Genomic DNA, 72089 nt, shown 5'->3' with positions numbered 1-72089 from the left:
TCAGATAAAATTGACATTACTCTCCTTGTTACAGGCCAAACAATAAATAATATAGTGGCACATTGAGATTGCATGGGACAAGGTTATTTCATGGGTGTACCGGACGAGACAGATACCAGGAACACTTAAATTTTTACGGTATTTAAATTTAACAGACAACTGCAAGAAGTCACGACTAGTATGGGGTGAAAATAACATGAAGGAAGCCATAAAACAAGTCAGACGTCTTGAAATGACACTCAGGGAAGCGAGTGTGAAACGTTTAGGTAGAAGAAGTACATTCTTTGATTGACTTAAGCGTTACGGGAAAACAAAGAGGTGACTATGAAGCACGTTTTTAGAAAACAGTATTTTTCCAGTGATGAACAAGAAACAATACTGCACGATCAATGAAACCTTCGTAGATGACTCCACTGCATGCGAAATTTGGGAGGGTTGGGTTCTTGAGAATTGTGCCCATATAGAGCTGAACACCTTTTAATATTCTATGTGTATGACAAATACGCCACCAAAAGTTAAACTAATATTTTGATTTAGTGCTGTTCTATTTACAAATTTAATTTATAATTTTATTGCCAGCTTTGTTTATTTGAGTCACATTTCTCCCGACATGAAAACACTGAACTAAGATACTATTATTTTCTGAAGGTTGGTGTTTGTAAGAATTTATGGCCCAACTAAACTTTTTTGTAGCAGAAGTGACTTTTTAACCGTTAAAATTCATGTCAGATACAGTCGACATGTAAACTATCAAAATACAAAAGACGGAACCGATATAAAAACATCAACGAACGCATGTTGCTATATCATTATAATTCTTCTTAGTAATTTCCACTGTGAATGATACCTAGTACAACTTCCAGAAAAAGTAACATTCCCCAAAAAGTTTGCAGTCCAATAGTATGTAATCTATGCACGAATGGAAAAAAAAGAAATGCATCAATACAAAACACAAACTATCAAGTAAGTGCTCTGAATACGAAACAGCATTCAAGGGAACTTCACAAACATACGTCATCACCAAACTAGCAGCTAGAAATAAGGTTTCGCTAAACCAGCTCATTCTCGTTTATTTTTACTGGAACTATTTCGAAAGCACGTCTAAATCTCGCATGACTGTCGGAAACCTTAATTATAGACTACAGAGAGTAGTGGGTGGCTGCTGGAAACAGTCCGTGCAACGAATAATTCAGTAGTTGATGGCGACCCTGTTATCTGCACTACTTTGTGCGCTGCGAAACTCGTAATTAGTTTGTTTCGTTGCAAACTGTAACAACGCTCTGCTAAAAGAGCGGCGCAGCGCATCTCAACGAACTGACGGCAGCTAGCTCATTCGTTCGAGTCGACAAGGTGGAACCTCTGGGGCAAACTTAATGACAGCCAACATCCAAGTTGGTAATGGAATTCGAATTGAGTTTCACTGGTAACTAATATACTTCTTCTTTTCGTTTTCCCTCCGCGAAACTAAACACGTTTTCATGTAACGAAATATTGAGATAATGGACATCTGTTGACGCCTGGAAGATTCAAATCGTGTTCGATTTCCCAAGAGGGCCCGCTGTCCCCCTTAACGCACCACTGCTCGCAGTCCCCCCAGTAACGCCCTCCCCCACTCCTCTTGACCCCTCTCCTAGTCCGCTCCCCCACTCTCCCATGCAACTGCGCCATCGCACGGCGTCCGGTGTAGAATGGAGAGCGGGAATTGTCCGTAATTGAATCTGCGCGTTGCGTTTCCAGGCCTGCGGGACTGCAGGTGGTCACGTGACCGACCTGGGGAGGAATGGACGTGTCTAGCGCTGTCATGAATATGGGAACGGTGGAGGTCTACAGTCCGTGGGAAAGTCTTAATACTTTCTTTTTCTTCCTTTTCAGACGGAGAGTTGTGACCGATATAAGATATGACCCTAGAAAGTGACACGAGCTCTTGAACAGAGTTTTTCCAGCAAGTTAGTTAGTTAGTTCGTTGCGTGTTCCATTGATGAATCCCATGGTACAGTAGGCGTTATGATGTGGAACGTGTCAAGTGCACAACAAATGCACAAATGAAACAAAATATTTAATACAGAGTTAAAAATTAATATTTCTATTACTTACCGCATTCCCTTAAATGGCACAAAATGCATATACTATATTTATGGATTTATTTATTCTTATTCAAGCATTCATCTATAGTACAGAAGGAGTTGTCAAGGAGATATGATTTCAATTTATTTTTGAAGTTATTACTGCTGTCTGTCAGACACCTATTTCATCTGGTAATTTGTCGAAAATTTACTGTGCCAATGAGCAAAGAATAGTGTAAGTCTTCCTTTTTTTTTTGGTATTATAATCATGAATGTCACTGTTGTTCTTAAACTGGTCCAGGTTGTTGAGAACAAATTTCATTAGTGAGATGTATTGTGAGGCTGGTAAGAATTCCCAGTCTTTTAAAAAGATGCCTACAAGATGTGGGACTATCAACCCCACACATTATTCTAACCACTTTCTTTTGAGTAGTGAATACTTTTTGTCTAAATGTTGAGTCACATCAAAATATTATTCCGTATGACATCAGAGAGTGAAAGTATGCAAAGCATGTTAGCTTACTAATTTATATATCCTCAAAATTGGCAATTATTCTGATCGCAGAAGTTGCTGAACCTAGTCGCTTTAGGAGATCCAAAATATGAATTTTCCAATTAAGATTCTCATCTATATGTACACCCAAGAACTTATTATGCTCTACCCTGTCTACTGACTTCTGTTGATGTGTTATATTTATTGAAGGAACTGTACTTTTTCTTGCAGAAAATTGGATGTACTGTGTTTTTCAAAGTTTAGAGCAAGCCCATTTGTAGAAAACAAATTAATGACTTTTCCAAAGACCTTATTTGTATCATTTTCAATTGGACTTTCTTTTACTGGATTAATAATGATGCAACTACACCGAGAACCTCCAGCCAGTTTCACCTAACTCGTGAGGTATTATTTTAACATTAAAAATTACGTAACATTGAAAGTACGTGTCCATTATAATCGGCCACCTTTCATATATTCTGGTTTTACGTACCTCTGTGTCGCATCAGATCATTCCTATTATACGCTCAAGAGTCAAAGAACTTGTACACCTGCCTAATATCATGTAGGGCCCCCGCGAGTGTGCAGAAGTGCCGCAGCACGACGTGGCAGGGGCTCGGGTAAAGTCTGAAGTAGTGCTGGAGGGAATTAACACAATGAATTCTGCAGAGCTGTCAATAAATCGGTAAGAGTACGAGGTGTGGTATCTCTTCTGAACATCACGTTGCAAGGCATCCCAGACATGGTCAATAATGTTCACGTCTGGGGAGTTTGGTAGCCAGCGGAAGTATTTAAACGCAGAAGAGCGTTCCTGGAGCCACTATGTAGCATTTCTGGACGTGTGGAATGTCGCATTGTCCTCCTGGAATTGACTAAGTTCTTGGGAATGCACAATGGACATGAATTGATGCAGGTGATCAGAGAGGATGCTTACGTACGTGTCACCTGTCAGAGTCGTCTCTATACTTATCAGAGGTCCCATACCACTCCAACTACACACGCCCCACACCATTACAGACCCGCCAACAGCTTGAACAGTCCCCACCTAACATGTAGCGTCAATGGAATCACGACGTTGTCTCCATACCCGTACACGTCCATTCTCTCGATACAATTTGAAACGAGACTCGTCCAACCAGGCAACATGTTTCCAGAAGAGTCCAACGTCGGTGATGACGGGCCCAGGCGAGGCGTAAAGCTTTGTGTCGTGCACTCATCAATGGTACACGAGTGGGTCTTCGGCTCCGAAAGCCCATATTGATAATGTTTCTTTGAAGAGTTCTCACGCTGACATTTGTTGATGGCCCAGCATTGAAATCTGCAGCAATTTGCGGAAGTGTTGCACTTCTGTCTCGCTGAACGATTCTCTTCAGTCGTCGTTGGTCCCTTTCTTGCAGGATCTTTTTCCGGTCGCAGCGATGTCGGCGCGATGTCGCAGCGATGATGTTTTAGCGGATTCCTGATATTCGCAGTACACTCGTGAAATGATCGTACGGGAAAATCCTCACTTCATCGTTGCCTCGGGATGCAATGTCCCACCGGTCGTGCGCTGACTATAACACCACGTTCAGATTCACTCAAATCTTGATAACCTGCCATTGTAGCAGCAGCAACCGATCTAACAACTGCGCCAGACATTAGTTGGCTTATACAGGCGTTGCAGACGGCAGCGCTGTGTTCTGCCTGTTTACATATCTCTGTATTTGAACACGCCTACCTGTAATAGGCGACTTTTTAGGCCACGCAGTATATCTGTCTGAGGTCATTGAGACGAGTGTGACTTCGACCAGTGTGTAGCGAGAGTGCAGTCGCCACACGTGGCCTGCCCGTTTGGAAGGAAAGCGAGGTGTTCTGCTTTAGTGTATTCCGTTTGAGCGGCTCTGGAGTGAAGCTGTCTTTCGTTCGTGTGTGGTATAGTTGGGTGACTAGTGTAGCTGCATTAAAATTTACTGAAAGGAAGAAAGGGAGCCATGTATGGAAGCAGAAAAGGGCTCGTGTTGATGCATTTATTATAACAAGCATGCACAGCTCATCTCTATGCATCTCTTCTGCAACAGAAGGTAATGTCTTTCTCTGGTGTATGGACTGACGTGCTATATTGGAACTCTGTGGTTCCTTAAGCAATGTTATCGAATGAACAATAGTCACACACAGCTATGATCAGTGTATGGCAGTTTCCGTTTTGTTCGTCTTCTTTCTCGTTAACGCTCAGATTTAGCAAGCTGATACCTTATTCGTCAAAAGATGTTGCACTTTATATGATTTTTCTTAAGTTCGCGTTATTGAGCAGGATGTTCAGCGAAGATGGAATGGTCCTTTCTCAGTCTCCAAATCTTTTCATGCTCAATCAGTCTAGTAGTTATAGCCCTACCTGATTGACCTACATACAATTTGCCAAACAGATTGCAGGATATCCTATAAATTCCACTGTATTCTAAAGATAGAATCTTATCTTAACCGTTGAACAGAAGGTGACAACAGTATTCCCAGTGAAAAAAGCTGGAATATATTACCTGGACTTTAGTTTCCTGGCAGAAACCTTTGAAGTCCGACCCACGTATAGCAAGGGGGTACATTTGCTGCCAGTGTGGTTTTGTGCTGTCTGAGGTGGATAATGGAGATCATTTATCATCTCTCTCTTCTTTTTGATGAGTGTATTGTCAATCAGTGCAGGATTATAACCATTACTACATGCTATTTCTTTGATTATTTTCAATTCATTTTCAAAATCTGGTAGCGTTTGGGGTACAGATCGTAGGCAGTGCAGCATGGAGTGGAAGCATTCATGTTCATGTCTCGTGAAATGCTGGGAACTGACTGGTGTTACCGTGCCGGTTGAGGTTACTTTCCAGTATATCTTAAATAAATGCTGTTGGTTAATGATGGCAGTAGTAAGATCTAAGAAGCTGACAGCGTATCCTCCCAACCCCACTGTAAACTTGATTTCACTGTGGTGTGAATTCAAATGGCGAAAAAATTTATTTAATTATCTGGCTGTACCTGTCCACAAGCCTCAGTACAACATCCACATAATAATAATGTACGTCTCAAGGCCACTGTCTCAATTACCGATAATTTATGGGTTCACAATTTTATTAAACTTCTTTTACAAACTATTTTGTCGGTTGTAGCTAGATCGATTTTTGAACTGGAACTACTTTTGTTCCAAGCAATATACTCAAACAAGTATTTCTTAGCATTAATAAAGTAGTTTCAGATCACAGAAGGTACGTTTGCGTCGAGATTTCAAGGACAATGGATGTTTCATCGCCTCGTTGTTACTTGTATGCACTGTGACAATCATATATTAATAGGTCACATTATAAATAGTAGATTACTTCTGATGCCGCGAGGATTTATGTCGCTTTACGTATGAGTTGATGACTTATGCCTGAGGGTAATGAGATTGCGTAATATTATTTCCTTTGGGCTTTATTCACTTGGCAAGAGTGCATCATTAATGAGAACAATATCAAGTGGAACTTTAATTTCCGCTGCTACTAGCGGAGCCACACCCAGTTTAACACACACTATACGTGTTTTACAATGACGAGGCAAAAGAAAAAAATCCATTCGTATCAAATTTTTGTCGGTACTACTTCCCGATTGCCGGTGAGTGTGAGAAGAATGTCAGCGTGGAAGCCTGTGCATGAGGTTGAACTTCTCTAGTGCTCCCCTCACGATCTTTTCGCGGTAGATACACACCCCCCAACAACAGCCAGAGCCCAGATGTAACGTCATCTCGGAAACACCGCACAAAAGCCAAGGATCACTAAACATGAACAAATCAGTCATCACTGCCTGTTCCTTGTTTTCAAAGTAATTTAAAGGTAGTATCCACCTAACCAACTCTGAGATTATCATTCGTCAGATGTGTATGTTTCACTTTTGTAATCTGAGAGTTGTAAGGAAAGAATTTAACCCTCTAGCGGTCACATTGGTTAACTGAGTCAACCAGAGTTCGTTTCTTCGCTCTGAATTCAGGCATTGTTGCAGTACTGGCGGTTCCACCTATCTTCAAGTTGGACCTCTGTCGGTCACTTGTATTATTGCTGCGTCTGTAGCGCTCGCACATTGACAATAATTGCAGCTTATTTTAGCCAGTGTTCTGTTTGGTGTACAGAGTCAACCACGCGACCTGTGGTGTAAGTATTTCTTTATGGTTATTCTTAATACCATCTTTATTTTGAATTAAAATCTTTCACTGGCAACTATGTTTTACTTTTATATATATAATTAGAGCCTTTATCAGCAAAGGGTTATCAGAGAAGGGGATTAAAGGCTTCTAAATGAAGATTCGGACGACAGCAAGTGTTCTCAATTTGACTGGTCTGACAGGGAAGAAGAACAAATGGTAGTTAGTGATCACAACGGTGAATCATATACAGAAGTAGTTCCTTTGAAGAGAGGAGGACATGCAACGTCATTAAGATGAAGATGGTGACAATAATTTTGATTTTATGATTGAGTGTTTTGTTGGTAAATATGGCAAAACTAAGTGGTCTAAGGCAAGTATAAGAGCCAAAACGGCGAAAACGCCCTCAAAAAATATAATAAAAAGTCTGCCGGGCCCGAAGAGGTCTGCTAAGGGTACTACACAAGAAGTGACAGATTTCAATAAGATCGTTAGTGCAGAAATGATTGATTCACTGGTGGAATACACCAATTTGCATATCAGAAACTTAGTATCACAGAACATCTACTCTAGAGAGAGATATATGAAGGAAACCTCTAGGTAAGAGATATATGCTCTCATTGGAATCCTTATATTTATTGGCTTGAAGGGTGGAAATAAAACAAATGTTGAATAACTTTGGAGTAAAGATGTCACTGGTATGAAGATCCTTCGAGCTTGCATGTCATACAGACGGTTCTGGTTTTTCATCAGAAGCGTGAGATTTGACGACAAATTGACAAGAACACCAAGAGGCGAGAGAGACAAATTAATAGCAGTCAGTTCATATTTAGATGAATGTGTCACAAATTGTAAGGAAAGCTATAGTTTGGGAGAGTTTGTAACCATAGATAAGATATCCATTTGTTCAGTACATACCGAACAAACCAGCAAAGTACGGCTTGAACTCCTTTGCCTTTTGCGATGCCAAAACATTCTATACAGCAGCTGTTGAGCTGTACTGTGGAACACAACCAAATGGCCCTTACACCGTATCAAATAAACTGTACGATAATATGCATCTTCTGGCAGCACCTCTGCTGGGATCAAATTGGAATATTACTTTTGATAATTGGTATACGTACATACCAGTTATCCACTGGCCGTCTCACTTTTGCAGAGAAACGTCACATACATTGGAACTCTGAAGAAAAGTAAAACGGAAATCCCTCCGAAATTCCTGCCTCTGAAATCCAGGAACGTTGGGTCTTCACTGTTTGGATACCAGAAAGATATCACAATAATGTCATATGTAACTGTACCTTTAGAAATAATGAAGGTCAAATATTAAAATTTGCATTTCTATTAATTAAAAAACCAAAATAAAGTTATTATTTTTCAGTAGGAAGCATATTATTGTAGAACTTTTCACATCTTTAATGAAAACGATGGCTGGTTGACAGTGTCAACCAACCGACCACTGGTGTTACAAAAATTGACGTGACCACTCGAGGGTTAATTTGGTTCACACTCTTCAGAATAGTCAGTAACTCTCTGAAGAATAATTATCGTCAATTTAGGCGTGGTCCAAAATACCTGAATTTTGTGGAAAGAAGAGCAGATGTGCTCTTACTACATTCCTGCAGCTGACGCACGTAATCTCTTGACTTTCATCGTTTGTAAATATCACAGTACATTGTTTACAGTTTAGAAATGTTATTAGTGTAATTTTGCTTCAAAACAACTAAATCGTCATCACACATATTCTTGCTAAATATGTTGCTAAGAAAAGTACACTGAAAAAATAGTGTCAGAATCAACGCTTAAACGAAAATTGGGACGTCTATAATTCCACAGTCTTCAGAAAAGTATGATGTTTCGAAGACAGATTTATTAGCTTCCACTAGATGTTTCCTGTAATATATTCTGTTGACAGTACATTATGTGACTTGGCGGTTTCAGTTCAGAATTTTCAGTTCTCCAGCAAGTTCTCAGAGCCTCTCACAACAGTTTACTCACCAAATTCTGGCTGTTAAACTTGCCTAAATGACACCACACGCAGAGTAGCTACAAAAATGGACGACTTGGAACAATTCAGTCACTGTTTCACATTTTGCTAATAGCCAGGCTAAGTGCAACCTCCCTAGCTGGAATTTTTTGAGAGGAAAATCGAATACACGAGGCATCTGACGCACTGCATTGTCATATGACGAACCAGCACTTACTCAAAGTTACAAAGAAAATTATTTCGCACTGTAACTTAATAGCAGCTCCAGTGATTTAAGGGAAAGATCAACAATTATATCAATTTTATTCCGCAACTTGCAAGAGTATCTCCTCAAAAAGGATGACGTCCCTTTTTATTAAAACTCTAAAAGTCTGCAAGGGACCTTTATCAATCAGTGGATGCCAAATGGCTGATAATGAAGACGACGGTGACGTGTAGTGAATAAGTTTTCTATTAGTACTGAGATATACTTATTAGCGTCTCAGATCGCTAACATCGCAGACTGATCTCAACTGGAAAATCTTGGCAATTCAAGGCAACCGGCCGTCACCTGACACAGTTGTGGAAAAACAGCTCTCAAGGAAACTCGTTACTGCTCAGCTAGCATATGCCGTCATTAATTGAAACATTACGTTACTTTACTGAAAATAGAGTATCGCACTATCAGAAACTGTTTTAAAGATATTTTTAATTATAACTAACGACCTGATCCAGCTTCGCATCGGCTGGATTAAGTATCTACGGTTGGACAATCTATTTATTATATATATATAAGAGTTTCTCTGAATCAATCAATTTAGAGCAGTGGTCGTCAAACTGTGGCGGGCGCAGTCATGCTTCCAGCGGTTCTCGGCTGTATTTTATAATAATATGCATCTGCCAGCTAGCAGCCGAATCCAAGAACATCAACTAACATTTTAAGAGTCTAGTTTTCTTACCCAAAACACAAAAAAGTACGTGCAGAGACGATAATATTGTAAGATGTGCCTTATTTTAATTCACACTTGTGAATTCGGCCCTGACGAAGGTGAACTTGACCGCTCTACAGCTACTACGGTTCAAATGGCTCTGAGCACTATGGGACTTAACTTCTGAGGTCATCAGTCCCCTTGAACTTGGAACTACGTAAACCTAACTAACCTAAGGACATCACACACATCCATGCCCGAGGCAGGATTCGAACCTGCGACCGTAGCGGTCGCTCGGTTCCTGACTGTAGCGCCTAGAACCGCTCGGCCACCCCGGCCGCCCAGCTGCTATGTTATACATTTTAATACGGAAGTAACATTGATTTGTGAATGTGCGTTACAGAGCCGGTCATCTTCTAATGCGGAGTATATGTATAGCGATGGTTGTGGAATTAAATTAAGGTAGCTGTAATACAACGCAATCAGTAGAAGAAAAATGACACTCAAAATATTTAGTAAACATTCGTGAAACGGAGAACAGTCGACACGAATGTTCCGAATGGTACTGACTTTTAACTATCAGTACCTGGGTCCAGTGGCCAACTTACCATGCCTCTAAAATAGTTGTCCTACTCTGTTCTGAGAACGAACTAATTTATGCCGTTTACCAATTAATAATAAGATCGGCACATGCAGTCCGAAATGCCGCCCCAAAATGTCAGGATTGGCTGTTGTGCAGAAAAGGTTGACGAGCACTAATCTAGAGGATGGACGGGCGTAACGCCCACTCTAAGGCTTGACGTTTTGTTTAGCTAACTTGCAACCTATCTAGCAACTCCAGAATCACAGTCTCTACAGCCAGATTGTTTTCCAACTCGCTCGATTTTTCTCGTTCTCGATGCATAACAGGGAAGACCTTAAATAATCAGTAATCTGGAAAATACTCCAGTGGCCCATGTTCCCAGCGGCGTAGCACATAATGGCCACGTAGGTAAAAACGGTTCAATAAGTTGACAAAACTACTTTTCACATTAAGCAAGCGTAGTGAGAGAATAAAAAACTTGTTTACAGTACAGATTACGTATTTAGAGCAAAACGTTAATTACATAATTATTTAGTTTTTGCAAGAAAAGTTCATTAGTACAGTCGAGAGAAGTAAAGTGATTAAAAACGTTTCCAGTAGAGTTTTCGCACAAATAGCCACTTTCATCGCCATCAACAGCCACGCACTATTCGCGGCCCCGCGTCGCATGATCTGTGCACTTGACAGCAACCTCAATGTTGGAAAATTTTTCCAGAGACCACAAATCCTCACACAGCTTTCCAGCTTTCCTATTAAAATTAATGCGTTATGATTGTTTTCCTCCCGGACAGATCAAATGCTGTTCAACGCAGGTCCTTAACTGTCATGCCGAAAAAATTTCGCACCAACAGCAGAAGTTGGTCGTAAATTTCTTTTTCTTGTTTTGTGGTAAAAATGACCTCCAAATGCCTTTTTGTTGTCAGTATTCAGTATTTGTGCACATAGGTAACAGTATAGACGGAAGGAGAAACTCTTAGTTCATGGCGGGTATACTTGCCAATGTGTCCCCCTGCACGTCATTCCACGAAAGTTGTTGTAGTTTGCGACAGTCTCTGATGCAGCAATCGTCAGTATTGGAATCTGTCGTTAAGTTACCACTCCATCGACATAACAGTGTCAGAAAAACGAAAATTAGCAATAATTACATGAACCGAAAACTTCCCTCATAATAGCGGGTCTCAAAACATAGAAAATCTGACTGGCCCCTTCAAATGACAATGCATAACTGGGAGGTTTTCGAGTGAAACATTTATGCAGTTTCCGTACTATTACACTATTGTAGGGACTCACAATTTCAAACGACCGTTATTCCCGCACTGGGCGTGGCTATCGTTCCCCTATTAGCGATAACCGTATCAGAAACTGAGCGAGGTGGCACAGTGTGTAGCACACTGGACTCGCATTCGTGAGGACGACGGTTCAAACCCGCGTCGGACCATCCAGATTTGGACTTTCCGTGATTACCCTAAGCCACTCCAAGCAAATCCCGGGATGGTTCCTTTGAAAAGGCACGTCCTCGTCCTCGACCTCGACATCGTCCGATCTTCTTCTACGCCTCTGGTGGTGGTGGTGGTTAGTGTTTAACGTCCCGTCGACAAAGAGGTCATTAGAGACGAAGCGCAAGCTCGGGTTAGGGAAGGAGTGGGAAGGAAATCGGCCGTGCCTTTTCAAAGGAACCATCCCGGCATTTGCCTGAAACGATTTAGGGAAATCACGGAAAACGTAAATCAGGATGGCCGGAGACGGGATTGAACCGTCGTCCTCCCGAATGCGAGTCCAGTGTGCTAACCACTGCGCCACTTCGCTCGGTCTACGCCTCTAATGACCTAGATCTCGACGGGACGTTGAACTCAATCTTCCTTCCTTCCGAACCAAAATACTAGAGTATCTACTGAGATTCGGCTTCAAATGATGGGGAAACGCCGAGCAAGCTTTTAATTTAGGTTTATATACAGGTAAGCTTCAGATGAATCTTTGTTGGCAGTGTCGAACTGTTATATCATTATAATAAGTATTCAGATGAATGAAGGAAGCATATTACTTCCAAACGGGCAGAGAAAGTACACATTACGGAATCCGTCAGTCGCTGACGAACAAGAAAAGCCTTTTTTTGGAAACAGTGTGGAAGCATGCAGACGGCCGTAAACTCGTATCCTCTCCAAGAGCGCTGTGCTCGCAAACGCTTGGTCCAACATCAGCTTTATCCGATGGCGCTGTCGCCATTCAGAAAACTTCGTTATTGAATTCCGATGCCGCAACGGGCCACTGAACGATGAGCTGTGTCGGATAAACCTTGTTAGGACAAAGCGTAGCCGCGAATCGGCTAACCCCTGCTCCCCTTTACGAAAAATCTGTGAAGCTTCTGTGCGTTGTTTGACGCATCGATTCTGTTAAAACTGACTGTTCCTACCCTTTATGGGGCTTAAATACGGGTGGAAACCGTTTTGTAGTCTTTAGCAAGAATCAGAATTTCATCCTGTGACCTAATAGCGTACTTACAAATGTTTTCAATTCAGCACTGTCATTTGTTACTGTTCTTTCAACACTGTCATTTGTTGCTATTCTTTCAACACTGTCATTTGTTACTATTCTTCCAAGACTATCATTTGTTACTATTCTTTAGAAGTTAAAAAAATCGTTTCAAATAAGGTCCGATGTTTTTTTTTCTACTTTTGATGCATGGGGCAGTCACATTACAAAGGGCGAATATCTTCTGAATGTTAATAGTAGCTTATCTGATACATAGAAAGTGTTAAGAGTTTACTGGTTGCACAAGGTACTGTATAAAAAAAAAGTATGAAGGTTTTAGTTTTCAGTGTAGTGCAGTTCAAACATATATTATACTTCTGATTCTAATAGTCATGTATCACTTCGATTTAAATTGGAAAAAGCATTTTAGATATCTAACGAGTGTCAAAACTGTCATTTGTTTAGTATACGTTCATGTTTTTGAGAAATTCTTGGAACAAGCCAACGTTTTGCATCCATGCGACTTTCAGTGCGTTGCTGAATGTGCAACTTCGATAGAAAGGAAATAATAATTGATGTATTTATTTTCCTCAGCTTGTCAGACCACGGAGGCTTTTATTACGACTAAAATATATAGACTCGCTAAGCCTTGTTCTAGTGAACCAATGATATGGAAATTGATGCTACAGACTGTCTCGCTCCAGATTTCTGTTTTTGTAATACTCAGTTGTATTGTTGTCCCTTTATACGCCCAGTGGGACGTAAACAAAACTGTTCGTTCGCTGCAATGAGTAGCGAATCCTAGAGCCGAAAGATGAAGAATATACTTTTCACCAGCTAATTGAAATACTTTCCTCCACGTCAAAATTTATTTTCAGCTGTCTGTATTATATTAACAAGTTTCCTGTTATAGAAGGTATGTTTAACTTTTCATGAGACTGAGGCATTGTTACATCCTAGCATTCACCAACAAACTGGGCAAATGCACCAGAAAAGTCCATTTCGTATGACACCCTTAAATATTTTATTGGTTTCTTCTATGGTTTCCGTAAATTACTTGTTGTTGTTGTTATTGTTGTTGTTCTGGGCTTCACTTCCAAGGCTGATTTACTGCGACTTTCCACTCTAGTCACTTCAGCAAAATAGACTGGATGAGTCTCTCTCATTTCTACATATATACAGTGGAACTACTGTAGACAAAACTTGGTCTTCCCCTATTTCCCTCCATCAAATGCTAAGCTTTGCCTCAAGGACTCAGGATGTGTTATCACTCTATCTCCCCTTTTAGTCAATATGTGCCATGTACGTCTCCTCAGTTCAATTCAGTATCTGTATAATAGTTACTCGATCTACAATACAGTCATTTCTGTAGCATCACATATCAAAATCCATTATTATCTTCTTGCCTGCATGCTCACTCGTTCACGTTTCACTCCCATAGAAGGCTACATTCTATATAAATACTTTTAGGAATGACTTCCTAATTTGCAGATGTTTATGAGTTGTTAACGCATTTTCAGAAAAGCTTTTCTTGCTATTGTCAATCTGCATTCCCTGTACTGACTTCTGTCATCGTCAATCATTTTGCTGCCAGGTAGTAAAACTCATCTGTTATCTTCATCATGATATTTTATGATCAAATTCCGTCAGCGTCATCTATTTTAATTTGACTACATTCCGTTACTCTTGCATACTTTTCCGATGTTCAGTTTGTAACTTCTTTCCAGACACTGTGCGATATATCAAACTCTCTACCGTCTCTGACAGAATTACAATTCCGGAAACAGAAGGGTTTATTTTTTCCCCGTTAGATGTCTTTACTACATGTTTTATCTGTGTAATGGCTACATCCTTCATTCCAGTCTTAACTATTGCCTTTCTTTCTTGCTCTTCAGCACCCATAAATACAGTGCGTTTCTCTATGGTTTATAAATAACCATTCGCTCATTGTATTTTATCCCATGTAACTTCACAGACTCAAAGAGTGTACCCCAGTTGACATTATCAAAGGCTTGCTTCTAAATCTGCGTGCGGCTGGTCCCGACGGAGGTTCGAGTCCTCCCTACGGCATGGGTGTGTGTGTTTGTCCTTAGGTTAATTTAGGTTAAGTAGTGTGTGAGCTTAGGGACTGATGACCTTAGCAGTTAAGTCCCATAAGATTTCACACACATTTGAACATTTTTTTCTAAATCTACAAATATTATAAATGCACGTCTTCCCTCTCCAGCATATATTCTACGATGAGTCATAGGGCCAATATTGTCTCAAATGTCATTATATTTGTCAGGAATACAAATTCATCTTCCTTCTGTTCTGCATCTACCAGTAATTCCATTCTGATGTAAATTCAGAAATATTCAAACGCTAGTCAAATCTGTAAAACCTCAATGAATGAAAAGTTATTTTAACCGGAAAATTAGTAAGAAAAGTTTTTAACTTCTTTTGTAATTTCATTGTAATTTCATACAGCTGTACTTCCCTTTATCAATAAAGAAAAAGTATGTCTGCGAATGTCTAATGAAATTTCTCTTGTTTTGTAAAGCTGCCAATGACCATACACACAAAATATCCTTGAACTATTATTAATTTTTAAAGTTTGTATTTTAGTCCAGATCATTTTGTTATGGAAGTAAATATTGTTGTGTAAGACTATCCAAATAATTTCGTTAACTTCAAATTGTTGGCGAAAGTAGATTTAAAGAAACATTAATTCCACATGATTTTGAATATGTGGTCTTACTTTTTATTTGAATTCTTTTAAATTTAAATTTAATTTTTTGTTTAAATTTTTATTTTTACACATTTTCACAAAGATCTTTTAAATATTTTGGGTATCGTATTATATTGTTTTATGGGTGTGTTTGATGTAGACCTATATATGTCAAAATATACTTGTACTATAAAATGGCGAATGATAACTTCATGTTATCACTCCCCCATATTCCTCTATCCACCTCCTCGTTTTCTAGATTAAGGTCTGTCTACAAAGGTATCTTCCAAGACATTTTCTCTTACCATCTCACATAAGTAACAGTATGGAACCCATATACGACGACAAAGTTTACGTGTTACACGGTAACAAAGGTGTAAAAGTTAATTTTTTTGTATATATGCTTCAAAAAGAATCCACTGGGCATGGAAGACCTTAATCAATACCAAAATCAGTACATGACACAGAGGTACGGTATATGTAATATAATCAGATCAGTGGTTACCACATTACACTGAACTGTCACAAAAACGCAGGCATGGCAAAGGAGATGGTTTTAGAATGAGAGAAGCCAGGATAAGACGACAGGAAGGCTCTAAAAAGGACAAAAAGCAGCAAGAATCTTGGTCCAGGAAACGTTAGAATGTAACTCATGAATATAAGGAAGAGAGGAGATTGTATAATATTTGTGTGTAATTTTTAACAAAATAGAAAACTGGGGAATGTACCTAGATAGTGGGGAATGTGAGTACTATTCGTAACATCTATGAAAATGGGGACAAGATGTCTTGCTCAAATTACAGAGGTATTAGTGCAGTACATTCAGTGTCTGTGCATGGAGTCCCTGATGCGCTGATGCAGCCCTGGAGAATGGCGTATTGTATCACAGCCGTCCACAATACCAGCACGAAGAGTCTCTACATTTGGTACCGGGGTTGCGTAGACAAGAGCTTTCAAATGCCCCCACAAATGAAAGTCAAGAGGGTTGAGGTCAGGAGAGCGTGGAGGGCATCGAATTGGTCCGCCTCTACCAATCCATCGGTCACCGAATCTGTTGTTGAGAAGCGTACGAACACTTCGACTGAAATGTGCAGGAGCTCCATCGTGCATGAACCACATGTTATGTCGTACTTGTAAAGGCACATGTTCTAGCAGCACAGGGTATCCCGTATGAAATGATGGCGGTGAATCGAGGAAGTACAGTACATACCGACGAAACTAAAATGAGCTCTAACTTGGAAATTAAGCGTTTCCGGACACATGTCCACATAACATCCTTTCTTTATTTGTGTGTGAGGAATGTTTCCTGAAAGTTTGGCCGTACCTTTTTGTAACACCTTGTATATTACTTTAAAATCGTCCCTTGCTACTTTTATTACATTATTCCCTGTTCAGGAAGTTCCATTCTGTACAATCTCTGCCGTTCATTCTGTGGTTCCCGAATCTCAATGAAGTGTTACTGTAAACTGAGTAAATTCTTTGTTACTGTCTCTGAGGAGACTACTAAAATTGTGCAGAAATACATCAACTTCAGTGTACCAGAAAAAACTAAAAATTCCTGCAAATATTTCTATGGTTACTTACTTACTCCAGTCCTTATCTATGGCACGCTGATGATATAATCGACATACATCTTTTTTCCTGTTAGCAGTTGTGGTTACAACTACTCACACTGAAAGACCCCATTCCTGCACTGCTTCTTGTTTCATTTTTACTCTGTTTCTCGTCTTCTACCATTTACTTTTTCTCGAACCACTGTAAGCAATCTTCAGACATGTCCATAAACTGTTGCCCTTGGACTTATCACAACGAGTCCACGCAATGCTTGTGTCACACTTTGCACCAAGGGTCACATTTTGTCAGTGATTGCTCTAACAGTGGGTTGATAGACCAGATTTTCTCCAGGTCGTGCTGTTTACTGACAAGGCCTCATTTAATCGTGGTGGTACTTCAGGCAGCATGAATAACCGTTGGGGTGTGAGCTGAGTAAAACCCTCACGCTGTGGTAGAGTCACACCATCAAGAAATTTTTGCTGTGAATGTCTGGGCCGGCACTGTAGCCGAAAAGCTCATTGGAGCGTATCATCTACCGGGCCGTCTGAATGGTCACCTGTGCTTGGGATTCGTGCAAAGACCTCTGCTTGAGTTGTTGGAGAACGTAGCCTTGGCTGTTCGTTACAGGATGTGGATACAACACGACTGTGCACCGCCTCACTTCATTGCGGATGTTTGCAACCATCTCAATGCTGTATTTTCTGGTCGCTAGATTGGAAGGGGAGGTCCTATACCACGGCAACAGGCTACTAGGTCACCTGACCTAAATCCTCTTCATTTTTTCCTATGTGAATATCTGAAGCCACTTGCATGTGAGACCCCAGAGGATACAGTGATGGAATTAGCTGCCAGAATTATAGCTGCCCGTGATGTGGTTCGAAACACATCGGGGATATTTGTTAGGGTGCGTTAGAATCTTATTCGCCTATATCATGCTTGCATTAAGGTTGATGGCCGTCAGTTTCAGCACACTTTTAAAGATACAGTACAATGGTACGTTCATTTCTCCAGTGATGGAATTTGCAGTTAACTTTAATTCGTGTAAATTAAAAAGTACACAGTGATGTAATTTTATTCCTATCATCTCCTTAAGCAGGCTCCGACTCCAGGTTCCCTACCTCAAATTGTTCAGTGGAGCATCCTCTATGTCCTGTTAAACATTTGCGACCTTACGGAAACACACACACACACAAAGCTTGAGTTAAACTTGTTGTAGCTGGGATTCACAGTCACAAAAAATTTTTTGAAGAACATCATCTTTACGCCAGTGACTGTTATAAGTGTGGTGTCACCGCCAGACACCACACTTCCTAGGTGGTAGCCTTTAAATCGGCCGCGGTCCGCTAGTATACGACGGACCCGCGTGTCGCCACTGTCAGTGATTGCAGACCGAGCGCCGCCACACGGCAGGTCTAGAGACACTTCCTAGCACTCGCCCTATTTGTACAGCCGACTTTGCTAGCGATGGTTCACTGACAAATTACGCTCTCAATTGCCGAGACGATAGTTAGCATAGCCTTCAGCTACGTCATTTGCTACGAGCTAGCAAGGCGCCATTATCATTTGCTATTTATCTTGTGATGCATGTACCGTAAGACCGATGTTCACCAATTATGGATTAAAGTTAAGTATTCCAACAGCTACGACCTTTTTTGCTAAAGCATAACTTCCTTAAATGTTCCAGACCTCACGCCAGCCTGCGTGAGCTTACCGCGTGCCTTTCGGTTACCAATCATAGTGGTTTGGCTGTCTTGCCAAGTCACAACAATAAGTTTTTATTACACTGTTGTCAAGTGATATTATGGCTTTAAGGCATGCCAACGTAAAGTAAGGTGACACTATTGTATGTCGTTATTTAACAGTATTGACAACGACATACAAATGTGTCAGCTTACATTACATTGACATGGCTTAAAGCCATAATATCACTTGACAATAGTGTAATAAAAACTTATAACAGTCACTGGCATAAAGATGATCTCCTTCATAGCTTGTGTTGTTTATTTTTTGTGCTATTGACTGTTACCTTGTATATCCCCATCTATACTAATTCTGTTGTGTTTTTGCAGTCACCTTGGCCACGGTTAATACACGTGGCATTCCCGGCATTTCTCATTTACGCAAGGAACACCTAGTATACGAACTCCAAATCAGAGGATTATCTACGCAAGGAGGAGTGTCTGATCTTGCCTCCCGTCTCCGTGCTGCAGTACAAACATCAATTACCTTCCCTCCGGAACTTTTCGCTGCTCTTGGTAAGCGCCTTTGCCGTGTCTGAGTAGCAGATCAGGAACTAACACAAACTGTAGAGTTTATACAATCGTCTCAACCTACCCGGCGTCACGTGCATCGAGTTCAGATACAGCTGGCGCATTACAGTAACTATTGGTCTTATGTAACACTCATTAATCATGTGGGGTTGGATACTCGTCTTCATCAGAAATTATGCGATAAAGTGCGCTCGTTGCAGATTCGCCTGCTGGCTATTGGTTTAGAGGGGGGAGGGTTTGGGTCTGAAACCGAGGCCAAGGTACAACCTTTATTGACTGAACAGTCGGCACCAGATAGTTAAGCTGATCAATTTGCTCGTTTGCCTAACCCGATATTGTTGCTTATTAACGATATTAAAGAACTGCCCTTGGATTCTGTGACTCAAGTTCGGCAGGTGTCGTGGTTGCTTGTACGCCTTCAGGTTCATGCAGATGCCTTATAGGTTCGTCAGCCCGTTCTGCTAGCCTTACTTTACCCGGTAACAAAAGTCTTGGAGGAACGTGGGTCGTTAGGGCAGCTTAAGCCACGTGAGATAAAGCAAAAACTGTTGATTTAGAGCAAGAATATTATTGGAAAGTGCAGGCGCAGCAAGGAATGCTTGGGACAATATTTTGATCGAGTATGAATCGCTGTCGACGCATTAGACATGTGCTTCCCGGAAGCACAGAGCATTGACCACCTTACTGAGGGGATGCGGCCCGAAGACCGTTCTCATTTTACCTTTGCGAATAAGCCTTCTTCATGGAGTCAGTTGCAAGATCTTGTAGATACGGCGGAAGCTCTCGTGTTTGCTGACAAACAGCGCGTTGCTTTGAGGGATGGTCAGGACAGTGTTTGTGAGTCCGCATTTAAACAGAAGCAAACACCGACATCCGACATAATTTTCTCTTTGTCCAGTGTTCGCCAGTATTTGAGGCAAGGAGTTTTCCGTCCTTATAGTTGACGCTTAAAGAAGAGTGGGTCGGCTCGTCGTAGTAATTGGCCAGTTAATTGTAGGGTGATTAGTTCACTGGCCACCCACTCCCTCCCTCATACTTGTACACGTATTAGCAGTGAACCCGTATGTGCTCTGCTTGATTCGGGCTGGTACATGGAGTACCGACATTTGTATCGATTTTGGGTACCGAGGCCGGTCGCACGAAGATGTAGACTTGCAGATGGCCAAGAGTTGGCTTTTGTCGGCAAGGTGCGAGGAAGTTTAGCGGTGCAGGGCTTTTCATGGCCCATGGATTTTATTATTGCTAAAGACTTGAGAGTACAGGTCATCCTGGGGTGATTTAATGCATCGTGCCGGGTTAGTACTTGATTATGCTGACGGTACCTTCCACTTTGAGTTCTCCCATGGAGATTGTTTCGGATTCTGTGCATGCCGTAAGGGCTGTGGGGTGCATACTCTGTGCATCCCGTAGGGGCAGTGGGGTGCAAACCGTGCACAGCTGTGAGGGCAACATTGATCTGAGTCACTTAGATGATCTGGAGCATAAGTCTATGAGGGTCTTGTAGGATCGTTATCCTGATGTAACGGACAGGCTTATCCAGGATGATATCCATTTTCTGGTTAGAATTCCTGTGCGCCAGGCGCCCTGCAGACTCTCCTAAGATGAAAATCCCGCGGGCTAAAATCATCGACAGTATGTTGGAGGATGGTGTTATCCGTTATTCTATCTCCACTTATGCTTCTCTGGTCTTCCTTGTGCCTAAGGGGCAGGATGGAGATTTTCGTGGTCGTGGATTATAGGGCCCTGAACAAGAAAGTCGTCCTGGAATCAGTTCCCTTGCCCGGCATTCACAATTGTTTCACTTGGTTTTTGGGAGAGCGCCGGCCGCGGTGGACGAGCGGTTCTGGGCGCTTCAGTCCGGAGCCGCGTGACTGCTGCGGTCACAGATTCGAGTCCTGCCTCGGGTATGGATGTGTGTGGTGTTCTTAGGTTAGTTAGGTTTAAGTAGTTCTAAGTTCTAGGGGACAGATGACCTCAGATGTTAAGTCCCACAGTGCTCAGAGCCATTTGAACCATTTTTTTGGTAGCGCGCTTCTTCACAGTTTTGGACATAAGTCAGGCATACTATCAAATTCCGCTGGCTGAGGACTCCAAGGCGGCTACGCCATTCTGTTCAATCGAGTTCCTTTCGGCCTTGCCACTGGGGCAGTTGTTCTTTCCCGCCTGTTAGATAACGTTCTGGGAGATCTCAAGTATAACTGTGTTTATAATTATCTAGATGATTTGGTTATTTTTTGCAAATTCTCTGACCATCTTGAGCATCTTGATCAGGTTTTTTGTAGCCTGGGCTTACGGTCAAGCCGAATAAGATTAGCCTGTGTCGGCCTTGTATTTCATTTTTCGAACGTCTAGACTTTGCCGACGGTGTTAGAATTGATCAAAAGCATAGTAAGGCTCTCAGACAAGTCCTCTCCCCGAAGATAAGAAGGGCATCGCCAGGTTTATGGGCATAGCGAATTTCTTTTGTAAGATCATTGCTACTTTTGCCCAACTGGTCGCGCCACTTAATGATCTGTGTAAGAAGCATCACCCGTTTGTTTGGGGGGAAGAGCAGCGGTATGCCTTTGAAGCGATTCTAACCGCTATCGCCAATCCTCCGGTTTTAGCAGTACCTAACTTTGAGACTTTCATTGTGCAGGTATGCCTTCGTTAACAACAAGGCGAAAGGCATCCTGTAACTTATTTCTCTCGTCGGCCTACTTCGGCCTAGGCTAATTATTCCATGAATGAATACGAGGCTTTGGCGGTGTTGTTCGCTCTCGAGAAGCTTAGTTTTTATTTGGAACACCAACAGTTTCTTCTTGAGACGGACAATCAAGCACTTAGTTGGGTGTTAGCAAGTCCTCGAAAGACCAGACGAATAGGCCGTTCGGCGGTCCGGATATCTGCCTTCCGCTTTTAATATTAAGCTGTAAGAAGGCTGGGTGGTTTTTTTTTATTGGTAACGCCACGTAGCGCTCTGTATGAAGATCACTTGCTGTGCTGTGTGCAGTATGTGGCTGGTTTGCATTGTTGTCTGCCATTGTAGTGTTGAGCAGTTGGCTGTTAGCGGCGCGTAGCGTTGCGCAGTTGGAGGTGAGCCGCCAGCAGTGGTGGATGTGGGGAAAGAAATGGCGGAGTTTTGAAATTTGTAAGACTGGATGTCATGAACTGCTATATATATTATGACTTTTGAACACTGTTAAGGTAAATACATTGTTTGTTCTCTATCAAAATCTTTCATTTGCTAACTATGCCTATCAGTAGTTAGTGCCTTCAGTAGTTTGAATCTTTTATTTAGCTGGCAGTAGTGGCGCTCGCTGTATTGCAGTAGTTCGAGTAACGAAGATTTTTGTGAGGTAAGTGATTTGTGAAAGGTATAGGTTAATGTTAGTCAGGGCCATTCTTTTGTAGGGATTTTTGAAAGTCAGATTGCGTTGCGCCAAAAAGATTGTGTGTCAGTTTAAGCACAGTCATGTATAATTGTTCAAAGGGGACGTTTCGTATGGCGACCCTGCCATGATACCTCACTGGAATCTTCTGATTTTTTCTTGTAGTTTGTGTAATTAGTGTAGCTTTTGTTTATTGCTAGCGTGTAATTGTAGAGAGAATCTCCTTTGTAGTTGCAGTCTTTCATTGTTGTACAGTAAAACAGTTGTGGCATGCATGTAGTTTTGAACGAAGTATTTCGCAGCTGTGCTTGCAATTAACTAGATGTTATTTTCAGAGCTATGTTAATGTGTTTTCTTATTTTGCTCTTCAAATTGTGCTTTTCTGTGTTATTGTGTGAAATATTGTGACAATAATGGCGTGTGAAAAACGTAATACTAGGCTCCAAAGTAAACTGAGAAATGACAGTGAAGACGAAAGCAGTGTGTTAGCGCCGCCGAGTAATGAATTAACTAATGTTCAAAGTAGTAATTTGGTAATTGTTCATAGGGAAATGGAGCGGGCGGCAAATAATGGTGTAGACAGTGAAACAAATAGTGTACAGGGAAGCATTATCGATCAATCGGTGAGCAACAGCTCGCCTCAGGAATCCGAAATGCCAGGGCACAATCTTGCATATACTGTAGATTCAGGTTTTGCGTCCTCACCGTTTTCTCAAATAGGCCTAAGTCAAGACACATTTTCTGATTTTCAAAATGCGAATATTGCCGGTTCAAATGCACTGCCGAATAGCACTGAGGAACATGTTTTAGACACCAGTGCATTGTTATTACAGTTAATGCAACAAATGGGACAAAGGCTACAAAAGTTAGACACAATGGAACAAAATCTTCAAAAGTTACACACAATGGAACAAAATCAGAGACAAACACAGCAAAAGCTTCAAAAGTTAGATGCAATGGAACAAAATCTTCAAAAGTTAGACACATTGGAACAAAGTCTTCAAACGGTAGACACAATGGAACAACACCTGAGACAAACACAACAAAAGCTTCAAAAGTTATACACAATGGAACAAAATCTTCGGAAGTTAGACACCACGCTAGAGCAAACACGTGAAGATTTAACTAATGAGTTACATAACATTGAATCGAAATGTCAAAAAGTCTGTAATGACGTAAAAACACAAATTTGTGAGCATTTTCAACCTATTTTTTCGCGGCATGAAAATGCTTTACAGAATCACAAAGCAGCCATAAAAGAACTGCAAACTATTGTTCATGAAAATCATGAGACCTTGCAAGCTAAAATTGACTCAGTTGCATCTACCGAATTGGTTACGCAACATGCAAAAACTCAGGAAAACTTAAAGGACACATTAGATACGATTTCAACACAAATGGACACTCTGAAACTTGGTTCAGAAAAACACACAGAGGAAATAATTTCACTATCGGATAAAGTAGCCGGACTTTCAGATCAGTTCACTAACTTATCTACATAGGTAGACGATGATCTGAATTACACAAGACCTGTAGCCTTCACTGACACTGAAGAGTATGAACACATTAGAAAATTCAAACAGAATCAAAATCAAATCAATACACAGTACAAAAGAGAAATCCGGGAAGTACAAGATCAGTTGGCACAAGTAATACAAGAATTACATATTTCAGAGGACACTCGCGCTCCAGTATGGGAAGAGGGACATTAAAATACGGAACAACCACAAAATAATAACACAGGACACATCGGAAATTATGAAAGAAATTGGCAAGGCGCATTGAATTTTGAGATGGAACCGCCGAAACGAAGTAACAATGAGCGATGTGCGACTCGCCGACACGATGATTTTGACTTTAAACTGTTCATTACTACACGTAAATTCAAAACATTTAAGAATTCTGGCAACGATATTCATCCACGAGCATGGCTTCATCAATTCTCTCATTGTTTTCCTCCCAACTGGTCATTGCAGCACAGATTAGAATTTATTGTGGCTACTTAGAGAATGAACCAGCTGTAAGAATGCGATTGGTCATTCACGATTGTCACAGTGAAGGAGAATTTTATCATGCCTTCCTCTCAGCATATTTGTCTCAAGCTACACAAGACCGAGTAAAACATAGCATCATAATGATGAAACATTTCGAACAATCTGAATTTTCCAGTCTTGTGAAATATTTTGAAGACATGTTACACGAGAATCAGTACCTGTCAAACGCATACAGCCCCTCAGAACTCATCCGCATTTGCTTAATCAAATTGCCTGTACATTTATGACACATTATTTTGGCAGGACGTTGCAAAGACGACATTGAAGCTTTTCAGGGACTGTTACAAGAATTAGAAATTGACACTGACAATCACGGAACGCGAAAACAGGAACCCAAGAATTACAGGTCACATCCGTCGCAATTCCGCGATGAAAGAAATAATAACTGGAAACAGTAAGGCTATTCTTACAACGTAAATCGTGACGAAAACAGACACCACCCATATGACAACCATTGGCAGGTTAGTAATAATTACAGAAAAAGATCGCATTTCCACGGTAATGACTATCACAGAGACAATCAGAGACACAGACAATATGGGAACCAAAATAATTATTATCAAGGGAGACAGAATAACTTTAGACACAACGGTCCACCACGCAGTTACGATTCCAGAAGAAATTCTCTACCATGTGACCCACAAACAAGAAACTATGTAAACTACCGACTAAACGACAGACCTGAATTCCATCAGAACTAGCGAGCTTCAAACAGGGCAGAGCCTTCTCATCAAGGTGAATTGTAGAAGTTTGGGCTCCTAATCCCAATAACGACACGCGCCAACAAAGAGACAGACAATGACTCACACCGCAGGCAGCCACGTGCGCAGGCTGGCTCAGCGAAAAATAACGTGGACGCTAACCTTGAGAAAATTTTTAGCATTCCTTACTGACGTATACAACATGATAATTGCTATGAAGTTTAAACTCTGTCCACTAGGAAGAGTAAAGGATTGCACCACATTTCACATGTAAAACCATTTATTGGGAGATAATCTGCTTTTTAACTTAGTCTTTGCTATAAAATTTTTCACTTTACATTACTAGTATGCTTTGTCAGACGTATTATCTGTTAACATGCAACAATGTTTTGAAGTTAACTATCCAGTCTAGAACTTAGAGAACTTATTTAGACAGTATTTTCGAGTGCATTGTTATAGTGAACAGATGACACATCGTTATTGTGTGTATACATTCTTGCTTGTTAGTTGCACGATTACGTAACGACTATCAGGCTTACATACTTAGAACATATAACAGTACTGCTAATGAGATTTTACTGCAACATTTTGGTTTACTTCAAAATACATTATGGATTTAAAGTGCTTTCTGAGAGATACCAGAAGATACAGTGATTAGTTTATTTTACAGCTACACAATTATGTCACAACGCTACTAATATGTGACACAATTTACGTTGTTGCTTTTGCGGTGTATCTGTTTTATATCTGCACAGTTTTTCTATATTATTCTGGAAAGTAAAACATGTTTTAGTATTAACATTTGTGGTATAGCTACAATGTGACAGCCTTTTTCGTAGCACAACAAGACGTCACAGTATAGTACTTTCTTGATCACGGTAAGGTATGTAATAACTACGATATCTATATGCAAAGCATTTCACTTTCGTTTATGATGAAGTAGGTACATTGAGTTCAGCAGAACTTTCCTTACAGAGGACAATGACTACAACACTTCCACAGAATTATCTTACAGCAAGACGCACATTTAGCGCTACAGGACACGCATTTGTGTGATTAATTTTGTACTTAAACCATTTATTTTTCAAGATTTTTGAATTATCAAGAAAGTTTTCCGTGATACATATCATTCCACTGCTGTAATCTGTAACATCTGAGGGTATAATTGCATTAATCCTCTGGGGGTACGCACCTACTTTGTGTACCATGTATCTGGCAAGCACAAGGAGCCCTAGCTAATATTGTATTTGCTTATACAACTTTACACATCGGTACCGTATTTCTCTAACACAGAATTACACAGCTATCTGATTGTTTAACAGAGAAAGAAACATTTTTTTACTACGTCAGTGACACATGTTTACGCAATTACACAGTTCAAGAACTTCACACTTATGAAACTGTATTTTGTCTGTACTTTGTGAACTGTTCATATTCTTTTCGGAACCATTGTGATACTATGAGAGCTTTGAATGATATATTTGGTATGGGATCATCATTTTAAAGTAATGTTTGAGATAGATGACACTATTTAAATGAGCAGAGAATTTTTTTAGGTTTTGAAATTATTGGAGGAAGCTACGTCTGAGATTTGACTGCGGTGTTACGATGTTATTATTATGATGATGACATGTAATATGCTACTGAGATATGTTTATGATCAATAAGCTGATGCTATATGAGGAATCTGATTATGCTACGTATCTGTTATGATGAAATATTGAAGAAGTGTCGACGAATATGTATATGTGTAATAAGGTAAGGGATAATGTGTAGTGGTTAGGGACTCTGACTTGTGAAAAAGGATGCTGGAAACCAAGAATCGTACTTTAAGGGTTATGAAATGTGTGTAAATGCGTGAATGTATCACATTGCCGGCGAAAATTTTTTGGACACTGTTATGTTTATAGGATTTTGTTTCTACAGATTTGCAACGCAAATTCTCGACCTGTGAAATTTTTTATATGAAACTGTCACTGTAGTGCAAACTGGTGTCGTGAATATTTCCGTAAGAACGTTAAGTGACCACCTTCCAGTAATGCGTCGTGGGCACCCAGCTGTGCGACAGTCGCCTGAAAAAAAAAAAGCCATTAGTGTGTGCCTTTCAGAGGCACAGGTGGAAAAAAAAGAGAGACTATTAACCTCGCTATTGACAGTTCTTTGTAGAAAGCATCGCAAATACAACACGCTCAAACTTGAAAACATGTTTACACTGTAGAGTTCTTAATTTATGATATTTACTAAAATTCCTAATGAAATGATGAGAAACATTTCTACATCTATTGTCTTTCTAGTTGAGAGATTTTTTTACTGCCTTTGGAGGCGCCATTTGCCTATTGAATGACGTTTCACACATTGCTTTGTATATATAGTTGCCTATTTTGTTTAATATCTATTTTCTAGTTGCACTGCAGCATTGGTTAAAATAAAATTTAATAGATGTACTAATATCACTATTTTCTGTCTACAGACCCAGTAAAGAATAATTTTATCATGTACTTTCATAGAAAAGAGCACAAATAGACATTTCCCTTCACAGGAATTGCATAAATAATTTTTTTTAATGACTTGGTAACTTCCTTGCAGAGTAAGTTTTTGTGATGCATCACTCTAGTGTTAAGATGTGACATAGGTATTAGACATGGCCATCTTTACTGTAATATCCTTTCTGCTTGAGCTTTGTCATGTTTAGATATAAGTTATTGCATTTGCTGCAGCTGTGTGCCAGGCATAGTGCTACAGGATTTCACTTTGTATTACTCTGTTAAGCCAGTTTTACTACTGATTTATTTTTCTTGTTTGCTGCATATTGCCTTATATTAGTTGTAATATTGCAATTTCTTTGCTAATTTATATTTTTTGCTGCTTGCTTTGCCAAATTGCATTTTTTGTCATTGCTGTTTGCGTTAATTGATTTTTGCTGCTGCATTGCCTTGTCCCTTAGTTTATGCATCTGAGCTCAGTAGATTTAAGTTAGCTTAAGATGGGGTAGGCTATATAAGAGAACGAGTTGCGATGAATTGGAAGAAATGCATGGAGAAGCTATAAGAAAATTGTTTGGCCAAAAAAAACTATTTTGAAAGAGGATATGAATGAAAAAACGTAGGGTTTAGGGACAACAGATTTAGGTAGGATTTTCTTGGAAATAAATGATGAGGTAAGATAATGGAAAATGAATAATGAGTTAAGAAATATGTGAACATATAAATACAGAAGGCATGCTTTGATAGGATTTTTTTGGTGGAAACAAATGTTGAAATAAGAGGAAAGATCTATGGAATGAAGTTTTGGGTTGGACTTCAGTACCAAATGTTACCCTGCAAACGAGCCTTGTCTTTCCTTTTGTATTATTCCGCTATGTGTTTATGTATCCTTGTGTATTTGTCTTTTTCCATTCTTTATGTGTTTAGCTAATAAGATATATGTTGTAGAATTTTTCTAGTACTAAGCTACATTCACTATGATGAGGACTACTATTATCCTCAAATAAAATTTGCACTAATAATATGTTATTTACTTTGTAAAGATGTTTAGACATTATTAATTCTGTTCTGTTTCAATTCTCATGTGTGAAATTAATGTTTCAAAAACTATTCTCATTATTTTATTTATTTACTTATGTCATAATTCCTGCAACACTGATGTATATGTCTATTTCTATTCTTTTGTAAAGCCTGTATTACTACAAATGTTATCTGTACTATTATGTTCTTTAGTGATGTATTTTGTACCTTTGTAATTATATTCTTGTGTTGTAAATTTATAATTGTATAGACACCAGTTCTTCAAATTAAGTTATATTTCATTGCACACGTTTCTGTTGGTCATAGTAATGCACAATATGTGAGAAGTTGGGACTGTTAATGTTAGCATGTGTGTTAATAATTCACCAAGGAACTGGTTAACAGCATTGCTGATTCTAAGGACATTTTAAAAAAAAATTTTGTGAGTGCACAAGTGGTGGTTCATTGACTTGCTATATTGTCCACAAGACTCTTCTATGGTGATTGTGCACCTGCACAGTCGCAACGGATGGCTGCTAGCCATCTCTACAAGGACTACAGTGGGTCTAGACCTTTGATGACTCACCAATACTATTATTTATACAAGGACTCCAGTGGGTCTGCACCACTGGTGGCCCACCAATACCGTAATCTCTACCAGGACTACAGTTGGTCTGCTCTGTGATGACCTACCTACCAATATTCTTCAAAACGTCGAGTGACTCTGTGGTGGGTTTGCTCTGTTGTGGCCCATTACCTGTCTGCATGTCAAGAGTCAGCACTGTCTTTCCGTTGGAAGGACAATACTACTTCTTCAAGACTGCATGGTAATCAACTACTTCCGTGTGCATTTTCTTTTACTGCTCACCCTTGAGATAAACACTGCTATTTTACTGTGATGAACGATCAGGACTGTCTTTATGGACTGTGAGAAAATTTTAGCTTTTGACCAACATTGTATCAATAAGTGTGTGCATTTGATTTCTTTGTTGTTTTAATTGTGGAAAAATTTTAACAAATATGTATTGGCCAGTGCTCAAAACAATTTGTAAAATTATTTGTGGGGAGCATGGGGGCAATGTAAGTAGGCTGTGTGGGTTTTTTATTGGTAACGCCACGTAGCGCTCTGTATGAAGATCACTTGCTGCGCTGTGTGCAGTCTGTGGGTGGTTTGCATTGTTGTCTGCCATTGTAGTGTTTGGCAGTTGGCTGTTAGCGGCGTGTAGCGTTGCGCAGTTGGAGGTGAGCCGCCAGCAGTGGTGGATGTGGGGAGAGAAATGGCGGAGTTTTGAAATTTGTAAGACTGGATGTCTTGAACTGCTATATATATTATGACTTTTGAACACTGTTAAGGTAAATACATTGTTTGTTCTCTATCAAAATCTTTCATTTGCTAACTATGCCTATCAGTAGTTAGTGCCTTCAGTAGTTTGAATCTTTTATTTAGCTGGCAGTAGTGGCGCTCGCTGTATTGCAGTAGTTCGAGTAACGAAGATTTTTGTGAGGTAAGTGATTTGTGAAAGGTATAGGTTAATGTTAGTCAGGGCCATTCCTTTGTAGGTATTTTTGAAAGTCAGATTGCGTTGCGCCAAAAATATTGTGTGTCACTTTAAGCACAGTCATGTATAATTGTTCAAAGTGGACGTTTCATAATGCATGTACGGGGATCTGAGAATGTCATCGCCGATGCTCTTAGCCGGGAAGAATTCTCATACGGTTGTCGGTGCGAATAACGTTCTAACTGAGACACCCGGGCTCTTCTGTGAACTGGAGGTTAAGCAGGAGGAAGGTGCCATGTGGAGGCAGGACAGCTGAGCAGTGCCTGAGTAAGGGCGTTTTATGTAAACGGGTGGCAGCCGGCCAGGGGTTGAGTATCTGCTTACGCGGTGATTTGGTACCCATGCTGCACTATTTTCATGATTGCTGTCTGCGGCCATCTCGGCCTTCATTAAACTCTGCACCACGTCTGTGAGGGATTTGTGTGGCCGCATATGTATGGCGAGGTGCGATCACTGCAAACGCGCCAAGCCCAGTTCGGGTTCCCGTAGAGACCTACCTCAGTCTCAGAGGAAACTCTATCCGCTAGAGATGCTCCTCATGGATTATATAGGTCCTTTGCCTCGTACAAGGAGAGGAACCGTTACGTCTTAGTAGTTGTTGAGGCATTTTTGCGCTGCACGTGGTTGCTCCCTAATCGCGATGTTATGGCCGAGATCACTATCAACTAGTTGTCTAAAGCCTTCTGTTGGTTTGGTTCTCCGAAATATCTAGTGAATGATAATGCTCCTGCTTTTCTTCTAGCCTTCTTAAGAAATTTTGCCTGTGAAACGTCCCCTTAGATCAATTGTAAAGGATTGTGCTTAAACTGACACACAATATTTTTAGCGCAACGCAATCTGACTTTCAAAAATCCCTACAAAAGAATGGCCCTGACTAACATTAACCTATACCTTTCACAAATCACTTACCTCACAAAAATCTTCGTTACTCAAGCTACAGCAATACAGCGAGCGCCACTACTGCCAGCTAAATAAAAGATTCAAACTACCGAAGGCACTAACTACTAGTAGGCATAGTTAGCAAATGAAAGATTTTAATAGAGAACAAACAATGTATTTACCTTAATAGTCATCAAAAGTCATAATATATATAGCACTTCATGACATCCATGTTTACAAATTTCAAAACTCCGCCATTTCTCTCCCCACATCCACCACTGCTGGCGGCTCACCTCCAACTGCGCAACGCTACGCGCTGTTAACATCCAGTTGGCGCTGCCCAACACTACAAAGGCAGACAACAATGCAAACTAGCCACAGACTGCACACAGCACAGCCAGTGATTTTCATACAGAGCGCTACGTAACGTTGACAATAAGAAAACCTAAACAGCCTACTTACACCTGTACCACATCACCCAAACACCATATTATAGCAGCACCTCTTTTGCAGAACGTGTTAATAGGAGCCTTAAGGTTGCTCTTAGTATTTACCATGTCAAGACTCCAACCTGCTGGGACGCGATTTTAGCACGGCTTAACCAGGCTTTTAATTCGGCTCGCAGTGAGGCTACTGGGGCAACGCCTGTGTCACTCACGTTTGCCTACACTCTCAATTCTCCATTATCTAATCTCTGGAGTATTAGTGACATTTCGCCTGTGACCATTACGCCGGTGGCGATAAGGAAAAACTGGAAGCGGGCCAGGCGAAATATTAATTTGGCTCACCATCGCCGGGCCGTTAGCTATAATCAAGGACGTCGCTCCTTTAAGGGGCTCCGGAACACCCTATACTTGCAATGTTAAAATAACGCTTATAAATTACATCTTTCCTCACAAAGTATTTGAGGTAGGAAGTTGAACTTTTTACAGATTATTTATTGGAATATGGGCTACAACTTAACACAGGGATTTTACAAAATTTTAGTTCAGTTATTAAAGATGATTTTTTTTCAATTGTAATGAAAATTCACAACATTTTTTGCAATTTTTTATTTATATATTCAAAAATATACAGGTTTTTGGAAAAAGGCTGTGTTAAATTATGCAGAAGGTACTGTGTAACATTTACTGAAAGTTTGAAACAAATATGTTTGGAAGATCCTTAGAAAACATGTAATTAGTATGAGAAAATAAAAGTTTTGGGAATCAAGCGACAAAGATTGGATTAACTTTTTAGTGCATTCCAGGTCCATAGGATGGATTATCTTCATCCTCTGCAAACTCCTCCTCCATCTTCCTCTTGTTCCTCCTCCTGTTTACTCTTACTTGTATTTCTAGACTCTTTACAGCCCTGTCTGCAGCCCGAAGGCGTTCCTTGTCTAAAGCAAGCATCGCTCGTACCATGTTAGAACCTATCTTCATTCCCATATTTCTAAGTACCTTGCACCTTACAATGTTGCCATCATTGAAAGTCGCAACAGCAACTTTACTTTTACTCATTATTATACTTCAACAAAACAGAGACTCGTCCGCCGCTCGTGGTCTCGCGGTAGCGTTCTCGCTTCCCGAGCACGGGGTCCCGGGTTCGATTCCCGGCGGGGTCAGGGATTTTCACCTGCCTCGAGATGACTGGGTGTTTGTGTTGTCCTCATCATTTCATCATCATCCAGGAAAGTGGCGAAATTGGACTGAGCAAAGATTGGGTAATTGTACGGGCGCTGATAAACACGCAGTTGAGCGCCCCACAAACCAAACATCATCATCATCTCAAAACAGAGACTCAAGAAACAGAATTAATTATGAATATTTTCGAGATAACGACAAATAAACATGAAACAATCGACAATCACACCAGCGATATATATTGAACCATCACAGGTTAGCCACAACACATACTTTATCTGACATCACTAAAATGTACCTGATGAACACGGACGTTATTAATAACACCATTTGACACCAGTTTAACAGCGCCACAGTGGGTCACGCCCATGTAGAACACATTTCAAAAAAAAAAATTAAAAATAGTTGTAGTCTTCGGAATTGAATAAATTATATATCTATTAAAAGGTAATAGTCTGCAGATTCAGAAAACGCAAAAAAGTAAAAATTGAACTTTTCATGATTTTGAGCCTTTCCGGAGTTAAGGGTAAGATGGACGATCTCATTTTTATTAGGATTCATGCCGCTAGAACCGGGCAAGATGTTAAGGGGAAAATGAGACAGAGCCTTGCAGGATTATTAGTCCCGTTAATCTAGAAGTTAGAGAGATGTCATCCGGCAAAGTATTTCGCGTCCGTGATAGCCAGGTTAAACATGGAGCCGGGCAAGAGTGAACCCGGCTGAGAATGGTTGCCTGCTCGGGGCCCGATCCGAGTATGAGTGGGGAGGTTGATAAGTCGGGAGGTCGGCCCTTTACTCGGTACGCATCCTCATTGTGCGTGGGATTACTGGAGTGCTGCGGCCGGAGATGGCGGAAAGGGTTGGGTTCCGGTACCAGGCGTGGTGTTTGGCTTTTCTCAGCACGCAGAGCTCGCCGGAGCGTCGCCTGGCATTAACCGTTCGCCTGGGCATATGTGTGAATTTGGTAACGAGTGTGATATGTCAAAGTTATATCACACGTTACATGATAACGCGGCTTGGTCTTTCCATCTTAGTTTCCTACCACTTGATGAAGGCTCTGCAGCTACATGCAAGGAAGCCCGGTGAGCTGCTCATTATTCAGTGATTGTATACGTAAAATTATTGTAACCTTGGTGATTACCGAAAGTTGCACCTTAGTTTACGAGTAGCGAAATACTATGCTGTCTCGGAAAACTGCATCAGATTCCATGAAAGTGTAATTATGGTGAGCTCTTGCCCGTTCGAAATAATACTCAGCTCTGACTCTTACTGTTCTGGGCGCTTCAGTCCGGAACCGCGCTGCTGCTACGGTCGCAGGTTCGAATCCTGCCTTGTGCATGGGTGTGTGTAATGTTCTTAGGTTGGTTAGGTGTAAGTAGTTCTAAGTCAAGATGACTGATGACCTCAGATGTCAAGTGCTTAGAGCCATATTAACCATTTGACTATCACGTTTCAAGGAACAATCTGATCTACGCATGTACAGTAGTGCTTAAATGAATTCTTAAGTGTTGAGTTTAAATTTTTTGCGAGGTTTACTGTTGTAATGTTACGTTTTATTCTTTTATGTAATATGAATGTGGAATTACTAGTGTTCTGTTGTAGTTGATTTATGTTTCAGTTGTGCGGAGCGCAGTGTATTTCGTCCGGTACGGTGGGGCGTGGCACCGGGGCTTGACGACTTGGCTATTGCCAGTAGAACTGCGATTCGTTACACCGGGCTCCATGTTCCTGGCCTTTTGTCTCGATCTCGTCCTTAAGTTGAGTATTGTTCTTCTCTTGGTTCCTGGCAGTCAGGCCGTTAAGCTTTGTAGCTCCTTCCTCCACCACTTTGGCTAATGCACCATACGCTCGAAATATGAATTTAAACCTATAAAACTGGGTTTCACTGTAATTGGTGGCCGATAAGATTGCTGGAGGCTCGGCCTTTTTAATTTTGTATGCCCTTAGCAGTCATTTGTTTATTATATTTATACCTTGTTGATACGCCCACTAAACCCGCTGGGCAGAACAGGTAATAGGATTGTGGAAAGGGCCAAAAAGGTTGAGGTCAGTTTCGCCTCCTAATTGTAATTTATTGTAATTTAATAACTTTTACAACCAAAGAGGCACATAGCCGGACCTTTACCGCATGCAACTCTTTCATGGCTGAAGGTGTCCATACAAGAAATATTAACAAATCAACAAGATAAAATCCAACTAATAAAGCAATAAAGTAATTTAAAAAATCAAAGCAAGGTAGATAGAACAAACATATGCAAGGTGCACTATCAATGGCTGAAGACCAAAATTAAGTTTCAAAATTTTATAATACATTACCATAGTCTTTTAAAGGCAGAAGGCCGCAATGTTTAAGCTTGACAGATAAATTTAAGAATTAATTTTGCAAAATGTTTAAGAAAAAAGAAACAAATAACCATAAGCCTTAAGTTTAAAGTAGCTGAAAACAGATAATTAAACACTGGTGGCACTCAGAAGCCTGCAGTCAAATCGGTCTACCCTCGTTCACTTACGTGAGGCAGGTGGTCAGCCCAACCAGGGGACAGCCACGGACCGACCGACAAAACGACTTGCTTGTTACCAATCGGTACGTGAGAACTCAAACACAAAAGGTTACGAACGTGATTATCCACAATGAAATACTTATTAGCTGTCAAAACTACACGTAACTTCGACGTCCTGGGTGGGTGGATCACGGAGCTCGTAGCGATCGGACATCTCCATACACGCTGCGACACTGCGCAGGGCCCGGCAGTGGACGCAGGCGACTGCACCGCACGTAGGTGTCCCCCCTGGTCCGCAGCAACCGACCGACTGCCTGGTGATCCGTTCGCGACTGCTGCTCCGTCGCTACTGCACTGCTGATGCGACTCCGACTCACTTCCACACGACGGCGGAAATACTGGCCCGGACCCAACCACGCAGAGGAAACACGCCCACTGGCAAAACGACATCCCTGCACCATGAAAGGACAGACCCAAGTTTCACAAGATGGTAACTGAAGGGGGCCAGAAGCGCTCAGAGAACCATTTACACGTCGCCCGATGAGACGACCGACCTCTCAGAACCAGTATGCCGACAACATTTAAAACAACTTCTCAAAGGAAATCATACCAACAACACACACAGCCTGACTAACACTTGCACGAAGACCAGAAAGAAACCCAACATTAACGAAGCACACACGAAGAGAAATCGGGAGTCGATGTGAACACACAGCCGACTCATGAACGATCGGCGAGCCAAAACACGTTGTCCGGTAGGGCGACCCACCAACGATCCACCAAGACTGTGGCCCGGCTCAAGCGATGCGAGGCGGCAATGGTCGGGCGAGCCACGTCGACGCAGAGTTCTGTGCTGCTCCAACCCGACTGCACTAGTGCCGCGTTGCAACTCCCCGACTGGCAGGTCCGGACTGCGCTCCAGACGCGTTCCAACCGACTGGCAAACCCGAACTCGCCACCCGAACTGGCCATCCCAGCTCACTTAAGACAAACGAGCGGGAAGTAATAGGAGTCGAGCAGAGATACTACGAGAAGGGATATATCGATACGCGCTACAAACGTCGCTCACGGTCAGGCAAAGCCGCAACTCAGTGATAGCAGTAATTTAAATTAACGTAGTGAGATGGAAATACGTTCAAAACAGGGTGCAAAATAAATGATGGCGGGAACAAGAGCCACGCACGGCTCACTTGTGTGTTGGTTGTGAAGCTTAATTTTTATGAAGGAGGCTTTCATGTGCGTATGTTCTCAGGGAACGTTTAGATGCTGAGGCGTTGTTTTTTGTTTGTTTGTTATTTTAAATTGTGGCTACCTGTACCGGTATTAACTGGATTATTCTTTAGTCAGAAGTTAGTGGACCCAGTATCTTCATGGCCGAGCGTTGAAGTTGCCTTTATTATTACTTACGGGCCTTATGTCATGCCTTAATGTTATACCTTGGTACGAATTTATAGTGCAAGAGAGAAGTCATAGTACAGGATCATTTGAGGATTCAGAGTTTGGCAAGTTTTGATTTTGTTAAGTATTTACATCAACAGAAATTTTGTTAATATCTTATGTATTTGTTACGCAGATTTTAACAGGGGTTTAAGAACAATTTTTGTTGTGCACCCCATCTGTTGTTAAATTTATCTGTTTTAGTCTACTAAATTGTGCAATATAATAAACATTGTTTAACACAAGCTGTGTATGTTTGATAATTATGGCCCTGCTGCTTCCTGGCTTATTATTTGACGCAAATAGCACGTATCATAGTTGAGTTGGCGACAGTTGATACCGGAAGTACGGTATGCGTCCGTCCGCAGCTGGACATCACTGCGCACAAACCAATCCGTTGCCCGCGAGAATCACGCCCTCTGGAGCGGCATCGTCTCCAGGAAGAGACACATCCGCTTAAGTAACAGTGCAAGAGCCGCAGTCGTGAGTTGTAAGTCAATCCGAGCCCTGGTAAGGAGTTCCTGCAGAACGTTCGTCGTGTCTCCAAATCTTCAAGTCGTCGAGCGAGATGGAAACAGTGACCGATAGATAGGCAGTGGTTAGTCTTCAGCAGAAACTGAACATTGAATAGAATTATCGTGTGTGGACAGAGACCGCCTGCCTAGAGATTTAGCTGAGTACTGTTAGCTGGAACTGTTTTTCGAATAGTACGTAAAGATAGATTAGTTTTCTTTCGACTTCAGTTCAGAGAACATTATTTAGTTTGTGCTTATGGAACTATAGTCGACGCAGGACAAACTGAACCTGCATTCTACAATTGCCGTAACCAGCGTTATGAGAGTTGAGTAATGTATTTTACTATTAACTTAGGAACTGAACAGCCTGTGTTGAAACTTGTATATGGTTGCTAAGAAAGAGCCATTTTTAAAACTGTGATATTTTATGCCTATCAGTAGTTAGTGCCTTCAGTAGTTAGAATCTTTTATTTAGCTGACAGTATTGGCGCTCGCTGTATTGCAGTAGTTCGAGTAACGAAGATTTTTGTGAGGTAAGTTATTCATGAAAGGTATAGGTTATTATTAGTCAAGGCCATTCTTTTGTAGGGATTTTTGAAAGTCAGATTGCGTTTCGCTAATAATATTGTGTGTCATTTTAGTGTTGATCAGAGTAAGTCAAGAGAGAAATGTCTGCGTACGTGCAGTTTTGCTCAGCTGTTTGAGGAGTTGAGGACGAGGACAATTGGCGCAATAATCGCGACAGTGGTAGAGGCCGTGGTAACAACAATGGGTACCACAGCAACCACAACAACGATAACTATGGGAATAATGCATACCGCAATCTTGGCGGCAATAACAATAGTGGTTCGGGCCGTAATGACAATCGGTACAATACAAATATAACAGGAATGACGGAAACCAGTATCGTACTAGCGTGATACGGGCTTCGCAGAAGAGTAATAACGCCAGAGGGTGTAATCAGCCGCCTCAGCAGCATCCGGGAAGTGTATGTGCTGGGACGAGACAGGGAAACCATTAGCCGCGCCGGTGAAGGGCCGACCGGGCGTGGAGAAATTTTGGCGGCCCAATAATAGTAGAAAACCGAGGTGTCGTCGTTATGAAAATTCCGTAGGGAATAATCAACGGCGGGAGAGTGTGCCAGTGTTAGGACAATGGAGTGCGCTCGCAAGTAGTAGATCAGCTGTAGACTCGGCAGTAGAAAATACATTCACTGTCAGTGAGAACAATTTAAGTAGTGTTCCGGAAATCGATTATAAAGTGGCATCGGTAATACCCACAGCGGAACTGGAGATTGAGTTTAAGAATGATTTGCAAGTGTTGAGAGAAGATCAGATGTCGGATAAAACGTCCGTTATCGAGCGAGGGGATGCAGAAATGGATGAGGTCTGGTTAAGGCAGTTCGGTCGCTTATACGACGAACTAAGAGATTATAGGGGCCTGTATGGGAGAAGTGTTTATGGGGAGCGCGTGCAGGATTTTCCGCTTCTCGTCCCGCAGGAAGATAGTGTTTGTGAAATGATAGAAAGTTCTGGCCCTAACCGGAAGACTTTACCAGAAACAGTTGATGTTAATGGGGAGCACGAGCAAGATTCGTCGTGTTTCGTACCGCAGGAGTTAGATGTTGAAGTAGTAACGGAAAGTTCTGGCCCTAACCGGCAGACCTTACCGAAAGTTGTAGTGGTAGAAGTAGCCGACCCATCCGACGCAAACCTCCAGTTTAAACATTGCGAGAGTATTAAGGGGAAAGATTACGAAAATTTTAGTGATAGCCGGACACGATTGGTAGAAAAGCACGTAGATTACAGCGTGTATGAGGTTAGAGCTGACGTTATACAGTCAGGCGGTAGCAGTGTGGGTTGCGCAGATCCAGAGGAAGTAATTGCAGATACTACTGGGCACATTCCTCCAGGTAGATTGGCAGATGAGATCAATCTGACCAAAGTGGAATCAACGAAGGTGACAATTAGTGAATTGATAGCAAAGCAACACTCACTAGTTGACGAGTTACAGGAAAAGGTTTCGGTATTGGAGGCGAAGCTACAGACTAAGCCTCAGGACAAACGTGTTGAAATTAAATCTGTATGTGAACAGAGGCTGAAAAAGCCGCCAGATAAGCAGGATTTAGGATCAAAGCCGGATGGTTTTTTCTGGAATGACCTGGACATAGACGAGGATTTACTGTGGGAAAATAAAGAAACAGTCGAGGACAAGTGTAGACAGATAGTAGTGTCTGTTAATATGCACGACCTACAACTAAACGTGTTGATTGACACCGGTGCAGAATTGAGTGCTGTATCTGGAAAAATTTTTGTTACCGAAAGACAGACCTGACATCGTAGTTATGCCAGTAACAGAAGTGAAAATTATCGGTGCTACTGGGAACGCCAGTAAACCGGTCACAAAACAGATTTTTGTCCTCTTCGAGATATGTGGGGCACGATTTGAACAAGAGTTTGTCGTCGTGCCAGACTTAACCACGGAAGTAATTATCGGGTTAGATTGGCTATTAAAGTACCGTGCAGTGATTAATTGCGAAAGCAAAACTTTGACATGTACGTCACAAGATAAAACAATAGTAGTTAATTTTGACGAGGCAGGAGACGGTGTGCATAGGCAGTACCAGCCTATACACATTGTTGACTGCCCGGATGGTATTGACGTAGGTATGAATTTGAACTACTGTAATGTGAGGAATCTCGGCATTGACAATAGTGTAGAAAGTGAATTGGAAAGTATTGTAGACGGTGTGTCAAACGTAACACACGAACAAAGACGAGGCCTGTATGAAGTAATAATGAGGAATAAGAGTGTGTTTCCAGACAAACCGAGTATTGGTGTGAAAAAAGATCGTTTGCCAGAAATAATGAAGATAAAAGCCGATGCTCGCATACGTCGTCATGACGCTAAAACGCGTTTTGCTAAGTTTGCAATCGGAGACTTAGTACTTGTAAAGGCTCATGAGAAATCGAGCGAGATAGACAATGAAATCTCTAAATTTAAATTTGTTTATAATCGACCATATAAAGTCATTGGTATACCTCACACAAGTGCTTATTGCTCAGAGTATCCAAGCTCTGGAAAACTATTAGGTATACGGAACATTGTAGACTTAAAATTGTACCAACCTAGGATTGATTAAAACCACAGAATGGGTAATTTGTAAAGTATGTAAATATAGAGTGCAAGATTTAACGATTTGCTAGATACCCATGCTTTTGCCTGACAAAGAGGACATTAAAGAAGTTGTAATTAATAAGTAATTAATTTTGACTAAATGAAGTAAGAGTAAAATTAATCAATTGAAAAATCCAAGCTGCTAGTTTAAGTTTTCAGCTGAGTCACAGTAGATGAAGCAATGTAAATATGATTTTGTAACTAGCTGTAAGATTTCATGAATGTGTGTTTTACTAGTCATTGTTGATGTACTTAGACGCTGTTTTAAGTTTCAGGCTAGTACATGCGTGTGATGATGGACAGTGTTGAGTTATCCACTGTGATAGTGTTAATGGACTCCTTGAGATAACTCGGGAGTGAGTTTTTCTGAAAGAATTCAGTCAAACGGACGTGCTGGAAATGCCGTTTCACAGGCGAGTGAGATCAAGCGTGCCGCACAGGTGGGCGCAACAATACTGACGAGGCTTCCCGGACAGCTGATGTGAAAGAATTCTGCTGTCAATATTTATGTTTTTGTCGATCTGCTGTATATTATTTTCTTGTTTAGCGTTAAGTGGGCTCTCATGGCGAGAGTATTAATTATGAAAAGGTTAAATAAAATGTGTATTCTATGTAATTAATTATTAATTTGCGTATTTTGATATACCTGTTTTTTATGACCATGTACTCTGATTAATTTTGTAAATAGTATTCCATTTCTTGATACTAATATGAATTTTTCCGATTTTAGAGTAGCTACACCACATTCTATGTTTTCTATGAATTTTAATATATTGTCAACCTGTTTTCTTTTGTGTAAGATGACAGAGTGGAATAAGGTTAGGAGTGTCTCCACTCAATTATTATGGTCTAAAAATTGGTTTATGGTTAATTAGACGAATGCTAAATTTTGATGATGTTTTGAACGTATGCATTTCCGCTGTTTCTTTTTTGGGACATTTTCTGAGTCTGTTTAGGTTACAAGAACATTCTCAGACAATGTGGGGCACGTGTAACGCCGGAAATGCATATCCGCCTATTTCCATCTATTGCACTGCAAATTTTTTTCCTTATTTTGTTACCTGAAGATATAACATTTCTGTGTCTTTTATATTGTAATTGTTTTACTATTTGTATATGTTTATGCATTTATGTCGATGTATAATTGGTTTGTTTTGTAAATATTATTTGTATTTTTACGATAGGTCTGGCCTAGGGAAAACTATGCTATCGAACGAATACATCGATAGGTCATGTGGAGAACCAAAATGTTTAGGATGTTTGGTAGTGTTAACTCTGTCGCGTGGAGCGCGGTCAGAGGGAGAGTCTGGCTGGGGTAGTGCAGTGGAGCAGGTGTGTTGTGTGAAGCTCCCGCGAGTTGCCGCGCTTTCGGGGTTTGGCAGCATGTAATCGCGCTACGGCTTCAAACCTTCAATCAACCAACAAGGAAGACTGGAAGCACGTAAAGTTTTAGAACTGTATGGCATACCTCAGCTTTTCAAACTTTTAAAATTGTTGCATCACAAAATTCCAGCAACTTAGCATGAACGTTTGTTGCTCATTGTCCCAATTGCATTACCAAGCAGGGTCCCTTCCTTTTCCGCAATGAACCCGAGTGTCGTTGAAATTCAAACGCCAGCATCATTCGATTTCACTGCTTTAATTTCAAAGTCCAGTTAAGGTATTCATAGCTGGCTACAATATTTAGATTACACAAACACAAATTAAGAGTGCGAGTTTTGTTACCGTATTTTAGCTTACCTGTGACTGCAGCTCAGCTTGGTACGTACTAAATTTTACTATTGTTAATTGTTCAGAATCATTTAATTCAAGTTTAAAGTTAAATCTCTTATTTCTAAATTGCGTAGATTCAAGTAGCTTTTCAAATGATTGTTGAGGTAGTCCAAGACTAACCGTATTTTACTGAATTTCGATGTGCTTCTGAAAGAAAGCTCACTATTAACTTCAGTCACTAAATTAACTTTCGATTTTCCAGTTTTATTAATTCTTTTGCTAAATTAAGTCAGAGTGTAGCGAAATTTATTACTTCTGACCAACTTTCAGTTTTCACACTACACGAGTCAACCTTCAGTTGCAACGCTTCTAGTGCATGTGTAATAACCTTTCTTTTTCAGTTACTATAGTAATTGTCCTTAGGACTGGCGACCGTAATTTCCCCCAAATCTCAAATATCTAATTACCGCTAGATAATTGTTAACGTAACGGCCGCACATTTACTTTCTTTATTAACTTTACCCATTTTCAAAATTAATTTCCACCAGTTTCATTAGCATTTTTCCTTTCATTTAGATGTAACACTTTCCTCTCTCGTTACCGACAAATTAACTTCGGTGACGATTGCTTTTCCCAAATTTCCATTAGGTACACGCGGTTTAATTTTTCACTGTCATTAAGGTCGATAAGTGAGGGGGAGGTTACAACACACTACAATTCGGAACCCTCTACTGGCAGAGGGTTGCAAATACACTACTGGCCATTAAAATTGCTACACCACGAAGATGACGTGTTACAGACGTGGAATTTAACCGATAGGAAGAAGATGCTGTGATATTCAAATGATTAGCTTTTCAGAGTATTCACACAAGGTTGGCGACGGTGGAGACACCTACACGTGCTGACATGAGTAAAGTTTCCAACCGATTTCTCAAACACAAACAGCAGTTGACTAGCGTTGCCTGGTGAAACGTTGTTGTGATGCCTCGTGTAAGGAGGAGAAATGCGTACCATCACGTTTCCGACTTTGATAAAGGTCGGATTCTAGCCTATCGCGATTGCGGTTTATCGTATCGCGACATAGGTTGCTAGCGTTGGTCGAGATCCAATGACTGTTAGCAGAATATGGAATCGATGGCTAATACGGAACGCCGTGCTGGTTCCCGACGGCCTCGTATCACTAGCAGTCGAGATGACAGGCATTTTATCCGCATGGCTCTAACGGATCGTGCAGCGCCGTCTCGATCCCTGAGTCAACAGAGCCGCGCGGGATTAGCCGAGCGGTGTGGGGCGCTGCAGTCATGGACTGTACGGCTGGTCACTGCGGAGGTTCGAGTCCTCCCTCGGGCATGGGTGTGTGTGCTTGACCTTAGGATAATTTAGGTTAAGTAGTGTGTAAGCTTAGGGACTGATGACGTTAGCAGTTATGTCCCATAAGATTTCACGCACATTTGAACATTTTTAGTCAGCATATGGGGACGTTTGCAAGACAACAATCATCTGCACGAACAGTTCGACGACGTTTGCAGCAGCACGGACTATCAGCTCGGAGACCATGGCTGCGGTTACCCTTGACGCTGCATCACAGACAGGAGCGCCTGCAATGGTGTACTCAACGACGAACCTGGGTGCACCAATGGCAAAACGTCATTTTTTCGGATGAATACAGGTTCTGTTTACAGCATCATGATGGGCGTACCCGTGTTTGGCGACACCGCGGTGAACGCACATTGGAAGCCTGTATTCGTCACTACCATACTGGCGTATCACCCGGAGTGAAGGTATGGGGGACCCATTGGTTACACGGCTCGGTCACCTCTTGTTCGCATTGACAGCACTTTGAACAGTGGACAATACATTTCAGATGTGTTACGACCCGTGGCTCTACCCTTCATTCGATCTCTGCGAAACCCTATATTTCAGCAGGATAATGCACGATCGCAAGTTGCAGGTCCTGTGCGGGACTTTCTGGATACAGAAAATGTTCGACTGCTGCCCTGGCCAGCACATTCTCCAGATCTCTCACCAATTGAAAACGTCTGATCAATGGTGGCCGATCAACTGGCTTGTCACAATACGCCAGGCACTACTCTTGATGAACTGTGGTATCATGTTGAAGCTGGATGGGCAGCTGTACCTGTACACGCCATCCAAGCTCTCTTTGACTCAATGCCCAGGCGTATCAAGGCCGTTATTACGGCCAGAGGTGGTTGTTCTGGCTACTGACTTCACAGGATCTATGCACCCAAAGCGCGTGAAAATGGAATCACATATCAGCTCTAGTATAACATATTTGTCCAATGAATACCCGTTTATCATCTGCATTTCTTCTTGTTGTAGCATTTTTAATGGCCAGTAGTGTATGTAGACATGAAGAATACAGATGTAGGACGTTAATAACGTTTGTTTTATTTAAAAAGCCTTGTGTGTTTTCATACAACATAATTCTGCTGCATTACTTTTCAGCACGACCTCGTATATTCCTATCCGGTTAAGAACCATCGTAGCGAAGCACAATGCAAGTGTGTGCTAAATGTGTAAGATGAGTGAAAATGAACGAAAGGAGAGCGAGTATAATAAGACTCTGCAGAAGTGATGTGGGCGCTCCACTGTTCTATTGGATCCCCACGCCAAAACATTTGCCGAATAGCAAGAGATGACCGTCTTAGCTCTTTCTGAAGTTGGTAGGCACAGACAGTAGATATAACTGCCACGACGGCATATTCGTCAAGGGCACTTACTCCACTTCTTTGTTAACCGACATCTATTAAAATATAGCTCCGTTCAGCGGTCATTTTGGCGCTTTCTCGCCTACACAAACCGAATCATACTTCACGGGCATTTAATTGAAACAGTCAGAACAGCATTACCAGCCATTACTCTAATTATTATTGCGCTAACCAGTCCTAGTTAATCTTATGAAGATGAGATGACAACACTACAAAAGCCGACAGACATGTCTCTCGTTCCCCAGGAGCATACTGCCACGGCTACTCGATGTATTAATCCCTTTAGTTGCCACGAAACTAACCTATCAATGTATATGAACTATGGTTTTACATATTAAAGACTTAATCAAAATCATTGCACCAATTGCCTAATCACAGCTTACAGTTGTTAATTTCCATTACAGATTTGTTCTCTGCATTTATCAATAAAATAAGGCTTAACAGATAGTATTAACGTTTGAGGAACTTTTTTTTTCCTTTTCGACGAGGGGTGACGGGTGGGGGCTAAGGTGGGGGCTGGAGTTCGATTCACCATGCTCCCCGCCACTGCTTCCTCTCCTGTATCAGCTATTTGGTGGATATATACCACTCTCTGTCTTCCCTTGCAGCTGCTACCCTCTGCAACTCCGTCTGCTACCACAGATGCTAGTCACTTATGCCTTAATACGTCGCATCATTCTTCTAGTCAATGTTCTCCTAATACAGGGTGTTTCAAAAATGACCGGTATATTTGAAACGGCAATAAAAACTAAACGAGCAGCGATAGAAATACACCGTTTGTTGCAATATGCTTGGGACAACAGTACATTTTCAGGCGGACAAACTTTCGAAATTACAGTAGTTACAATTTTCAACAACAGATGGCGCTGCGGTCTGGGAAACTCTATAGTACGATATTTTCCACATTTCCACCATGCGTAGCAATAATATGGCGTAGTCTCTGAATGAAATTACCCGAAACCTTTGACAACGTGTCTGGCGGAATGGCTTCACATGCAGATGAGATGTACTGCTTCAGCTGTTCAATTGTTTCTGGATTCTGGCGGTACACCTGGTTTTTCAAGTGTCCCCACAGAAAGAAGTCACAGGGGTTCATGTCTGGCGAATAGGGAGGCCAATCCACGCCGCCTCCTGTATGTTTCGGATAGCCCAAAGCAATCACACGATCATCGAAATATTCATTCAGGAAATTAAAGACGTCGGCCGTGCGATGTGGCCGGGCACCATCTTGCATAAACCACGAGGTGTTCGCAGTGTCGTCTAAGGCAGTTTGTACCGCCACAAATTCACGAAGAATGTCCAGATAGCGTGATGCAGTAATCGTTTCGGATCTGAAAAATGGGCCAATGATTCCTTTGGAAGAAATGGCGGCCCAGACCAGTACTTTTTGAGGATGCAGGGACGATGGGACTGCAACATGGGGCTTTTCGGTTCCCCATATGCGCCAGTTCTGTTTATTGACGAAGCCGTCCAGGTAAAAATAAGCTTCGTCAGTAAACCAAATGCTGCCCACATGCATATCGCCGTCATCAATCCTGTGCACTATATCGTTAGCGAATGTCTCTCGTGCAGCAATGGTAGCGGCGCTGAGGGGTTGCCGCGTTTGAATTTTGTACGGATAGAGGTGTAAACTCTGGCGCATGAGACGATACGTGGACGTTGGCGTCATTTGGACCGCAGCTGCAACACGGCGAACGGAAACCCGAGGCCGCTGTTGGATCACCTGCTGCACTAGCTGTGCGTTGCCCTCTGTGGTTGCCGTACGTGGTCGCCCTACCTTTCCAGCACGTTCATCCGTCACGTTCCCAGTCCGTTGACATTTTTCAAACAGATCCTTTATTGTATCGCTTTTCGGTCCTTTGGTTACATTAAACCTCCGTTGAAAACTTCGTCTTGTTGCAACAACACTGTGTTCTAGGCGGTGGAATTCCAACACCAGAAAAATCCTCTGTTCTAAGGAATAAACCATGTTGTCTACAGCACACTTGCACGTTGTGAACAGCACACGCTTACAGCAGAAAGACGACGTACAGAATGGCGCACCCACAGACTGCGTTGTCTTCTATATCTTTCACATCACTTGCAGCGCCATCTGTTGTTGAAAATTGTAACTACTGTAATTTCGAAAGTTTGTCCGCCTGAAAATGTACTGTTGTCCCAAGTATATTGCAACAAACGGTGTATTTCTATCGCTACTCGTTTAGTTTTAATTGCCGTTTCAAATGTTGTTGTGGTCTTCAGTCCTGAGACTGGTTTGATGCAGCTCTCCATGCTACTCTATCCTGTGCAAGCTTCTTCATCTCCCAGTACCTACTGCAACCTACATCCTTCTGAATCTGCTTAGTGTATTCATCTCTTGGTCTCCCTCTACGATTTTTACCCTCCACACTGCCCTCCAATGCTAAATTTGTGATCCCTTGATGCCTCAAAACATGTCCTACCAACCGATCCCTTCTTCTAGTCAAGTTGTGCCACAAACTTCTCTTCTCCCCAATCCTATTCAATACCTCCTCATTAGTTACGTGATCTACCCACCTTATCTTCAGCATTCTTCTGTAGCACCACATTTCGAAAGCTTCTATTCTTTTCTTGTCCAAACTAGTTATCGTCCATGTTTCACTTCCATACATGGCTAAACTCCATACAAATACTTTCAGAAACGACTTCCTGACACTTAAAGCTATACTCGATGTTAACAAATTCCTCTTCTTGGGAAGCGCTTTCCTTGCCATTGCCAGTCTACATTTTATATCCTCTCTACTTCGAACATCATCGGTTATTTTACTCCCCAAATAGCAAAACTCCTTTACTACTTTAAGTGTCTCATTTCCTAATCTAATTCCCTCAGCATCACCCGACTTAATTTGACTACATTCCATTATCCTCGTTTTGCTTTTGTTGATGTTCATCTTATATCCTCCTTTCAAGACACTGTCCATTCCTTTCAACTGCTCTTCCAAGTCCTTTGCTGTCTCTGACAGAATTACAATGTCATCGGCGAACCTCAAAGTTTTTACTTCTTCTCCATGAATTTTAATACCTACTCCGAATTTTTCTTTTGTTTCATTTACTGCTTGCTCAATATACAGATTGAATAACATCGGGGAGAGGCTACAACCCTGTCTTACTCTTTTCCCAACCACTGCTTCCCTTTCATGCCCCTCGACTCTTATAACTGCCATCTGGTTTCTGTACAAACTGTAAATAGCCTTTCGCTCCCTGTATTTTACCCCTGCCACCTTCAGAATTTGAAAGAGAGTATTCCAGTTAACATTGTCAAAAGCTTTCTCTAAGTCTACAAATGCTAGAAACGTAGGTTTGCCTTTTCTTAATCTTTCTTCTAAGATAAGTCGTAAGATCAGTATTGCCTCACGCGTTCCAACATTTCTACGGAATCCAAACTGATCTTTCCCGAGGTCGGCTTCTACCAGTTTTTCCATTCGTCCGTAAAGAATTCTCCGTTAGTATTTTGCAGCTGTGACTTATTAAACTGATAGTTCGGTAATTTTCACATCTGTCAACACCTGCTTTCTTTGGGATTGGAATTATTATATTCTTCTTGAAGTCTGAGGGTATTTCGCCTGTCTCATACATCGTGCTCACCAGATGGTAGAGTTTTGTCATGACTGGCTCTCCCGAGGCCATCAGTAGTTCAAATGTAAAGTTGTCTACTCCCGGGGCCTTGATTCGACTCAGGTCTTTCAGTGCTCTGTCAAACTCTTCACGCAGTACCTTATCTCCCATTTCGTCTTCATCTACATCCTCTTCCATTTCCATAATATTGTCCTCAAGTACATCGCCCTTGTATAAACCCTCTATATACTCATTCCACCTTTCTGCCTTCCCTTCTTTGCTTGGAACTGGGTTGCCATCTGAGCTCTTGATATTCATACAAGTGGTTCTTTTCTCTCCAAAGGTCTCTTTAATTTTCCTGTAGGCAGTATCTATCTTACCCCTAGTGAGACAAGCCTCTACATCCTTACATTTGTCCTCTAGCCATCCCTGCTTAGCCATTTTGCACTTCCTCACGATTTCATTTTTGAGACGTTTGTATTCCTTTTTGCCTGCTTCATTTACTGCATTTTTATATTTTCTCCTTTCATCAATTAAATTCAATATTTCTTCTGTTACCCAAGGATTTCTATTAGCCCTCGTCTTTTTACCTACTTGATCCTCTGCTGCCTTCACTACTTCATCCCTCAGAGCTACCCATTCTTCTTCTACTGTATTTCTTTCCCCCATTCCTGTCAATTGTTCCCTTATGCTCTCCCTGAAACTCTGTACAACCTCTGGTTCTTTCAGTTTATCCAGGTCCCATCTCCTTAGATTCCCACCTTTTTGCAGTTTCTTCAGTTTCAATCTGCAGTTCATAACCAATAGGTTGTGGTCAGAATCCACATCTGCCCCTGGAAATGTCTTACAATTTAAAACCTGGTTCCTAAATCTCTGTCTTACCATTATATAATCTATCTGAAACCTTTTAGTATCTCCAGGATTCTTCCAGGTATACAACCTTCTTTTATGCTTCTTGAACCAAGTGTTGGCTATGATTAAATTATGCTCTGTGCAAAATTCTACAAGGCGGCTTCCTCTTTCATTCCTTCCCCCCAATCCATATTCACCTACTATGTTTCCTTCTCTCCCTTTTCCTACTGACGAATTCCAGTCACCCATGACTATTAAATTTTCGTCTCCCTTCACTACCTGAATAATTTCTTTTATCTCGTCATACATTTCATCTATTTCTTCATCATCTGCAGAGGTAGTTGGCATATAAACTTGTACTACTGTAGTAGGCATGGGCTTTGTGTCTATCTTGGCCACACTAATGCGTTCACTATGCTGTTTGTAGTAGCTTACCCGCACTCCCATTTTTTATTCATTATTAAACCTACTCCTGCATTACCCCTATTTGATTTTGTATTTATAACCCTGTAATCAGCTGACCAAAAGTCTTGTTCCTCCTGCCACCGAACTTCACTAATTCCCACTATATCTAATTTTAACCTATCCATTTCGTTTCAAATATGCCGGTCATTTTTGAAACACCCTGTATATCCTTATTCTCCAAGTCAGCGGAGAAGCTCAACATTTAATATTTTATCAGTCATCCGAATTTCCAACATTTTTCTATAGCATCAGATCTCAAACGCTTGTATATGAATCACTTTCATACGACGTTGTGCTTCACACGTACATTCTCGGAAATTTCTTCCTCAAATTAAGATCAATGTTTGATACTACTAGACTTCTTTTGTCCAGGAACGCCGTCGTCGTCTTCGCCTCTGCTGCTCTGCTTTTTACGTCCTCATTGTTTCGTCTGTCACAAGTCATTTTGCAGGTAGCAGAATTTCTTCCCCTCGTTTACTTCGTTGCCCACTATTTTGAGGGCAAGTTTACCACTAGTCCCATTTCTGCTACTTGCAATTACTCTCAAACCAAGTTTCGCGCCCAGTGGACCATTTCATTAAATATATATTGTAATTTTACCTTGCTTTCTGAGATAGCAATGTCATGAGCAAATCTTACCATTGATATTCTTCTTCGCAGAATTTTAACCACAGTCTTGAATTTATCATTTATTTCTATAATTGTTTCTTCGATGCACACATTAAACAATAATGGGGAAGTACTGTATCCCTGTTTTACACTCTTTTAAAATCCGCGCACATCGCTCTTGGTTATCTATTATCATCTTTACATCTTGTCTCTTGAACATATCGGTATGCTTGCGACAGCATGTGTATCTAAATGTTCCAACGCCTTGAAAAAAAAAAGTATTTGCCGGTGCTCATACCTCGGGTTCTGTTGGTGATAAAACGGTAGGATCAAGTGTTTTGGATATATCTTGTGCTGGGGACCATATGTGTACCCAACAGAATGATCGTCTCAGTGTAGCTATTCTGAAGGTTCGTCGTAGTGTAGCTGTTCTTCAATACATGGTCAAAGTATGAATATTACACTCTTCCTCCTGCTTAGCCAACTGCAGCAAATCGATTGGTTATTTTCATATTTGATGTGCTCTACGATGGGCGTAATGGAACTTTTGGAGACACCATTAGTTCATGGGCGTTCCTCGGAAAACAGCGAAAAAGTTTTTTTTACTATATTTTCGCCGTCACCAGAGGACCCAAACCCAGCCCACGTTGCCAATACGGCTACGCATAGTAAATGGTTGAGTCTTGAAATACATTCCTAAAATTTAGATCATGAATATCTTTGAAAATTTCTAGATATCTTTATCCGTTCAAGTTACAGACGTGCAAAGTTACCCTAGCTCCACCCGTAAAATCTAATCTGAGGCAAAATCCAAATAATATCTAACCTCAGCAAATTGCACAAATTTTGGCGATATATTGGTTCAAAAATGGCTCTGATTACTATGCGACTTAACTTCTGAGGTCATCAGTCCCCTAGAACTTAGATCTACTTAAACCTAACTAACCTAAGGACATCACGCACATCCATGCCCGAGGCAGGATTCGAACCTGTGACCGTAGCGGTCGCGCGGTTCCAGACTGTAGCGCCTAGAACCGCTCGGCCACTCCGGCCGCCGGCGGTACATTCTCCACACATTTATCTAGAAAAGCCATCTCGCCGTTATAAAAAAAAATCTTTATTTGTTATCAAGAAAGTCACCAAAAAGTTTTTTCTTGGGTAGCGAAACACAGGCGCGGATTCCAAGAAGGCTATGCACATTAAAGAACTGTAACTTGAGCGGTCCCGGTCTCCTCATATCTTAATCCGCTTCCGAGACGTAGCGCTTCCGATATAGAGGTTCAGTGTTACCCCACTTGTACACATGAAATACTCACGTAAAACCTGTTATCAGGCGAAAACGTAGTTTATAAATTGACGTAGAACGGATAAATATACTGTATAGTGTATCCCTTTTTATATGGGAACTACACGCTGTAGTACCGAAGTACATGCAAAATTCTTTTGCACCTAAAATTATTTTTGCGTTATTTAATTTCACATGTGTCAAGTATCTCAATTTAAGTTTTTAATGCACAGAACAAAATCAGTAAATCTGTATATCCTAGACAAGTAAATTTATTGATAGTTTGTTTTTGTAGACCTAAGACAGTTGTGCTAAATCCTGTTATTGACGCAAACTGCACAAAATACGTCTGGTTCTTTGGTGTACCACGAAACAAAAAGCACTATGTATTGGTTCTCTGGAATATTACGCCGTGGTGATTAAACATTTGAACTACTAAGCTGACGGTATTAGGTAAAGGCTTAAATAACGATTTTCCTGTCATCCGATTTTAATGAAACAAAAGTGACACGTTGCCCCAAGCTACCCTCAAGTTGCCTGTGAAAACTCCTTAAAAATATGACTACTGATTTTAAAGGTTAGAGTGTTTAGTCGAACTGGTACATACGACCGTTTTCTAATTTTATTGTTAGTACAGATATAAATGGATTTTTTTCCATCTCAGACTCGTTTCAAATAATGCTATAGTTTCCGCTCTACTTTCTAAACCTAGTAAACTGCCGCTCCTCTACCAATACATCCCACCAAACCTACTCCTATACATTCTCTACATACTGTCCCAAAGGAACTTCAACGGTCTTCCTCTCCCAGATAATGAACTGCGTTCCTACCAACTTTAAGCCCACCCCACCCGTTCCACCTCATCTGGCCTCCTCCTCCCTCCATTCCCGATATTTTTCCTATACTCTTTTTTCCACCTTCCGCCCTTATTTCCTATCCCATTTTCCTCATCAAACTTGAGCTTCACTATCCTCTCTATTCCAACCTCTCTTTTCCCAAACAGCCACTCCTACGCCGTCGATGCATCAGCACCAGTCCTCCATCCATATAACAGATTCAGTCTACCCTCCTCAGTGACCAACCTCTCCCTTTGAACGACAGACTACCAACCCTAGAGCAAGTCCTTCCAGCTTTAGTACCAGGGTAAAGTGCTGCTCATGCGTCAAGGTTTTTAAAATTGATTGTAAATGGAATTTTATTGTTTTTCTGATCTTTTATTGAATCTGTTTGCATTTAAAAGCAGAGGTGGTCGTGTCTATAATACACAAAAACTTTCATTTCATTTTCACCTTCAGAAACTTTTGAACTCATTGTAAATATCTCACCTTTTTGTTCATTATTCTTTCATCTCACTTACAGTTTTGCGTCAATTGGCTGAAGACCTGTTTGACTGCCTGCTGACAGCCTCCATCCGCCCCTCCCTGCGCCCATGTGGGCGATGAAATAACAATGAAGATAAAACCAAGGATTTTTCACAGCATGTCAAATCAAAAACCTTTCCAAATTGTTATTTATTGGGCTACCAGTTTTGGCGATATATCACGCCATCTTCAGGCCCCCTGATTTGTAAACCAGTCTTTGAACGCTGGCCCCTGTTTTGACCGGAAGCGAGGTTGGAATCTTCCTACATGTAGGTCAGTGGGCTGAAGATGGTGTAGTGTATCACCGCAACTGGTATCCCAATAAAATAACAGTTTATAAATTAGACGGCTGAAAGGTGTTTGATTTGACAGTCTGTACCGAAAAGCCAAGTGCCTCAGCCATCTCTGAAAAGATGGACTTACAGAGAGAGAGGGATTTTTTTTGTGGCAAGGCTAATCTCAGTTCGCGCAGTGATTTCCGAGAGAGCAGTGTAACCTGTTAGTCGCCGTGTTCCACGAGTAGTGCTGAGACGGCATAGTGCCTCACCTGCGGAGCGCAGATGGGTGCGGCGTCGGGTGACAGAGCAGCGGCGCTCGTGGCGTGTTGCGGCGCGCTGCCCGGCGGGCCCGAGTCGGGCAGCGATTAAGCGGTGATTATGCGGCCTGGGGAGGCGCCGGCCGCCAGCCTGGCCCAAAGGAGCCGCGGCGGTGGCCGGGGGCGGCAGCGGCAGCGGCAGCGCCCGGACGATCGATGGTCAGACCCGGCGACAGCTCGCGCCTCGCCGCTGTGCGCGCCGCTACCCGCCGCACACAGCTTGCCCCTGTCTCCGCGTCCCAGCGAGAAGGGGTCACAATTTTGCAATACTACGCTCTTTATTTAACTTTCTCTGAGTAATTTCCGCCATACTGAATACACCTCTCCATCCTCCGAAACCAATCCCTAAACCATTCTCCCAAGTTTCTGTGGGGAGTAAGACACTATCGTTGTCCTAAGCCCTCAGAAGGTCCTCATCACTTGAAAAAAAACTACTCTCCTTTCAGCTTCATTTCTACATGTGGGAACAGTGAAAAGTTACAAGGAGCACGATCTGGAAAGTAAGGAGGTTGCTCAAGAAGTTTCAGTCTTGTACCCCCCAAATATTTGATGAATGGTTTTGCGCGGTGAGCTGGAGGGGTATTGTGATGGGGGAACCAAGCGTCCACTCTTGATATAGGTCACTGGTTCTTCAGCGACTTTGGGCAGCCACTGCTTAGTGTACCACTTAGCTGTGACTGTCTTCTATGTGTCCAAAAGAAAGCGCTCCACATTGCACTCGATTTGACAAAGCAGCTATCATTTTCTTCTTTACCGATTGCGATTTTCTGACAGCTACGGTTGTGTCGTCATCTTCAAATACCCAAACTTTGTTTTGAGTCTTAGTCATCATTCGTCTGTTGCACCACATCTCAAATGCTACTCTTCTGTTCGGTTTCCCATGTCCATGCTATGCTCCCAATTTACATTCTCAGAAATTTCTTCCTCATATTAAGACCTATTGTAAGTAGGCTGTTTAGGTTTTTATGCTGGTAACGCCACGTAGCGCTCTGTATGAAAATCACTGACTGTGCTGTGTGCAGTCTGAGGCTGGTCGGCATTGTTGCAATATTTTTTATTGTTATGTTGGGCAGTTGGCTGTTAACAGCGCGTACCGTTGCGCAGTTGGAAGTGAGCAGCGAGCAGTGGTGGATGTGGGGAGAGAGGTGGCGGAGTTTTGAGAGCGGATGATCTGGACTTGTGTCCATCAGAGAGAGTAAATTTGTAATACTGGGTATCATGAACTGATATACATATTATGACTTTTGAACACTGTTAAGGTAAATACATTGTTTGTTCTCTATCAAAATCTTTCATTTGTAACTATGCCTATCAGTAGTTAGTGCATTCAGTAGTTTGAATCATTTATTTAGCTGGCAGTGGTGGCGCTCGCTGTATTGCAGCAGTTCGAGTAACGAAGATATTTGTGAGGTAAATGATTCATGAAAGGTATAGGTTATTGTTCGTAAGGGCCATTCTTTTGTAGGGATTTTTGAAAGTCAGATTGCGTTGAGCTAAAATATTGTGTTTCAGTTTAGTGATGATTAGAATAAGTAAAGAGAGAAATGTCTGAGTACGTTCAGTTTTGCTCAGCTGTTAGAAAATCAAATAACGTAAGGGGTTTACCAGCCCAATCATTCATAAATTCTTTCGTCTACTTCGTGGTCACCACCACGTTGACCTTCTTCGCCTGCAGGGACCCTATTCTCGTCGAATTCTGCAAGCGTAGAATCACATCCAGTGTGCAATGCTATGCAGACTCTTTGCAAAAACTGCGACGAGCCATAAAATGAGAGCGCACAGGAGCACTTCTAACAGCCGTGTACAGCAAGTCTCTAGAGGAACGGAAGGTTCCAAATGATTGGAAAAGAGCACAGGTAGTCCCAGTTTTCAAGAAGGGTCGTCGAGCAGATGCGCAAAACTATAGGCCTATATCTCTGACACCGATCTGTTGTAGAATTTTAGAACACGTTTTTTGCTCGCGTATCATCTCATTTATGGAAACCCAAATCTACTCTGTAGGAATCAACATGGATTCCGGAAACAGCGATCGTGTGAGACCCAACTCGCTTTATTTGTTGATGAGACCCAGAAAATATTAGATACAGGCTCCCAGGTAGATGCGTTCGATACAGTTCCGCACTGTAGCCTGATAAACAAAGTAAGAGCCTACGGAATATCAGACCAGCTGTGTGGCTGGATTGAAGAGTTTTTAGGAAACAGAACACAGCATGTTGTTCTCAATGGTGAGAGACGTCTACAGACGTTAACGTAACCTCTGGCGTGGCACAGGGGAGTGTTATGGGACCACTGCGTTATATATAAATGATCTAGTAGATAGTGTTGGAAGTTCCATGCGGCTTTTCGCGGATGATGCTGTAGTGTGCAGAGAAGTTGCAGCATTAGAAAATTGCAGCGAAATGCAGGAAGATCTGCAGCGGATAGGCACTTGGTGCAGGGAGTGGCAACTGACCCTTAACATAGACAAATGTAATGTATTGCGAATACATAGAAAGAAGGATCATTTGCTGTATGATAATATGATAGCGGAACAAACACTGGTAGCAGTTACTTCTGTAAAATATCTGGGAGTATGCGTACGGAACGATTTGAAGTGGAATGATCATATAAAATTTGTTGTTGGTAAGGCGGGTGCCAAGTTGAGATTCATTGGGAGAGTCCTTAGAAAATGTAGTCCATCGACAAAGGAGGTGGCTTACAAAACACTCGTTTGACCTATACTTGAGTATTGCTCATCAGTGTGGGATCCGTACCAGGCCGTGTTGACGAGGAGATAGAGAAGATCCAAAGAAGAGCGGCGCGTTTCGTCACAGGGTTATTTGGTAAGCGTGATAGCGTTAGGGAGATGTTTAGCAAACACAAGTTTCAGACTCTGCAAGAGAGGCGCTGTGCATCGCGGTGTAGCTTGCTGTCCAGGTTTCGAGAGGGTGCGTTTCTGGATGAGGTATTGAATATATTGCTTCCCCCCACTTATACCTCCCGAGGAGATCACGAAGCGCGCACGGAAGCTTTCCGGCAGTCGTCCTTCCCGCGAACCATACGCGAGTGGAACAGGAAAGGGAGGTAATGACAGTGGCACGTAAAGTGCCCTCCGCCACACACCGTTGGGTGGCTTGCGGAGTATAAATGTAGATGTAGATGTGGAATGCTCTAGGCCAGCATCATCCTGTCGCACGATAACGCCCGTCCCGCACTGACAACAGGACGAGGGCTATACTTCAGCACTTCTCTCAGGAAACATTGCAACACTCCCGTACAGCTCGGATCTTTCACCGTGTGATTTCCATATCTTTGGCGACGTGCATAAATACATGCGTGGAAGTCAGTTTCAGTCAGATGATGACGTGCAAGACTAATGTGCTGTTGTGGAGCCGTTAGCGGCCGACTGCGTTATACGAAACAGGTAGTCATGGTCTCGTCTCCCGTCGGATGAAAATCTTAAGGCCTGCAGTGATTACTTTTGGATGTAATCATTCCACGGTCTTGTTGTTGGCAGTGTTCGGTTTTCTTTTTGCTACGTCTTATGCACTGAAACACCAAAGTAACTAGTACAGGCATGCGTATTCAAAGATATGTAAACAGACAGAATAGGCACTACGGTCTATAATGCCTATATAAGACAATAAGTGTCTGACCCAGTTCTTAGATTGGTTACTGCTGCTACAATGGAAGGGCATCAAGATTTATGTGAGTTTGAACGTGGTGTTACAGTCGGCGCTCAGGCGATGGGATACAGTATTTCCGAGGTAGCGGTGAAGTCGGTATTTTGCAGTACGAACATTTCACGAGTGTACCTTGAATATCAGGAATCCGCTAAAACATCAAATCTCCGATATCGCTGCGTCCGAAAAAAAGATCCTGCAAGAACGGGACTAACGACGACGGAATAGAATCGTTAAACGTGACACAAGTGCAGCCATTCAGCAAATTGCAGCAGATTTCAGTGTTGGGCCATCAACAAGTGTCAGCGTGCATACCATTCAACGAAACATCATCGATATGGGCTTTCGGAGCCGAAGGCCCACTCGTGTACCGTTGATGACTGCATGACACAAAGCTTTACGCCTCGCCTGTGCCTGTCAACACCGACATGGGCCTGTTGATGACTGGAACTATGTTGTCTGGTAGGCGAGTCTCATTTCTAATGGTATCGAGAGGATGGACGTGTACGGGCATGGAAATAATCTCGTGAAGCCATGGACCTGTATGTGAGCAGGGGACTGCTCAAGCTGGTGCACGCTCTGTATTGTTGTTGGACATGTGCAGCTGGAGTGATATGGACCTCTGATACGTCTAGACACAACTCTGACAGGCGACACGTAACTAACCATCCTGTCTCATCACTTGCATCTATTCATGACTATTGTGCATAACGACAGACGGGAAATTCCAGCAGGAAAATGCGACACCCACACGTCTAGAATTGCTACAGAGTGGTTCCAGGAACACTCTTCTGAGTTTAAAAACTTTCTCTGGCTACCACTTGATCATTATTGAGCATATCTGGGATGTGTTGCAACGTGCTGTTCAGAAGAGATCTCCACCCTGTCATACTGTTACAGATTTATGAACAGCCCTACAGGATTCATCGTGTCAGTTCCCTCCAGCACTACTTCGGTCTTAGTGGAGTCCATGCCTCATCGTGTTGCGGCATTTCGCGGGGGCCCTACACGATATTCGGCAGGTTACTACACGATATTCGGCAGGTTACCAGATTCTTTGGTTCTTTAGTGTATGTTGAAGGAAGGCAAAGCTTTGTTTATATAATTTGCGGAAATCAGAAAAAAGATTTTGAGAACGTTAATTCTAATACACGCTTTGAAATTATGAAGGCAACTGGGATAAAATGCAGAAAGCGAATAGTACAACTTGTACACAAACATGACAGCAGTTATAAGTCCAAGGGCATGAAATGCAAGCAGTGGCTGAGGAGCGGTGGAGACTGGTTTATAGTTTCTCCCGGTATTATTCAACATAGTACATGAAGAAAATAGTGAAAGAAATCAAGAAGAAATTACGAAAGGGAATTAAAACGCAACTGCCAATTAGGTGTCAAGTGTTTTCAGTCTAGTCTGTCTTTGTACGAGGGTTGCCCAGAGAGTAATGCACCGCATTTTCTTTTCTTAGCCGAAAACTATGCTTCGAATGCGAATCGTTACGTATGTATTATTTGAAGTCTCTTCTGTGAGCGTGCCAAGTTTCCATCACTTCTGACAGATAGCGTAGCTGCATGACAGTTTCAAAATGGCGTCTGTAGGTGATGTACGTTACAAGCAACGTGCCGTCATTGAATTTCTCACTGCAGAGGAAGAAACTGTGGGGAATATTCATAAACGCTTGTGCAAAGTCTATGGAGCGTCTGCTTTCGACAGAAGTACAGTTAGTCGCTTGGCACGGAGGGTGATGTCATCAGAAGGCGGTTCGGCGAGCTCCATGATGTGCATCGATCGGGGATACCGTCCACGGCTGTCACACTGACTTAGCCGCCCCCGGACTTCCACTTATTTTGGCCATCAAAGGATGCCATTCGTTGAAAACATTTTGAGGACGATGAGGAGGTGATCCACACAGTGAAGCACTGGTTCCTACACCAGGACAAGGATTGCTACCGACAGAGCATACACGCCCTTGTTTCGCCCTGGAGAAAGGTCATAGAACGGGATGGAAATAACGTGGAGAAATAGGGTGTGTACGTAAAACACCATTCTTACGTGTGTGTAATTCTTATTATGTTGAATAAAAATTGTTGAAAAAAAACTGCTGTGCGTTACTTTCTGGGCAACCCTTGTAGAATGTTTCCTGCAAACTATTAATACTTTGTCAGTTTTTCATCAAGTAAACACAGTTGTGTATCCTTCATTGTACTAGTCTACGCTTTGGCTTAATAGTCCATGTAGTTTTGCTCTGTTTTATCCCTTGTCCATGGCTTAGAACATAGATATTGTCAGTGCAGTATCTTTTATTAGCCTATGAACGATTGTCTGAACTTGTGAGCAATGTCGCTTCACTTATGTGAAGACGAACATCAGCTCTTCTAATCGTCATTTTATGATACGACTTTGGTGAGACTGTTGATGGCACAGCACGATGGACTATCAACTTGTGCACCCAGTGACTAATAGAAAAATGCATAAGACATGGACGCACATGTCACTAACCACATGTACCTAAGAGGGCTGGTGTTGGAGTCCGCCTGCTTGGCCAGGTGATAACATGCATGCCTCCCATACAGTGGGCCCAGTTTCGATTCCCGGCCAGGTTGGAGATTTTCCATCCGATCATTTCGTTTTTCATGGTGTTAGATTCTTATAAACATGTAACATGTCTGCATACGCATACAGATGAGTCAATGACGTTCCACAGGCTATTGTTAACAGCTTCATTTACAAGCTGCAACTCTTGACGCTTATGTATGCGTACTTGGCTCCAACGAACTTTAACCAGATGTTAGGATATCCGTGAGTATCTGTTTTATACTGCAGTTCCCTTAAATTTATTTTGACATATACTACACTGCATGACAGACAAAATGAAGCAAACGGAAGACATGATGGGATGTGAATGTAACTTTGTACATGTACATAGCATTGTTGGTTATGCTAATGATTATGTAACTGCAGTTCTCTGTGACTGGTGGTATGGCTCCAGGTTTCATTAGTGTTGTCTGCATTTAACATTCCTAGCAGGCCTGGTTGGGCGGGAGCAACGCACTGAAGGACACGAAAATGCCGCGTAATTGTGTGAGACAGCGTTATCAGAAAGTGACAGAGTTTGAAACTGGTCTCACTGTTGTTTTGTTTGGACACTCGTAGGGAATTCAGATGCAGCAATGTCCCGTGAGAGCAACCTTGAGGACAATCACACCAATGATCAAGGTTTCTTGTCGACGACATCTCATACCTGAAGGTAGTGTCGTCATATGGAACACCAAATACAATCCTGGAAATGGAAAAAAGAACACATTGACACCGGTGTGTCAGACCCACCATACTTGCTCCGGACACTGCGAGAGGGCTGTACAAGCAATGATCACACGCACGGCACAGCGGACACACCAGGAACCGCGGTGTTGGCCGTCGAATGGCGCTAGCTGCGCAGCATTTGTGCACCGCCGCCGTCAGTGTCAGCCAGTTTGCCGTGGCATACGGAGCTCCATCGCAGTCTTTAACACTGGTAGCATGCCGCGACAGCGTGGACGTGAACCGTATGTGCAGTTGACGGACTTTGAGCGAGGGCGTATAGTGGGCATGCGGGAGGCCGGGTGGACGTACCGCCGAATTGCTCAACACGTAGGGCGTGAGGTCTCCACAGTACATCGATGTTGTCGCCAGTGGTCGGCGGAAGGTGCACGTGCCCGTCGACCTGGGACCGGACCGCAGCGACGCACGGATGCACGCCAAGACCGTAGGATCCTACGCAGTGCCGTAGGGGACCGCACCGCCACTTCCCAGCAAATTAGGGACACTGTTGCTCCTGGGGTATCGGCGAGGACCATTCGCAACCGTCTCCATGAAGCTGGGCTACGGTCCCGCACACCGTTAGGCCGTCTTCCGCTCACGCCCCAACATCGTGCAGCCCGCCTCCAGTGGTGTCGCGACAGGCGTGAATGGAGGGACGAATGGATGAGCGATGAGAGTCGCTTCTGCCTTGGTGCCAATGATGGTCGTATGCGTGTTTGGCGCCGTGCAGGTGAGCGCCACAATCAGGACTGCATACGACCGAGGCACACAGGGCCAACACCCGGCATCATGGTGTGGGGAGCGATCTCTTACACTGGCCGTACACCACTGGTGATCGTCGAGGGGACACTGAATAGTGCACGGTACATCCAAACCGTCATCGAACCCATCGTTCTACCATTCCTAGACCGGCAAGGGAACTTGCTGTTCCAACAGGACAATGCACGTCCGCATGTATCCCGTGCCACCCAACGTGCTCTAGAAGGTGTAAGTCAACTACCCTGGCCAGCAAGATCTCCGGATCTGTCCCCCATTGAGCATGTTTGGGACTGGATGAAGCGTCGTCTCACGCGGTCTGCACGTCCAACACGAACGCTGGTCCAACTGAGGCGCCAGGTGGAAATGGCATGGCAAGCCGTTCCACAGGACTACATCCAGCATCTCTACGATCGTCTCCATGGGAGAATAGCAGCCTGCATTGCTGCGAAAGGTGGATATACACTGTACTAGTGCCGACATTGTGCATGCTCTGTTGCCTGTGTCTATGTGCCTGTGGTTCTGTCAGTGTGATCATATGATGTATCTGACCCCAGGAATGTGTCAATAAAGTTTCCCCTTCCTGAGACAATGAATTCACGGTGTTCTTATTTCAATTTCCAGGAGTGTACATCGTAACCCCTTCACATCTGCGACTTGCACCCAAGAACAAGTAATGGACTACTGCAGCATACTGTATCGTCCTGCACCGTAGGTAGGAGAACAGATGAGAGCGGCCTAGGGGACTATCATCCTACACGTAGGATGCCACTAACACCGCAGTACAGCTCGCTGCGAAGGGAGTGGAGACGTGACCGAGAAGCACTGACTGCTGGCCATTGGTCTCGCAGTGTGTTCAGCGATGAGTCTTGCTTCTGACCTATCTCGGATGACCATCATCGGTGAGTGTGGCAGCGGTATGAGAAGGGGTCCTATCCTTCCAGTGTTTCGCAGAGGCACAGATGAGTTACTCCTGGCGTCATGTTTTGGGGAGCCATTAGTAATGACCTCAGTTCCTAACAGGTAACGATTGATGGAACTCTGACGATACAACGGTGAGTCGCGCGCTTCCTGCAACCTCTTGTGTTACCTCTCAGGTGACAGTATCATTGGGCATTTTTCAACATGACAGTGCTTGTCCACAAATGGCAAGTGCCTCGGTGAACTGCAGGCTGTTGAGATTCTCTGATGGCCCACAGGATCCCCAGATCTGTCACCGGCACTACTTGTGTGGGACCAATAAGTCCCAGTGTCAGAATCAAGGATATCAGTTATCAGTCACAACAGTTGGCCACCTTAGATTAGATTAGATTTGCTTTCATTCCAATCGATCCGTAGTGAGGAGGTCCTCCAGGATGTAGAACACGTCAGAAAAACAACAATACATGACAAATATTTACAACTAAGACAAATAAGCTAATGTACCATTCCACAGGTCCCAAGTGGAATGATCGTCATTTTTTAATCAACACTATATGAAAGAGTCATTTTACAAATACTAATGCCCTGAATTTAAAATAAAAAAGTATTTAAATTATTTATAAGGCAATAAACGTGTAATACAACTACAATAATACTTATTTACAATGTTATTTACAATGAACACTTTACTGCACTGAAACTGTGCAGACGTTTTATATATATATATATATATATATATATATATATATATATATATATATATATATATATGCAGTTGGTTTTACTGAGAAATTCATCAATGGTTTAGAAGGAGTTGGCCACCAATAAATCCTTTAGGATTCCCTTAAACTGGATTTCATTGGTTGTTAAGCTTTTTATGGCTGCTGGCAAGTTATTGAAAATGCGTGTTCCTGAATAATGCACACCTTTTTGTACAAGACTAAGTGACTTTAAATCCTTGTGAAGATTATTCTTATTTCTAGTATTGATTCCATGAATTGAGCTGTTGGTTTGAAAGAGTGATATGGTTTTGATGACAAATTTCATTAAGGAATAAATATATTGGGAAGCAGTAGTTAGTATGAATGAAAGCTTTACAAACAAAAAGTCAGAAGTTGAAAATATATTTAATAATCATTTTCTAAATGTTGTGGATATAGTAGGATCCATGTGTTCATTAGAAGATGCTAGGCTGTTAATGGAAGAGGCCATACCTATGCAATTTGATACAATTGAAATCTCACCCACTTCTCCCTCTGAAATTAAGAAAATAATAAACTTGCTTAAAAGCAAAAACTCACATGGAATTGATGGCATTTCCAGCAAAATACTAAAAGCTTGTTCTCAACAGATAAGTAAGAATCTCAGCCACCTGTGTAATAGCTCTCTGGAACAGGGCATTTTCCCTGATAGACTGAAATATGCTATTGTTATACCTTTGCATAAAAAGGGGGATAGATCTGATGTCAACAATTACCGCCCAATCTCCCTTCTAACAGCTTTATCCAAAATTTTTGAGAAAGTAATGTATTCAAGAGTAGCTTCACATATCTGTAAAAATGAAGTACTAACAAAATGTCAGTTTGGTTTCCAGAAAGGTTTTTCAACAGAAAATGCCATATATGCTTTCACCAGTCAAATTTTGAATGATCTGAATAACCGAAAACCACCCATTGGGATTTTTTGTGATCTCTCAAAGGCTTTTGATTGTGTAAATCATGAAATTCTGCTAGACAAGCTCAAGTATTGTGGCATGAGTGGGACAGTGCACAAATGGTTTAATTCGTACCTAACTGGAAGAGTGCAGAAAGTTGAAATAAGTAGTTCTCGTAAAATGCAAAGATCAGCACATTCCTCAAACTGGGGAACTATCAAGAATGGGGTTCCACAAGGGTCAGTCTTGGGTCCTTTGTTGTTCTTATTATATATTAATGACTTGCCATTCTATATTCATGAAGAGGCAAAGTTAGTTCTCTTTGCTGATGATACAAGTATAGTAATCACACCTGAGAAACAAGAATTATCTAATGAAATTGTCAATACTGTCTTTCAGAAAATTACTAAGTGGTTCCTTGTAAACGGACTCTCACTGAATTTTGATAAGACACAGTACATACAGTTCCGTACAGTGAATGGTATGACGCCATTAATAAATATAGACCTTAATCAGAAGCATATAGCTAAGGTAGAATATTCCAAATTTTTAGGTATGTCCATTGATGAGAGATTAAATTGGAAGAAACACATTGATGATCTGCTGAAACGTTTGAGTTCAGCTACTTATGCAATAAGAGTCATTGCAAATTTTGGTGATAAACATCTTAGTAAATTAGCTTACTACGCCTATTTTCACTCATTGCTTTCATATGGCATCATATTTTGGGGTAATTCATCACTGAGGCATAAAGTATTTATTGCACAAAAGCGTGTAATCAGAATAATAGCTGGAGTCCACCCAAGATCATCCTGCAGACATTTATTTAAGGATCTAGGGATATTCACAGTAGCTTCTCAGTATATATACTCTCTTATGAAATTTGTTATCAACAACCAAACCCAATTCAAAAGTAATAGCAGTGTGCATAACTACAATACTAGGAGAAAGGACGATCTTCACTATTCAAGATTAAATCTAACTTTGGCACAGAAAGGGGTGAATTATACTGGCACTAAAGTCTTTGGTCACTTACCAAATAGTATCAAAAGTCTGACAGATAACCAACAAGTATTTAAGAAGAAATTAAAAGAATTTCTGAATGACAACTCCTTCTACTCCATAGAGGAATTTTTAGATATAAATTAAGAAAAAAATTATTAAAAAAATAAAAAAAATAAAAAAATAAATAAATAAAAATAAAAAAACACAAAAAAATAAAGTTATTATATTAACTTAAGTATGTTGTTAAATTAATCTAATTATGTCATGTATTGGAAAATTCGACTCGTTCCACATCATTACGAAATATCGTATTCATGATCCATGGAACTAGTATTAATCTAATCTAATCTAATCTAATCTAATCTATACCTAGTTCCGTAAACAGGCCAGATGTTCTTGAGTTCACACCACATATAATTCTTACTGCACGTTTTTGTGCCCGGAAAACTTTAGCTTGGATTGATGAATTACCCCAAAAAATAATCCCATATGACATTATGGAATGAAAGTGAGCATAGTACGCCAGCTTTTTCATTGCCTCACCATTCCCAACCGAATCAGTGCATACACAGAGGCTAGAGAGGGGCAACGTTGTACTGATAATTGAGCTTATATTGCCAACGAAAATTCCACTATTAAATGCAGAGGACAGAGCGGATAGGTGGAAAGAGTACATTGAATACCTCTATGAGGGGGATTTGTCTGATGTAGAAGAAGAAACAGCTATCGATTTAGAAGAGATAGGGGATCCGGTATTAGAATTACAATTTAAGAGAGCGTTGGAGGTATTAAGATCAAATTAGGCAGAAGGGATAGATAACATTCCATCAGAATTTCTAAAATCATTGGGGGAAGTGGCAACAAAAGACTTGACGTTGGAGTGTAAAATGTATGGGTCTGGCGATATACCAACTGACTTTCGGGAAATTGTAGTCCACACAATCCACAAAACTACTAGAGCTAACAAATGCGAGAAATATCGCACAATCAGATTAACAGCTCATGTGTCGAAGTTGCTACCGAGAATAATATACAGAAGAATGGAAAAGAAAATTGAGGATGTGCTAGATGACGATCAATTTGGGTTTAGAGAAGGTAAAGGCACCAGGGAGGCAATTATACCGTTGCGGTCGACAATGGAAACAACACTACAGAAAAATAAAGACACGTCTGGGGATCTGTCGACCTGGAAAAAGCGTTCGACAATGTAAAATGGAGCAAGATGTTCGAAATTCTGGGAAAAGTAGGGGTAGGGTATAGGGAGAGATGGGCAATATGCAATATGTACAAGAACCAAGAGGGAATAATAAGAGTGGACGATCAAGAACGAAGTGATCGGATTGAAAAGGGTGTCAGACAGGGTGTAGTCTTTCGCCCCTACTGTTCAATCTGTACATCGAAGAAGCAATGATAGAAATAAAAGGAAGGTTCAGGAGTAGAAGTAAATTTCAAGCTTAAAGGTTATAAATGAGACAATTCGCAGACGACATTGCTATCCTGAGTGAAAGTGAAAAATTACATGATAGGCTTAGTGGAGTGAACAATTTAATCAGTGCAGGATATGGACTGAGAGTAAATTGGGGAAAGCCGAAAGTAAAGAGAACCAGAGGAAATGAGAACAGCGAGAAACTTAACATCAGGATTGATAGTCACGAAGTCGAGTAAATGGAGTTAAGGAATTCTGCTATCTAGGGAGCAAAATAATCAACGATGGGCGCAGCAAGGACATCAAAATCAGACTACCACCGGCAAAAAGGTCACATCTGGCCAAGAGAAGTCTACTAGTATTAAAAATAGGCCTTAAATTGAAGAAGAAATTTCTGAGAATGACACCTGGAGCACAGCATTGTATGTCTGAAAAAATGGACTATGGGAAAACCGGAACAAAGGAGAATCGAAATGTTGAAAATTAGGAGGACTGTTAAGGTAAGGAATGAGAAGGTTTTGGGCAGAATCGGAGAGGAAAGGAATATATGGAAAACGCTTATAAGGAGAAGGGACAGGTTGACAGGACATCTGTTAAGACATCAGGAAATGACTTCCTTTGTACTAGAGGTTGCTGTAGAGGGCAAAATCTGTAGAAGACAGACTGCAATACATCCAGAAATTAGCTGAGGACGTAGGTTGAAAGTGCTACTCTGAGATGAGGAGGCTGGCATGGGAGAGCAGGCAGCATCAAACCAGGAGCAGACATATGACATAGAAAAGGGCCAAGTAAAAAGGTAGATGAAAAAGTTTCCATTTCAGGCCGTTGCCGCATCGAATTTGCAACGTTGCGGCACTACGATGCAGGTATATGAGCACCGACAAGCAGGCGTGGGATCCGAGTGACATTCGTGTGTTTTTAAAGTACCTGTACTAAATTTGACTGTGTAAACTATGATGACGTTACTACCAAATGTGTCAAAACAGGACCAACAGGGTGCCGAAGGACAAACACTGGTAGACATCCATCGGAGAATGAAGAATTTGTATGTCGCAGCACCTCTGTCGGAAACTACGTTTATGGAATGGAGCACCAAGTTCTGTGCTGGTCGCGATTCGACACATATGTTATATGGTATCATATTTCGGGGTAACTCCACTAACAGAGAAAAAAATTTTTAGAGTACAGAAGCGTATAATAAGAGTAATTAGTAGTGTAAATCCAAGAACATCATGTCGAAACCTATTCAAAGAATTGGGCGTATGAGCCACAGCTTCTCAGTGTAATTATTCCTTAATGAAGTTTGTTGCAAATAATACATTTCTTTTTCCAAGTAACTGCTTAGTACACAGTATCTATACTAGGAATAAGAACAATATACACAAAGATTTAAAATCACTTACTCTTGCCCAGAAAGGAGTCCAGTACTCAGCAACGCATAATTTCAATAAGTTACCAGCAACCATTAAGACTTTAGTTTCACACAAGGCACAATTTGAACATAATTTAAAAGAATTTTTGGTGGCCAACTTCGTCCACTCCATCCATCAGTTCCCCAGCAAGTGCGGTAGACCATTTTAATGAAAATTTATTATACTTTAATTTTTGACAATACTTGGTTGTAACAGCCAAGTAACTACCTACTGTGTGAATGATGGATGTATGGAAAGCAGATGTAAGTCTTAAGTCTGTAAATAGTGGAAGTTTAATTTTAAATCTTGTAAATAATCTGACCGTTCTTAACTGAGGATCACTGAAATGAATAATTTACTTTAATTTTTGATAATACTTGGTTGTAATAGCCAAGAAACTAGCAAATGTCTGAATGATGGATTTAATGACAACAGATGTAGGTATTAAACCTGTAAATATCAGAAGTTTAAATTTAAATCATGTACATAATTTTACTGTCTATTGACTGAGGATCATTTAAATTAATGAAACTCAAGTTTTTCTAATTACATTTTTGTAATTTGTTTATCTGACATGTTCCACACCCAGGAGGATTCCCTCTTTTATGGGTCTACGGAATGAATAATTAATCTAATCTAATCTAACCTAACAAGACGCCGGTATAACTGCGAGGCCAGCCTCACCAAAGTAGGAGACACTCAGGCACCTGCCTATTAGCCCTGATCTCCCCCTATGCGATTAAGACGCCTTCGGTCCCTTAAAAAAGGCCCTGAAAGACCGGCGATTTCTGACGAACGACTTCTTCACGCAGAAGGTGTTTTACAAAACGGGTATCTTCTATGTGGTGCGCCATGGGGTGATTGCGTCAATGCTCATCGCGATCTTGCCTGAGTGGCATACTCATTCAGGCCCGTACGGCTTTAGAACGGAAAATTTTTGATTCCTTTGTAAATGTGACTAGATTTTCTTGTCATTGCAAACACATTATAGGTATACCCTCCCAACCAATGTAGTTTCATTGCGAATTCTTCGTCCGTTTCAGAGTGGTTCATTTTTTTCTTAGACAGTATATCTCTACATCTACATCTACATTTATACTCCGCAAGCCACCCAACGGTGTGGGGCGGAGGGAACTTTACGTGCCACTGTCATTACCTCCCTTTCCTGTTCCAGTCGCGTATGGTTCGCGGGAAGGACGACTGCCGGAAAGCCTCCGTGCGCGCTCGAATCTCTCTAATTTTACATTCGTGATCTCCTCGGGAGGTATAAGTAGGGGGAGGCAATATATTCGATACCTCATCCAGAAACGCACCCTCTCGAAACCTGGACAGCAAGCTACACCGCGATGCACAGCGCCTCTCTTGCAGAGTCTGACACTTGAGTTTGCTAACATCTCCCTAACGCTATCACGCTTACCAAATAACCCTGTGACGAAACGCGCCGCTCTTCTTTGGATCTTCTCTATCTCCTCTGTGAACACGACCTGGTACGGATCCCACACTGATGAGCAATACTCAAGTATAGGTCGAACGAGTGTTTTGTAAGCCACCTCCTTTGTCGATGGACTACATTTTCTAAGGACTCTCCCAATGATTCTCAACCTGGCACCCGCCTTACCAACAATAAATTTTATATGATCATTCCACTTCAGATCGTTCCGTACGCATACTCCCAGATATTTTACAGAAGTAAGTGCCACCAGTGTTTGTTCCCCTATCATATAAACATACAATAAAGGATCCTTCTTTCTATGTATTCGCAATACATTACATTTGTCTATGTTATGGGTCAGTTGCCTATCCCCTGCAGATCTTCCTGCATTTCGCTGCAATTTTCTAATGCTGAAACTTCTCTGTATACTACAGCATAATCCGCGACACTATCTATCAGGTCATTTATATATACCGGGTGATCAAAAAGTCAGTATAAATTTGAAAACTGAATAAATCACGAAATAATGTAGATAGAGGGTAAAAATTGACACTCATGCTTGGAATGACATGGGGTTTTAGAACCAAAAAAATACAAAAGTTCAAAAAAGTCCGACATATGGCGCTTCATCTGATCAGAATAGCAATAATTAGCATAACAAAGTAAGAAAAAGCAAAGATGATGTTCCTTACACGAAATGCTCAATATGTCCATCATCATTCCTCAACAATAGCTGTAGTCGTGGAATAATGTTGTGAACAGCAGTGTAAAGCACGTCCGGAGTTAGATTGAGGCATTGGCGTCGAATGTTGTCTTTCAGCATCCCTAGGCATGTCGGGTACCTGTGGTCTAGGTGTAGCGTCTTTGATTCGTAATCAAAACGTCTTCCCTCCCGGGTTCGATCCCCGCCACCGCCTAAATTTTGATAAATAATCAGCATTGGCGGCCGAAGACTTCCAGCATAAGAAGTCAGCCTCATTCTGCCAACGGCCTTGTCAAAGAGGGCGGAAGAGCGGATAGAGGTTCAGGGCACTCTCTTGTCCTAGGAGTGGGAAATTGCCCCTAAAGGTGGAAGAATCAGCATTGATCAACGACATGAGGATGCAGAAGTCAATGGAAACCACTGCATTAAAGACACGTAACGTGTATCCACAGGACATGTGGCCTGTAATTAAAGAAGTGTCATGATGATCTCTCCATTGGCAAAAGATTCCGGAATAGTCCCCCATTCGGGTCTCAGGGAGGGGACTGCCAAGGGGGAGGTTACTATGAGAAAAAGATTGAATAATCAACGAAAGGATAACGTTCTACCAGTCGGGGCATGGAATGTCAGAAGCTTGAACGTGGTAGGGAAACTAGAAAATCTGAAAAGGGAAATGCAAAGGCTCAATCTAGATATAGTAGGGGTCAGTGAAGTGAAGTGGAAGGAAGACAAGGATTTCTGGTCAGATGAGCATCGGGTAATATCAACAGCAGCAGAAAATGGTATAACAGGTGTAGGATTCGTTAAGAATAGGAAGGTAGGGCAGAGGGTGTGTTACTGTAAACAGTTCAGGGACCGGGTTGTTCTAATCAGAATCGACAGCAGACCAACACCGACAACGATAGTTCAGGTATACATGCTATAGATACAGCAATAAGGAATAGCGCAGAAGGCAGTACAGTTGAAGAGGAATGGACATCTCTAAAAAGGGCCATCACAGAAGTTGGGAAGGAAAACATACGTACAAAGAAGGTAGCTGCGAAGAAACCATGGGTAACAGAAGAAATACTTCAGTTGATTGGTGAAAGGAGGAAGTACAAACATGTTCTGGGAAAATCAGGAATACAGAAATACAAGTCGCTGAGGAATGAAATAAATAGGAAGTGCAGGGAAGCTAAGACGAAATGGCTGCAGGAAAAATGTGAAGACATCGAAAAAGATATGATTGTCGGAAGGACAGACTCAGCATACAGGAAAGTCAAAACAACCTTTGGTGACATTAAAAGCAACGGTGGTAACAGTAAGAGTGCAACGGGAATTCCACTGTTAAATGCAGAGGAGAGAGCAGATAGGTGGAAAGAATACATTGAAAGCCTCTGTGAGGGCGAAGATTTGTCTGATGTGATAGAAGAAGAAACAGGAGTCGATTTAGAAGAGATCCCTATCCAGTATTATAATCGGAATTTAAAAGAGCTTCGGAGGACTTAAGATCAAATAAGGTAGCAGGGATAGACAACATACCATCAGAATTTCTAAAATCATTGGGGGAAGTGGCAACAAAACGACTCTTCACGTTGGTGTGTAGAATATATGAGTTTGGCGATGTACCATCTGACTTTCGGAAAAGCATCATCCACACAATTCCGAAGACGGCAAGAGCTGACAAGTGCGAGAATCATCGCACAATCAACTCAACAGCTCATGCATCGAAGCTGCTTACAAGAATAATATACAGAAGAATGGAAAAGAAAATTGAGAATGCGCTAGGTGACGATCAGTTTGGCTTTCGGAAAAGTAAAGTGACGAGAGAGGCAACTCTGACGTTACGGCTAATAATGGAAGCAAGGCTAAAGAAAAATCAAGACATTTTCATAGGATTTGTCGACCTGGAAAAAGCATTCGACAATATAAAATGGTGCAAGCTGTTCGAGATTCTGAAAAAAGTAGAGGTAAGCTATAGGGAGAGACGGGTCATATACAATATGTACCACAGCCAAGAGGGACGAGTGGACGATCAAGAACGAAGTGCTCGTAGTAAGAAGGGTGTAAGACAAGGCTGTAGCCTTTCGCTCCTACTCTGCAATCTGTACATGGAGGAAGCAATGATGGAAATAAAACAAAGGTTCAGGAGTGGAATTAAAATAC

Source organism: Schistocerca cancellata, chromosome 2 (assembly GCF_023864275.1).
Source record: "Schistocerca cancellata isolate TAMUIC-IGC-003103 chromosome 2, iqSchCanc2.1, whole genome shotgun sequence".
Lineage (NCBI taxonomy): Eukaryota > Metazoa > Arthropoda > Insecta > Orthoptera > Acrididae > Schistocerca > Schistocerca cancellata.
Note: the sequence above shows the minus strand (reverse complement) of the source record.